This window comes from Augochlora pura, chromosome 9 (genome assembly GCF_028453695.1).
Source record: "Augochlora pura isolate Apur16 chromosome 9, APUR_v2.2.1, whole genome shotgun sequence".
NCBI lineage: Eukaryota > Metazoa > Arthropoda > Insecta > Hymenoptera > Halictidae > Augochlora > Augochlora pura.
Window position 1 is genome coordinate 4067308 of NC_135780.1, and position 72089 is coordinate 4139396.

The 72089-nt window shown below is 43.4% G+C and overlaps 2 protein-coding genes across 3 annotated transcripts in view; one reads left to right on the forward strand and one right to left on the reverse strand.

The window, feature by feature from the left end:
- Positions 1-20676, forward strand: part of Atg17 (autophagy-related 17) — a 78030-nt gene extending 57354 nt beyond the window's left edge. The window contains exons 3-9 of one of the 2 annotated variants that reach the window (XM_078191067.1): positions 12321-12609; positions 13831-14773; positions 14864-15081; positions 15244-15892; positions 18202-18909; positions 19115-20083; positions 20412-20676. In XM_078191067.1, coding sequence (XP_078047193.1) covers positions 12321-12609; positions 13831-14773; positions 14864-15081; positions 15244-15892; positions 18202-18909; positions 19115-20083; positions 20412-20516 — 3881 coding nt within the window. In that variant the 3' untranslated portion in view covers positions 20517-20676. The remainder of the gene's footprint in view (positions 1-12320; positions 12610-13830; positions 14774-14863; positions 15082-15243; positions 15893-18201; positions 18910-19114; positions 20084-20411) is intronic. The other variant, XM_078191068.1, reaches the window with a different exon arrangement.
- Positions 20677-26972: 6296 nt separating this feature from the next.
- Positions 26973-32708, reverse strand: LOC144475109 (uncharacterized). Its single transcript, XM_078190689.1, has 6 exons — positions 32653-32708; positions 32122-32224; positions 30888-31118; positions 30043-30312; positions 29127-29220; positions 26973-28282 (listed from the first exon to the last, which is right to left on the reverse strand). The coding sequence occupies exons 1-6, from the start codon at positions 32706-32708 to the stop codon at positions 26973-26975; spliced, it is 2064 nt and encodes a 687-aa protein (XP_078046815.1).
- Between the last annotated feature and the right edge of the window lie 39381 nt (positions 32709-72089).

Here is a 72089-nt window from a genome sequence, read left to right on the forward strand (position 1 = left end):
TTTAACCCTTTCCACTCGAAGCGATTTTAAGTGTAAATGTGAAATAATTTTCCTGGCTCGTAGTATTTCTATTCTATGCAGTAAAGCGCATTTTTATGCTTACAAAATTGATTCTTGCGATTCCTAGCAATAGTTTCACTACTCAACAATTTTTTAAATCGTTATTGTTGTAAAAATTATTTTAGCACGTAATAAAAAAATTTTAATGGTGCCTTAGAGTCACCATTCGAGTGTAAAGGGTACTAACACTCTGTCAACGCTTTACCGACCAGCTGTAAATATTTCTGTTATTACGGGATAATTAAATCTACTGAGATTCTTATATTTTGATAACATCTATTACATTTCATCCATTCTATTTATTTCACCTTTATTTTATTTATTTTATTATATTGCGAAAGGTATCTGATATTTTATAAAGTGAACTTGGAGATCATCCGGTTGGCTAAGTGTTAACTCCTTTTGTGTCAGATCTTCCTCTGAAGTAATGCAATTATAATTATCATTTGTAAGTTGGTAACTTCATACTCCAATGTATCGACGTGTGTCACGTATGCAAGTATGAATGCGGGTATGTGAGGATGAACGACACGTGAACCTGTTGTGTAAGTCGTGTACTTTAGTCTGTGAGAATATACAGTAAGAGTAACACGTGCCCGTCTATTCGCAGTAATGCAAGTAATAATTAAAACGTATTACATTTCTTAATAAACCTATTTCTTGTCACATAACAAATTCATAAATCTATATAATTTAGTTAATCTTGTCGATATTAATTTTAATTATAATCTAGAATATATAGAATTAGTAATAATAATAATAATTTAAATGTTTGTTTTAATACCGTCTCGTTAATTTCAAATAAATTCTGCAACAATATTTTTAACAAGAAAGTGGTTCTCTTTGAATTTCTTAATAAACCTGTTTCTTGTCACATTCAAAGAGAATCACTTTCTTGTTAAAAATATTGTTGCAGAATTTATTTGAAATTAAGGAGACGGTACTAAAACAAACATTTAAATTGTTATTATTATTATTACTAATTCTCTATATTCTAAATTATAATTAAAATTAATATCGACAAGATTAACTAAATTATATAGATTTATGAATTTAAACACGAGGCGGACGATGCAACGCTCAATTAAAATTGTATTCCATTTACTTAACAAATTGCGAGACGGAAAATTGGAACATCCATCTTCGTGAAACTCATTCGAGTGTGTCGCTCCAGTATCCGCTTCCCGGCAGCAGTTCGTTTAAGCAATTCGTTTAAGCAATTCGTTCCGAGACAAAAGGAGACGCACCGAATCCAAACATTTAACAACCACCGAAAGCAACGACACTATCATGTGTTTAGACTGCACGTGGTATTTCGTGAACGTGACATAAGCGAGCCACAGCAGCTCATAACTGTCACGAGGAAGGTGCTTAAAGGGTTAATGTCTAAACCAGCCATGATCCTCGTTTGATGATCGCGTTTATCAAGCCTGCAGATTACCCTGAATTGCCATTGTTTCGCATGCGAATGAAATTCGTGTACATTTATATACAACGATACAAAGTATTATTGAAAACCTTTTGAGCTGTATAAAAATTGCATCGAATTTTAATAAAAATTATATTCGAACTTGTAGATGTTTATACAGATTGCTAAATTAATGAAATCGTCAGAACGGGAATAAGAGTACACGACTAAATTTAATTATGCTTAAATTTGACGAATGAAGGATTTATGATTAAATTTAAATTTTGTAAATAAATACAGTTACTAAATTTTAAGATAACAAATACATTCAAACAATAACTTATTAATAAATAGCTCGAATGGCTAAATTATTAATGAATCATGATTAAATAGCGATTAAATGCCTTGAAAATTGTGAAGGACCGCTAGAATGGGTTGTTATAATAAATTTGCTATTAAATACGAGGACAGATTGCATGCTGCGAATGCTTTCTGTCTTTGTCGAATGCTTGACGCACTTTCGCGTCAGAGTTTCGGATTTTTCGAAAAGGATCGAGGAGAGGCGAGACGCGAGTCCTTGGAGACGATTCACGGCTGCTACAGCGCAGGACTGCATCGTATATCGCGATCATTTATTGACAAGGGATTGTAGATTCGGTGGATACACAGTAGCGTGGCGTGATGCATAGGGGGACAATATATCAGATACTTGGACCAGGTCCCAGCCTTGAGGGTTTATTCTAGTAACGCGATGCTTTTACTTCTCGGATCTTGTGCTTCTTGATCGTTGCATTTTTCTTGCGACGTGGAGCCACGGCAGCGGGTGGGGGTGGGGGTGGGGGTACGCAAATGTTGTCATCTTCCACTGAAATTCCTGATAAAATAAAAACGATCTCGTACTGGTCAGCGGTAACCCCTCGAGCGACAGATAAATTTTATCGTTTATATTTCGCTGAAAAGATCGAAGTCAATATTTACTTAACAAATTGTCTAATTAATCGTTCGCGTTCGCGCTGGTCACGTAAATATTTTCATTGTAAGCAGCTTTAATGCGTTTTATTATCTCGTTTAGTGCACTTGCATTGTAAATCAATGCTTTAAATTCGTTAAACTGTGTATTAATGTTTGTCGTGTTGTTTTGTAAGTTCGCGAGAGCGCTTGTATTTTTCGAAAGCTGTTTCGTAAATTCGCAATAGCGCGCTCGGATTTTAATTTCAATCTTCGATTGCGTCAAAATGCAGATTGATTTTTAACGCGTTAATTGTCGGCGCGATTTGGTAAACTCGTTAAATATAAATTCTTAATTGCGGTTTTCTCAAATTGCAATAATGCAACTGTATTTTGGTGGCTCTCGTCGCAGAGTAGCGCGGGCGAGCAAATCCGTTTAACAGTCCCCCGAAAATGGACTTTATGTAACCGGTCCGGTGTTTTGTTAAATTTGGTGTCGCAGTCCGAGAATATGTAAGCTGTCGGTGTAATTTAACGATGATCTGTTAAATGGTTATTTATAGAATCCCGAAGCGGACATTTCGGCAAGAGAGGATCTTGTTCTTTTTTCTTTTTGCGAAGCTTTCGTAAGAGCCGCTGTTTTTACCTGTCGGCTGGGTGTCGTTTTCACGTGTCGAACTTGTTGAAGTACGAGGCCCCGTGGTTTCCGGTGGCCCGGAGTTTTCAGATGCGGCGAGAGCTATAGTTCTAAGCGTTTCAGTCCACGCCACCCCGTTGAAACCTTCTATATTATTGGTTTTGCGTTTCACGCTGGGGTGCCAACAACCTAACCTCGGGTCAGTCGCGAAGACAGTCATAGTGCTTTCGCTGATACGCGCGACACATTACCCCCTTGTGCAACCATTTCTACAAAAATATTAAATATCGGAAGCACCAGAAATATTAGACGTTGGAGTAATAAAATAATTAAAATTATGGGAGACATTAGGATATTAAATCTAACAGAAATATAAGAGATATTAAAATTCTAAAATCACTAAAAATACCTGAGTTATTAAATTACTAAAACCACTGAAAGTATAAGAGACATTAGGATAGTAAATTCACCATAAATATAAAAGGTATTAAAATACTAAAATCATTAAAAATATGAGAGATATTAAATGTATTTTTACTGTGAATAGGAGAAATATTGATGTTCTAAATCCATTAATAATAAGAGAAGTAATAAAATTACTAAAAATATGAGAGATATTCAAATACCGAATCCACCAATAATAAGAAAAATATTCGAATTACTAAAAATATGAGAGATATTAAAATACTAAATCCATTAAAAATATGAGAGATATTAAAATACTAATTCAGCTAAAAATATGGGTGATATTAAATGTAGTAAAAATATGAGAGACGTTAGAATACTAAAACCGCCAAAAATAAGAGAAATATTAAATGTGTTAAAATTATTGAGAATAGAAGAAATAAAGTATTAAAATATTAAAATCACTGGTAATAAAAGAAGTATTAAAACTCGTAAAAGTAAGAGAAATTAAAATACTAAAACCGCAAAAAATGAAAGAGATATTAAAATACCAACTACACTAAAAATGAAAGAGATATTAAAATACCAAATACACTAAAAATATTAAAAACGCCGACACAACTAAAAATGTAAGAAACATCGAAATATTCAAAATATATAAAATACAAAAGAATATTAAAAACGACGAACTCGTGTCTTTACCGTATCAATGATTTCATAAAACGGTAGATCGTTTCATCCGAGCAGAAAAACGGCTCGGTATCCCGAGGCAATTAATTCCACCATAGCTCGTGCAGCATTTCAAGCAAATAAAATGCGATCGAAGGCGAGCTCTGTATTTTCTAATTGAAGCGAGCGGAACTTTTCAAACGGATTCGCCGGAAAGAGCAGCGAAAATTATGATTCCGCGGCGGCCGAGCCGGGCGCGGTGCCCGTTTCCTTGCGATCTCAAAGCGCCGGGCTCACTCCGACCGTCGAAAAAGCTGAGTGCCTGAATTTTTCAGGGTTCCAGGAGTCGCTCCGCGATGCAGTTCAACGGTGAAATAGTTTTTCCAGGCTTGTTTTCACCGAGCGAAAATCGCGGAGGGTCGACGTTGATCCATGGACCGGAAAACTGCTTGCGAGGGGACTTTCCCTTGGAAAACGAATGCCCCCGGTCTACGGAAAGATCGCGCGAAAAGTGGCCGTTGCTTCTTGCGCCCGTCTTTGTGTCGTTCGGCGTGTGCACCGGCCCAGAAGTTTTCGAAAGTCGATATTTTTCGCATCGTGCATCGCGCGACTTGCCGATGACATCTGAGCGTTTTCCCAGGCACGCGTTTGACGGTCCACGGGTAGTTCGACTCTCTGATTTCCTGGTTATGGACAAATTTCTGAACACCGTTGAAGGATCAACGAGAATTTACAACGAAGTCCAATATCAATAACTTGTACGGCTTCGCCGCGAAAAATCCCAAAGTTCGAATATTTTGTTGCATTCAAACTACACCTTGAAAGGGTTTCGTCATAGATGTGATAAATCGTTTGCGCACAGCACAATTTTGTTTCTCTACCGAGACAAAAATTTACGAACACCCCTGCAGAATCAACAAATATCTTCACTCGAATGCGATAACCAAAGATATCCTAGTTCCGCGGTAAACGAATCCCAAAGTTGGAACAAAGTTGCAAGTATTACAGAGTGCCCGAACGTGATTAATCGTTCTCAGAACGCTCAATTTCAATTTCTCAGTGCCACAGAAATTTGTTTATCTCGATGAAACATCGACAAACGTATCCAGAAGATAGAGCACCGATATCAGCGGCAAGAAATCTCAAAGCTGAAACGTCGCGTTCCAGATTGCCCCTTTAAAGGTCGGCCGAAAGGAAAGCGAGAGTCTATGGCCAAAGAACGGTTTTTGTTCGCGAATCGAAAGCTCTTTAAGCAGAACGCCGAGAGTCGGAGTGGCTTCGATGGATCTCCACCCAGCCGATTGTATATTTCCAGAGCGCCGTTTTCCACGGAACATCTCGCAATCATTTCCGCGCGGCGTCGCATCGCAAGTCTCTCGACTTCTCCGCACAGCCGCGAAAGCTGTGATCCGTTCCCGTGTTTATCGGCGAACCGCTGTCTCGCCGATATCCTGACAGTCTTCTAAACGTACGCGCGCGCGCGTGCTCTTGTTGCATGCGAGCAAATTGGATCGTGGCGGGATCGGTCGCAGTCGGATTCGTTCTTGAAATCTGGCGTCTGATCGGAGTAGGCGTGCTCTCGAACAAGTGGGCAGAGCGGGTGGACCCAAACGAGAAAAGTAATTAAGCGGATGTGGAGCGCGATTGTTGATCGCCGTCGTCGTCAATCGTTATCGGCGAGACAGCGCTTTCTAATCGCCGGATTTAAATTGCCCGGATAAGTCTTAGAACAGAGCAACAATAGGGTAAACCGTAAGAATCCGCGCGAATTCCCCGGCACCTTGATTCATTGTTATCCTTTGTCTGTCGCAGCCGCGCCGCGTCGTTCACCATTCTATGCTTTCTAATTGCTCGATTAAGCGACGACTGCTTGTCTGCCTGGACCGATAATTTCAATTGTTAATAACCTTCGAGCGATCCCGTCGACTCGCTGCAATTTCATCTACACGTGGCGCACGAGGTTCGAAAGGAATATCAACCGCGAAAGAATCGAAACGAGTCTCTCTCGAGTCGACAAATATTTCGGCTGACCTATCAGCGTCGCGTTATCGTGAGAATACTTGTGTTTTCTCGAAACTCCGTCGCGCGGTGCTCATTAGCGTATCTTATCTATTTTTGATACACAACTATACATTTACGAGCTACATAGTTATCAGTGCATTCTGTAAACAAATTTCTTTTTATCTAGCGTTACTTTATCGAAACTACGCGAGGCCGCTGTTTATTTTCGATAGAACGCTTTATCAGCGCGCTCTGTAAACAATTTATCTTTGCTCTATGATACTATTCTGTTCGGATTATCGCGTTACGTTCAATACGATACTTTTGCCACCGTTTCGGATTTTTATCGGGTTTACACAGTAAATCCGTTTGCATAGATCGTTACGCGATAGCGACGACCGAAAGAGAGCCGTTCTCCCCGGGACATTAAAAAATAAAAAAGAATCGGCTGGCACGCGAATCCGAAATTCGAGCGCAAAACCGGACGCAATGGAACGGGGGCCGGGCATCGTTTAATAAGCTTTCTATTTTATTAAGTCTTCCGTAATGCCCGCTTTAATGGAATCCGTCGCGGATCAATCGATGCTTGCATGCGCTTCCGGCGGTCTTCCTCCATTTTAATCAAGCCCCGCGCGGCCAGGTACCACGACGGAACGGACGTAAACGGGCGGGAGAGTCGTCGCCGGTGTAAAGACGATAGAAAATTCGCCTGACGTGTACAGAGCGTCGCATATACCGGCGACGGGGTGACCTCTTTTAATCACGCTATTGCATAAGCTTCCGGCACGGGGTTGAACCTGGCAAACAGGGGCCAAGAATTTCTCGGCACGACACTGAATTCCCAGAATATCTTAACTTGGACTAATGCTCCCCTTTTCTAATTATATATTCTACGCACCCGCAAACACACGCCCACGCGTTCCGAAATTCTGCCTGCAATATTCTTATTCCGCTCGCTCGGGCGTTGTTAACGCTAGAAAGACGGGAACTTGAAGACGGCGAAATGACTGCTTTTCGGCAATATAGGTATAACACATATATATACCGGAAATGAAGGAGGGGGGGGAGGGGCAACAACAATGATTAATAAACGCATTTATATGTTGTAGAAAAAGTCACAAAATTATAAGAAGCTGTGTTGCAATTTGCTGACCAATTTTGAAAATTTATTTTTACTGCAATATATTCGAGCAAAATGAATTCGACTATGATTTTTCGAACGCGAAAGAGTTCTAATGTCATCCCCTATGATAAATGCGAGCTTCTTACTTTTATTTTAATTGATTAAATTGCTTCAATTGTGCGGGGATTTTAGTGTCGAATCGTCGGCGACGAACTTGTTAAAGAATCGATTGCGTTGCAAAAGGTGTCCGAATATTAACGGGAGTAACAGTATAGCAAACGGAGTTGTCGCGTCGTCGTCGGCGATTGGCAAAGCGGAGCTCGTCTCGATGGCACCACGGATGAATGAAGAATCACAGTCGGGGCCGGGGTTCGAGATCCCGCGATCCGTTCGCTTTTCCTACGGTCGAAAACTCGGCCGAGGCTCTCGTCGTTTCGACGGATCGACGGAGGAGGGGCAGGCCGTGTGCGCGCGGCGGGAAATCGGGCCGCGATCGCGTGCTTATCGGCTCGCCCGAACTAAGGCGAAAAACGTGCGTGCAGTGACACGTGCGACGCGTGCATCCGCCGCGACCGTGCGATTACGCGATTCTTTTCCCGCGGTCGCCGATGCAGACCACCCCGCTTCCCGTTTCCGCGACCCGATTATGCGAGCCGCGATTATCACCGTCGAACTATCTAGTCCGTATTCTCTGGCTCGCTTTATTACCGATGGACCGCGCGCCGCGATAACCGGCCACACTTTCCTACGAGACGATCGCAACGATGGAAAATCGAGGACTGTCTGTCTGGGCCGTGATGTAATTCGCCGGCGATCAGCCGCGGATGATTCTTTTGACATTTTTACAGACGCCTTGAAGTCGGTCGGCCGTTTTTAGAGCTAGTTAATAGATCGTCGATGTTCGCGCGATGGTCGCAGTCCTCGGCAGCAGTTCATTTCTTTGACCGATTTTAATGGGAGGTTTTTAATGCGATGTTCGATATTTCTTTATGTTTTTATTCTTTTAATATTTTTTTATTCTTTTAATACTTTTTATATGTTCTTATACATAGCAAGTCTTGAGTAATGGTCTTAAGTAATGTCCCTGAATAATATTCTTGAAGAACGTTCCTGAATAACATCTTTGAATAATATTCTTAACTAACATCCTTAAATAACATCTTTGAATAATATTCTTAACTAACATCCTTAACTAACATCCTTAACTAACATCCTTAAATAACATCCTTAAATAACATCCTTGACTAATATCCTTAAATAACATTCTGAAATAACATTCTGAAATAACATTCTGAAATAACATTCTGAAATAACGTCCTTACATAACGACTTCATATATATTCATAAAGTCGCGAACAATGTTTTTGAATCATGTCCTCGATCAAGTTCTCCAAAAATGTTCAACTAGCTCCAGCTTAAAAAATCCTCAAAAAATCGCCAGATTTCCATTACCGTAGGACCTAGGGGTGGTAGAGAGAGAAGAGAGAGAGAGAGGGGGGTCTCGTCAATCGAAGTCCGCAGGATCGTGTTTCAGCCGCGGGAGCCCGGCGAAGCCAGAAAACTGTCGAACGGAGTAAGGAAATGAGCGTTCGCTCAGCGATTTAGCACGCGACGACGCGCTTGATCCTCGACACGATTTCGCAGTGATTCGCGATATCGCGATCCTGACGACCGCCAGCGATGATGACCGGTCTCCGCCGCGGTGTTTTTCCTTCTTTTCTTGGTCGGAAACGACGATGATCTCACGCGAGGCGATTCGTCGCGCAGTATTTCCCGCGGAACAGGCGTCCGCGGGGAGATCGTCGCGCCGCTCGCGTTTGCAAATCCCGGGTCACGGGGTCGGAACGTGAGATCGAGTCCCTATCGCCACCGTTTACCGTTGTTCTCGCCGGAATACGCATAATGCCGACTCGGATTAGCATAATATCGAGCGCAGCTGCGTTCGATTAAATCGCCGCGCCGGCAGGTGATCGCTTCTTCTTCTTCCTCTTCTTTCCGGCTACCGATTTATTCCTCTTCGTCGTTTCTGTGTCGTTGCTCGAGTCGTTCGCTATTGCGATTCGTCGTGGACGGTTCTAGATGTCCATCGAGGACTGATCGATGATCGATCGATCACCTGTACGCCTCGCAACGTGGCAGCTAAGGCTGAGTCTAAACGAGTACGGAAATTGCATTACCGTTTGCTATTACTGATCATAAAACAATTGATCATAAAATTGAGTGATCGTAAAACAGTAAAAATATATGATATAATAATAGTAAAAATATAGTAAAAACAAGTATCCACACAGCGTGTACAAAATCGGATAAACAATATTTCTCTTAGCTTCGAACCGATTCAGTTGATATCAACCATTAACGTTGCCGTAGCAAATATTAGTTGCACTACAATAATTATTTTAATTTCGCGACCATCGCGGCGTAATTTCCAGAGGGACTAATTCAGGGGCGGCGTTATCGAATGAAAAATGTTTCCATAGAACCGTGCGACGAATCAAAAAGCCGCGGAGCCGCCGACTGGGGCGCAGACGGCAAAAGTTTCCGGAGTTTCTCTTCCCGTTTCTAGCTATTGTTTTCGCGCGACGCGATCGCCGGCTTGCCGGTTTCCGGCTCGCGGCCTTTTTCTAGCCTAATGGCTCCTCCTTCGTCCTTTCCCCGCGGCTAGGATACCGGAAACAGCGGGACAGTTGCCGGCCGCCGCGAAGAAGAAAAGCTCGGTCGGACCGTAGCCCCGCATAAAATCGATACGTTGCCCGCGACAGTTGTGCAACACATCGCCCTGTTCCCCCGTATCTCTGTTGTCTTCCCGCCGCCGTTTCCCGCGCTCCGCCGCGCGCGCCGCTCTTTTATATTATGCAGCCCGCGGGAAAGCTATCCCGGATGGATTTCGGTCAAACGAGCTTGGAAATCGGGCCGAGACGATGCGGCGACCGCGTTAACCCCTCCAGTCTCGCTTCAGCCATCGACGAGCAAACGTATCCTCGCGGTGCCGTCCACCGGCGGATACGAAGCGCCAACTTTCCCCTTCGCGGACGACACCCCGAAGCATCGCGTACGATTTTTTTCCAGGGTTTTATCGGTCTTCGAACGACAGGTGTCCGGATGACTTTAGATTTACCGAAGCGCATCGCGAAGAGAAACGCGGAAGCGAGGGTGGCAGCGCTGAGAAAAGTCTTAGATCGAGGTTTAGGGGGTTGCTTTCAAAGAAGAGGCTTCAATCTTGAAATCCTGTTATGTTTTATCCGCGAACAAAATTATTTAACAATTATACGCTTGATGCAGTCTTACTCTAGTTACGAAATGTTAATGGATCGGCGTAAAGTTAATTTTTAATTAATTTTGTTGCACGCGAGTAATGCTATGGAAAATGACTGCGACGGATCGGCGACGCTTGTAATTGAAATTTTCCCGAGGACACGTGCCCGCGACAACGGCCGTCGAAGTGTTAAGGCGAGCTCTCGCCTCATCCGCCGGAGGCAATTGTCGCCCGACCAGGAAGCCTGGACGGCGTAATTCGCTTCGCAACCGATCCGCGCGGTCCAGTCTATGACGTAAGGGCACTGAATCGGCGCGAGCCGTGCCCACGACCTTGAGTTTTCATCGCGTGCCAAGATTACGTTGGCGAAGCTCGGCGTCGATCAATTATATATACCTGCCGTTTAGTGGCGCGAGAACTGACCGGGCCACACTCGAGCCGATACGTGCTCGCCCAGTTTCCCTCGTTCCGTTCCGCGTTTTCTCCGAATGTTATCGATCCACGGGGGTCCTCCGTTTTACGGCCTCGCAAACAACCGGGCTCCCAGGCCTCGGCGTTTTATCCCCGTTTAGCGTTAAGCGAGCTACGGGCGCCGAGGACTCGCGGCGAACCTAACTGGAAGACGCTGGAACGCGACGAGCGGTTGCTGTTGTTGATCAAGGTGTCGCCGTAGGGCGTCGCTTTTCCGTAATATCGTTGGTCGCGGAGGTGTCGTTCGAATCGGGGGAGACCACCCTCTATAAGGTCGCGTCGATGGGAATGCGCAACGATATTTTTCAATCTTCTTAAAGCCGTGCATTGATGCGACTCGTGTCATGGACATTAGTTCATCAATTTGTGGTACATCAGAAGCAGGGGGATGGTTTTATTAAATTTTACAACGGAGGTAGATTTTTATGGAAAAGTTAGGCGTAAGGGGCAAAAGTAGAGACTTTACCCTTTAAAATGAGTGCTGGAGGAATGCTGTACGATTTTTTTACGCGTAGTTATAGATGATCGATGATTGACGACTCTTCATAGACCACTTCCAGCGACAGCTCTTTTGAAATGATTATTCGACCACTTAATAGATTAATAATCGTTATAAATAAAAATTTCTTTATAACAAGCATACTGCTAAGAAACAGTATAACATTATACATTTTATAAAAGTCTGTATCGAATATAAAATGTTCTATTGTCTATATCATCGTCACTATCAGTGCATGTTCAGTGCAATCGTCTTACCTCCTTCCTAGCTAAACCTGATATTAAAATTCTCCAAATTAATTTATGGTAAATTTACATCAATTTATAATAAAATGTAACACAAGAATTGAATTATTAATTCCTGCTAACAAAATTTTAGTTTACTTTATAAACCCTCGTATGCTCTAAAGCAACTAAATGTTGCTTCAGATACTACTAAATAACAACCCGAACACTTATCAGATCGCAACAGCAAACCCAGTAAATCAGAAATAATTCTGAAACGTCTCGTAAACTTCTCGCGTTTAGACGAAAGTAGCAGGGTTTTCACCAAACTGTTTGCTCCCCATTCTTCCTCTCGAGTTCTCAGAACATCTATTATACAATAAGAGTTCTGAAACGGTGCCAGAACGCGGCGGCTCTAGCGGCCAGTACTATAATTCGGACTTAACGCGTCACCGGAGCTCTCTCTCTCTCTCTCTCTCTCTCTCTCTCCCCCTTCCGATCGAGAGATATAACGAGACCGTGCGCGCTGTCCGAGGGTTAAATTGATAAGGGAGACACACACCACAGGTGTTTTCTACGAGCCAGGTGTGGTAATTGAGTGTTTTCTCGATTGTTCCAGATGTCGATCTACAAAGCCAAATCGACGCCTCGCTGGCGATGCCCGCCACGTATCAGACCCTCGTCGCCCGGGCCCAATTGGCACAGCAATGCTGCGGATTGGCCGGTGGGCAGACAAGGATCTGCGAGAAGCTGGTGCACGACCAACATCTCCAGCAACAGGGCTGGGCCGCCGTCGTCGCGAATTTGGAGGACATCACGCAGATGTTCCAGAATCGTGCCGCTCTTCTTCAGCAGAGCTTCGCTGTCTATCTATCCGAGAGGCAACAGCACATGGAGCTCCTTGAAAAGTGAGTGTCGCGGGCCTTGAACATTTTATGGAGGGTTTAGTACCATTTATTTATCGGATATTTGTACGGTTTCTCAGATAAAAATGAAAGTAAAATAAAATAAAGGAAAATAAAAATACAATATTTCTTTTTCTATTCGTAGAAATGTCGACGCTGTTTAAATTAATTTTATTTAATTTACTTATTGCGTAAACGAGGTGGACTCTTTGTAAAAATAATAATTACAATAATGGTGTTAATGACAGCATCGGTAAAGCAAGAGTTGAGTGTAAAAGAGGATTTATAGCAAGGCAAATTAACAAAGTAATATTAAATAGAAATCGAAAACTATGCTTTTTAAATTATAATGAAAAAATTCTCGATGCAATTGAAATTAGTTTGAACAGAATGTACAAACTATTTAAATATCTCTTTAGTATTATCTATTTGATAATAATTCGTTTTAGTTATTCTTGAAAAATTTTTATAAATTTTATTTAGAAAATATTTTGGAGAAACGTACTTAAACATACGTTTCTAGAGCTGGCTCTACTCGTCCGTAAACGTCTGTAGGAAACATATAAAAATGATGTTCAGCATAGTCCCATCGAGCTCGGTGATTGGTACCTCGACATTTTCCCTCGTAAGTGCATTCCACGGTTTAAGTTGCTGTTTGAAGACGCGTGTCTCGGCAAACAGACGGTCTAATCTGACGTTCGCGTAGCACTGACGCAATGTCTAAGGATGTACACATAATTATGTTAGCGCTGATATACTGTATCTAATAACCAGCCTGCGGAACTCGGTGTAAATACCTGGCTCAACTGGCTCGTTTAGAAAAACGATGCCAAGGAAGCCATTCCTTTTTAACACCGAACCTATTAAGCCGGTCAAAATTACCAGTTGCACGCGATTTATAGAAAAATCGTTTGCAGTTGCGAAGACTCCGCGGTAGGAAATGACTCGCTCGAATCCTCAACCGAGCATATCCGTTACAACAAAAAGGGTGAAAAAGTATGAGGAAATTCGGTCTTGGCATTTTTACAGAGCTGGGAACATGGTCGTATCTTAATGCTCGTAGATTCGTCGCTGACGAAGACGTTAAATCTGAACATCGTCTGCTTCGAAGACCTAGAAATTAGTGATAAAATCTGCTAGATCATCCAAAAAGCTATCGACGCTATAATTCTACCGCTTGCTCGAGGTTTCATTTAGCACATAAAATCGTCGTCTATGTTGCAGCTTCAACGCCGACCTGGGCATGCTCGCTAAGATCCCGATCCTTCCAACGCTGCGAGCGCAAGCGGAGGGTCTGCTGAGCCCCGAGGACAAGCCGAGTCAATCGGAGAAGGAGGTCGAGGGCCAAGAAGAGATCTTCAGCCTGCTGCGTTGGATCTCGGCGAAGGACAACCAGAGCAGCTTGGAGCAGGTCGCGGAGCAGTGTTCCCGGGGGCTGGAGCAGTTCGACGAGCGCGTGATGGAGTCGTTGAAGACGGAGGTGAACGCGGCGATCGACAGCGCGAACAAGCAGGACATGAAGGAGATCAAGGGCCTGGGCGAGCGGCTGTTCGCGCTGGAGCAGCTGATGCAGCAGACCAAGAAGCTGGTGCAGGAGCAGGGCGACCTGGCGCAGGGTTTCCTGCAGAACCAGAACCGAGCCAGCAACCTGGGCGACGCCAGCGTGCTGCCTGACCTCTGCGCCTCTCATCGGCGCCAGTTGCTCGTCATGATGCAGAACCACAACCAGCTGAGGGACATTCGTCGCAGGTGCACCAAGGCGAAGGAGGAGCTGTCGGTGAACATCTACTATCGGCTCAAGTGGATCATGTACGTCGAGAACAAGATGATGGTGGTGGACAGCAAGCTGATGATGTACAACGAGAGTCTGAAGCGGCTCAGACGGCACCTGGAGGTCCTGCAGCAGATCCACCTAGCGCCTCAGATGTACATGAACGCCGTGGCTGAGGTGGTGCGAAGGAGGACCTTCTCGCAAGCCTTCCTGGTCTGGGCCAGCAGCCTGGCCTGCCAGTTGCTCACCGTTCACAGCGAAGAGTTGGCGCGACGCAGGGAGTTCCAGAGCAAGTTCGACGGACACTTCTTGAACACCTTGTTCCCAGGATTGGAGGACACCCCGCCGCCGTTTGCCACGCAGGCTCCCTCCGTTTTCGACAGCGAGTTGCCAAAGGTGCGTACTACCGTCTTTGAACAAATTCATAGATGCTGTTGTTTCGTACAATTATTGAACAGGTATTTATCTGTGCTCTTAACGTTGCAGTTGACCGTGGAGGACATGGAGTCGCTAAGGTCGCAGTTACCGGACCTGGCGCTGACCGTGTCGTCGCCAGACTTGAACAGCATCACCCAGTTCTTCTTGTCCAAGAGTCTTACCGACGCCAGCACGGATGAGAACAAGGAGAAAGACAGCTCTTCCATGAGAGTCGACGTGCCTGCCAAGGAACAGGAGCTAACTAGAGCTCCGATGATGTCTGACAGGTACCCGATGACTGAACAGAGTAGGGATAGTAGGAATAGCTGTGACCATCGTTTCACCGATATTACCTTGTTGAGAAACCCGTCGGTTGTCGAAAGGGATTATGCTAGTAGTTTAGGCGAGCGATCATTTCTCTCTGGTAACGCTGATTTCTATGACTGCAGGGGTGGCTTCGAATCGGAGACGGACACCGAGGAGTTCGAGAAGATCGGGCAGGGCGCTACGGACTCGAAACCCGAGTCGTTCGACGGCGCTAAGCAAATGCGTCAGAAACAATTGGAGGTTGGTGCCTCGCGAAGCGTGTCCCCTTCTTCCTCGACGTCGACTAACGTATCCCCGCTAAACTCGAAAGTCGGCGACCTGTCGAACCGTTCGTCCTCTTCGAACGAGCCCGGATCCTTCCACTTTCCGAATCTGTCCATCAGCGAGCGCCCGGCTCAGCTGAGTCCCCTAACCGAGTGCGCGGAGAATGTCGAGTCGAGCAGTCTACTTCATCGCGCCGCGAACGGTCTATCCAAGTATAGCGAGCAGCCCACCTCGTCCACGGCCGAAGAGCCGAGTTCCCTAAGTCCGAATCCTTCTTCCTTGACACCGTCCGTGTTGTGCGACGGCCAGCAGCAGCAGCAGCATCACCATCACCAGCAACAGCAGCAACGGCATCAGCTGTCCAGCAGCGGCGGTAGCAGTCCGTCGGTCGGCGTCGGCGGCGCCGACTTCATGGGTACTGAGTTTTACATGGACGAGTCCCTGCCGAGCAGTCTCAGCGAGCATCCTGTCGACGGACAGCATCAGGCTATCATTTCCCTTCTCCAGGTACTGGACGACTTACAGCTCGCTAACAGACCTCGTAGTCGTAGCCGTAAACGTTCCACTACCTCTAATTCAGAACCCCACGCCGATGGTACACCTTTGCTTACTATTCTACCACCCAGGGTAGACACGGGCCACGATTCTACCGGCACCGACGGCCCGTACACCACCCTCCACAAGTATCTGTGTACCGCCAATACCCTTCCAGTGGGACTATTCATACTGTTTTCGTCTTGTACTAACGCGCACAGGTCACGGTCCGTACTAAAAATGGTGTTTAACGTCATCTCGTACGCTCACTAGTTACATTTAAATAAACGTGTCGGATTGGAACCAAGTGTCCACTTAACACGCCGTTCTTCTATTCTAACAAGGGAACATACCGAAGCGATACGCGCCGATTTTTATGTATCGCTTCGCAGAAAGGGCCGCGTGTGTCAAGCATGCATCACGTCATAAAACTCCTATACGTGCATTTATAATTTTTTAATTATTCCACATGAAATATCAAGTTGCACCGCCACAGTGTAACTTGAAAATCTCCTATTTGTTTGATTATTCGCATTTGAATTGTATCTCCAAATGCAAAGATACAAATTCTATTTAATTGGTACTTCGGAGTTGGGTATGCATTTCTCACAAACATATATTCGTACAAATGGAGTAACGATTAAAAGGAACAGTTTACAAAGAAGTGTTATTTTTTAATATATTTTTTAAAATCATCAGTTCTCAGTTCAAATCATCCTTCCAGCTCTAATAATTTCCGAGGTATTAGACCAAGTAATTTGTTCGTCCCTCTTCCCAAGGTTCCATCAAATTCGGTGTGTGCCACTTCGGTATGTTCCCTTGTCTGTACACTGTGCAACACGCAACACCAGACACCAGTTTCTTAAAGAAGCCTAGAGCTAGCTCCAGACGAAGTAACGTTTACCGTACAAGTGTAAGATTACTCAGATTAACGATGCAGAGTTTTTTGTCAGATTCTACAAGGCGTCCAAATACTTACGGACGGCAGTGTACGCCGGCCCCGCTCGCGAGCTCCTGTGTACCCTCCTGCGAGCACTCGTTGTTTGGTGGCAAGACTTTGTGGGCGTGGCGCAGTGCGGCCAGGATGGTGGGGACGCGACGTCCGATTGTGACTGGCCGTGCGAGCCGAGAAACCGGGGAGTGGGGGAGTGGGAGCTCTGCCTCCAAGCGTCTCCGTGCCCGTAGGAGCTCGAAGCAGTGCTCGCCAGCGCTCTTGCTAGTTTTATGCCCTATTTTTCGGTAGAACTCACCTGTGTACACCGTCGCCGGTCGTTAATACCTAATCGCAACGTTATCGCGTTGCGGAACCCAGTCGACACCACTAGAGAACGTGCAGAGGTGTTCTTAAGAAAAACGGAGCATAGTACTCGCCAGCAGTCCCCGGTCCAGATGTCTCCTCACACCTTCATGTGTTCTGTGTGACCCTGCATTCTCACCTCGGTCGTCGTCGATGTAGATCACCGTCCACTTACGTCCCCCTTTCTCTGTGGTTTCTAGGTATTTTCGTTGTCATTGTCTTTACATTCGCTAGCCAATCTATTAGCGCTGATTTAATGCAAGTATGTATTACGCCCGGGTACGTATCTCTTGCCTGTCGGCTGTCGTTGGTGTGAACCCTCCCAGTCCTCCGTCCCCCCCCCCCCCCCCCCTAATCTCTCTTCGACTCCTGACTCGTAGTGGTGTCCCACCGCGTGCAAGTTTTGCGTGACTGCGTGTGTCTTAATTTTTTTTAATTACAGGATAGCTGCCGTCGCACTCTCGTATCCCATCCCCTCAGAACCCGAAAGTGTGACACACACACAACACACTCTGTCCGGAGATCTATTCAATCACGTTTCTCCAGAATGTTAACCGACTTATTGGTCGTTACTGCATCGGGCACACTGTTCCTCGGGGTTCTTGTTTTTTTTTTTCTCATTTTTCATCGCCAGATTTACTATCCCGCTCCCGATCTTACTAACTTCTCCGCCGCTGGTCACAGACAAATTCTCGATGCTCGAGACAGCGAGGAAACTGTTCGCGAACGTCTCGCGGGTCCTCGCTGACTCGACTGTCCAGGGTGTAGCGAAAGTTATGGTAGAAATCAACGACGGTGTTCGATCATTCTATTCGATGAATAACGTGTTTAACAAGTATCGTTGTTCGAGGACTTCGAAAGCTTCCTCCTTCTGCCACGACTTCGCAAACTACACCCCCCCCCCCCCCTAATCGCTCACTTAACGCTTCCGCGTCCGGCGTCGCCGACCGTTTCTCATCGAAGCGTCTTGGGCCGGCCGTTTCAGGAAAACCTTGGCAACACGCGCGAAGAGGTGGAGAGGCTGCGCTCGATCCTGAAGACGACGAAGGCGGCTATGAGCGAGACCATGTCGTCCGTGCGCCACGAGCTGGAGGTCCTGCGAGACGAGTCGAAGGAGGACAAGAGCAGCCTCGGCGAGATGACGGATCGCATACGCGAGGCGTTGTCCCTCTACTCGAGCGAGTGCGACCGTCGTCTTCGGGAGCGCGAGCAGGAGCTGACGTTGGACCACGAGCTCGAGATGTCGGACGTGAAGAAGCTGATCCAGAGCCGCGAGGACGAGATCTGCACGCTGAAACAGAACCTGCTGGAGAAGGAGACGGAGCTGTCGGAGCACGAGCGTCTGATGACCACCATTAGGCAGAAGCTGGAGTCCGAGCAGACCGAGATGAGGAACCTGCACACGCGGCTCCATCAACAGTTGGACGAAGCGTTGGAGCAAGGCTGCACGGCCAAAGCGAACGCCGAGAGGTTCCAGGACATCACCTCTGTGACGAGCTCCGTCACCCAGTGTCGGGATAGGATCCAGGAACTGGAGAGCAAGCTCGGCACCGCCAGGACGGATCAGCAGAGGATAGTCGATGCGACCGACATGCTGCACATGAGCTACCAGACCCAGCTCGAGACCATCGGGGACGAGCTGAACGAGTTCGCCAAGGATCTGAACCATAACGAGTTCTTCGAGAAGATCAAGGCGAGTTGACATTCTCTTCTCTTCGCCTCTAAACATTTTTGTACACTTTCAGAACTAAAATGTAGCTCCTTATCATTATCTCGATGCTACGATGGTTTTCTATATGTTGTGTATAAAATTTAAAGAAGTCTACGTAATTGAGCTAGCTCGAAAACTAAGCTTCCGATCAAGAAGTAGAGACTGAACGGTGCATTTGGTTTTTCAGATACTGGAGGTGGTGGAGATGGCTAAGCACATCCATGCGCAGGTGACGGAGAACTACGTGGCGCTTCGAACGGCCGTGGAGAAGGAGCGGACGGTCAGCATAAAGCTGGTGGAGTTGGAGCTGGAGATGGTCAGGCAGGTTGTCGACGAGAACGAGCAGCGGGTGAAGATGTACAGGATGAGGGAGTTCGCGTTGCAAGAGGAGCTGGAGCAGTACAAGACGGCCATCAGACGGGTGACCAAGTCGGAGGAGTTCAAGGACTTGCCGGAGGAGATGAGTCTGAGCCATGTGCAGGAGGTGCTGAAGGGTCTGAGGCCGGGGAAGGACGAGGTCGAGGTGTCAGAGTCGAAGAAGGTGCGGCTGGAAGCGAACGACGATCAGAGCTGTCTGGCCAGGCGGCTGGAGACGCTCGAGAACGACAACAAGAGGCTCAGCATGGAGATGGAGTCGCTACGGGAGTACAAGGCGAAGGCGAAGACGAAGATCGAGGGGCTGAAGGCTGACAAGCTCCGGCTGGAGATGGAGCTGGCCAAGGTGAGAACGAGGAGGTACACGGCTCCGGCGGAGACCTCCGGGTCTTCGTCCTCCGAGGGACGCGAGAGGGAGATGCTCAGCTCGGTGGCGGTGGTAGCAGATGGCTCCTCTCGGGATGCAGCGACTAGCACCGAGATGCAGTGCACGTGCACGAGGCACTGCAGCTACGTGCGCAGGAAGATGAAGAAGTACGCGCAGAAGCTGGTGCAGCAGGGTTACATCACCGTGAACAGCTGCGATCCCGGTGACAAGGTGCTCGTCTATTGGAACCCCAATCACGAGAACTACACCCTCTACCAGGATTCGGCCATGTACTACTTCCTCAACACCGACTGCATCCCCGAATTGAATCTCGAAGCGAACATGGATGGCTCGCCCAAAAAGCTGCAAGCCATCGTCGAGGTCATCGATAAGGAATACTGTCAAGCCAAGAAGGTGAGTCGGTCGAGTCACCGGCAGTTTTCTAACAATACATTTTAAATAAAAGCATTTAGATTAATTAGCTATACAACGACGAAAAGACTCTTTAAGTTTAATGTAGATTTAACAGGTTCAGTATTAAAAGAAAATGACCGCGCTTCTCTTAGGCACAGCTCAGTCGTTCCGGTAACGTGTTTTATATTAAATATGTGATTCGTGATTCATTTATCGATTACTATTAACGCTAATCTTTCATGCTTCGCTTTTCAGGTATTTATTATTTCGGTTGAAGCTACTATCATATATCGTGAATCGAGACTATAATAAAGATTTCTGATTTCAGTCCGAGAATCGATTCCATGTACCCCACGGCACCAAATTCTACCGGGTGCGTGTGAAGGCGTTAGCGAAGTCCCGGTCGATGCTGTCGAGCATGCAGGAGCAGTAATCGAGCTGGGGTGTGCCTAGCCCACCAGAGGAACCCATCGACTCTTGCCTTGGTTAGACTCACCGCCGGGATACACGCTCGAGAGTCGAGCGTTGACTTTAAAGCACGCGGGTGTCCGCCAGCTGATCATCTTTTCGCGACCATCCGGGAACAGAGATCCGTTGGATCTCGGCCAAAACCTGCCAGAGCCTGCGGACGCATCCAGAAACGGCCCGGACGTCGAGCATAAAGATCGCTCGATGCTGGACCGAGAAAGGTATGGGCCGCCGGAGCCGCTGCGCATGCGGGAAACAGGCGATCAGACGATCAGAGAGAAGGATGCGCCGGCGTTTCATTGTGATATAAATAATTTTTAAAAACGAGTGAAACATATAATTGCCGAATGCTGTGGTTAGCTGTGAAGTGTAAACGACGATTTGTATTCCTTATCCGTTTCTTTTGTCACACACACACATATATATATTATACATATATATACATACACACACGCAACAGACACGCGTACATAGGGCACGGGTACACGGAAAGGCGAACGTGTACGCGCGAGCAAACGGGAGAGAGAAAGAGAGAGAATGGGAACGGAAGAGAGAAAGAGAGAGCGTGGGAGAAAATGTATAGGTGAGAAAGGAATATAATATTACTAATATTGACGACGTAATTCTTCTTGTGATTCGACAGGCTGGACGAGCGGGTGTGAGAGCAGCGGGAGAGAAAGAGGGATAGACAAAGTTGTGTTTTCGTTTTTATCGTCATTTTAATTTCGGACACTGAAGCAAAACTTTGTTCCGTGACTCGATTCGAAGCTATTCATTATTATTTCTACGTTATATTATTTTTATTATCTTCGGACTGCATGCTGTTGAGAAAGAAAGCTAGACAAAGAAAGAGAGAGAGGATGAGAGAAAGAGAGCGTGCGAGAGAAAAAGAGAGAGATAGAAAGAAAAAAAGGAAGTCGAAGATAAACGAAACAGACGATAAAAGAAGATATCGTATAGTAGAGTAAGTTTTACAAAAAAAAAAAATACAAACGAACTTGCAGTTTAATGAGAAAAATCGTAAAAAAGATAGAAGGAAACGGTAACGAATAAACACGGTTACTTTCTATATAACGATGATATATTATATATGTGATATATAATATATACTATATACGATATGTATGTATATTTTGACGCGTGTGCTCGAGACAGTCCACTCTGTCTATACAATATATTCTGTTTCCCCTCCGATCCGTGTCGTAAACGCGATCGGGACACCTCGAGATCGAGGCCCCCCAACGATCGATAACATTGGCCGCGATCAACGGAGATCAACGCGAGAGACGCCGAGAGACACACGTCGGCTTCGTCGCGACAAGCTCGCGCGACGTCATTTTGATTACCGATTTCCGTAACCGTTCACCACTATTATCGTTTTTCTCCGCGAACAGTTTTAAGCACTCATAGTATCGTACAATAGCTGTGATCGTTAGGCTCGACGTTTTCACTTCTACTTAGTCGTTAGTTAATCTTAATTCCCGGCTGCCGCCCGGCGAGCGACGGCTCGCGATCCGATCGGCCGCGATTCCCGAAGCATTTTCTCCCGGGATCGAGCGGATCGTGAGAACGATTCCCGGCTCGCGTCGGCCGCCGACTATTTCGAGTTCGAGCGACGGCCGCCCCACGTTCAACGGTGGCCCGCCGAAAAAGATGCTGATAAGTAAGATAAAAAAAACAAAAAAGACGAAGCGACAAAAACTCGTTTTTTGGTAGGTTGTAGCTCGAGCTTCGTCGAGAGAACCGACGCACCTGCTTCTGACATAGCGCAAGTAGCTCATTTAACGATTCCTCTTTCTTCGACAGGCCGCAAGCGAAAAATTGCACCCGCGGAAAAAACACACACACACTCACGCGCGCGCGCACGCGCACGCACCGAATTTAGCACGAATTCTCGGCCACGCGGGTCGTCCGCGACCCGCCGCGCGACTCGCCCCTTTCGTAGGCACACGACCCCCGTACGCGCTTCGGTCGACGTCCCGTCGTCGCGTCGATTCGCCGAGAGACACACCGTGCACGGGAACAGTCGAGCGATCCTCCGCGATCAACGAAACGGTCGATCACTCTGTCTCCGAACCTTTTTCTTTCATACAAGTCCTTCGTGGCGCGCACGCGGACTCGTGTCTGAGCGGTGAACCGATCGTTCGAAGGGAAGACTGAGAGCGGTGAAGCCGGAGCTCGCGATTTTCATTTCTTTCAACTTAGACAGTAAGCGTATTTTATGTTTGACGTTCTAAATCGGCTCCCAGATTGATTGCGAGCCGCACGCGCGACAATCCGTACGAACAAATCATTTATTTCGAGGGTAATCGACGAACGTACGGTGTTTTAGGAAACGGGCGTCGGCGGTGGCGTGATTTTTGCGCGAGCACGCTCAGAGACACGAATTCGCGTGGGCTTTCGTCGAGGTTCGATCGATTCCAAATACGGCAGAGTTCGACGCCGGGGAACGCTCTTTCGACGCGCACGCGAAAACCGAGTGCACACACGCACGCGACCCACGGTTCCTATTAGTCCAATTTTTCTTCGACCTTCGAAGGCACTCGTAGATCACTCTCCGCACAGTTAGGCGAACCGACTCGTAGAATACGTGCAACCTGCGTGTCCACGTAGAAGAGCTGTGTTCGACTGCGTCTTCATCCAGCACTTCGTTCCCGGGAGCGCCGCCCGGACATGTAACTGCAGCGTCGTTAGACGGTCAATCGACGTTGCAGTTTATGCGCCGACGGCCACCCGGGCCCGCTATCCTCTCCTCGCGCGGAACCTGGGCCGATTGCTCCTCCTTGTAGTCGCCGGAAAACCGCGAGCAAGAAGCTTCGAGCGGGAAGCTTCGAGCGGAACGATTCGGTAGCTTTCACGGGGCAATCGGTCCAGCTTCTCGACATAGGCAACTACCCGCAAACGTTACCAACACGTTGGGAGCAATTAGGTTGGTTGCAAATAATAGAATCAAAGCCGGCGAACGACACCTCGGGGAGTTCGCCCGGTCCGGTTTGCTGCGGAAGTCCAGCGATCAGCACGGAAAACACTGGTATTTAATTCTAATTTTAGTTTCGAAAGTACCTTGTATCATATGTTGGAAAAGCCTTTTTTCACCTTTGTCTATGAAGAAAAAAAAAAATAAAAGAATGTAGTGCCTTCTACAATGAAAACCGAGCGAATTTATTATTGAACGAATCGGCGCGGGGATCTTGGTTGCGCCGAGATGGCGACCGCCGTTTACGGGACGAACGACGCCGTCCGGAACGTCCCGCGAACCGCGAACCGTCGCATCGAACGGAAAGGTGGACAGCGTTTAAGGCTTCGTTTGAACCAGATACTCGAGCCAGTGTCCGCCCTCTTCGATTGATTACAGATTCCGTTCGATCCGGTTCGCGTTTCGCGGGACCACCGGCGACGTTCCCGTTCGCTTTCGTTTAACTGCTTCTGAATTTCCAGGAACCAAAGAATGTAACGCCGAAGCGATTGAGCATTGCTTTTTGCGATTGAACGAGCAGCAGTGTGTGTGTGCGTGCAGCCGATACGTTCGATCTGTTTGTTTGATTCCATCTCCTGGATTCACGATTCTCAATAAAAATCGAATCGGAAAGAATGCGAACGTACTTGCGCGGCAGCCTGCTATTTTATTCGATCACGCGGACCCGGAGGACTTCCGGTCGCCGGACGCTGATCCCGGACGGTCGGGATTCCATTCGGCGGTGACCGGGCGCGCGTTTCCTTTCGAGCGAATCGAAGCCGAGCGATTTCGAACGATCTAGGGAAGCTTCATTGTAGACGAGAACGTTCGTTTAACCCAGGGCGGTTGAAATATACCGTAAAATACGAGGACGGCAAGAAGGCTGGGGATTCGAGCGATCCCGAGACCCAAAATGGCGGACAGAGCCGCGTTTTTATTTTTCTAGTGATTCCCTGAATCGAACAAGCTTCCCGTTCTTTGCCTAACGCCTAAAAGAGAGAAAGAAAGAAAGAAAGAAAGAAAGAAAGAGAGAGAGAGAGAGAGATAGGGAAAGAGTGAAAAAGAAAACGGACAAAAAGAGACGAGGGAAGATGTAACACTCTACATATAGTATATACTTTAGGCGACGATAGGGTTTGTTTTACGTGTGACATATATAAGGGCGAAACTATGTAATTCGATTGATATAGAATACTCTTTTTTGTTTTTTTTTACCGACCAAAATTTATACGCTTAGGATGGTATCTATGCGAGGGCGGAATATCCGGCGAGGAACGAAAATGAATATATGGATATATACGAGTGAATATATATATATGAAAAAAAAAATATATAAATATATATATATTGTATATGTTACTATTGGGAACGTTTAGGCGGCTCGATTAGGTTCGCTTCTGCCGACAGTGCTGGGATTTTCGTTCGGTTTGTTCTTCGTGTTCCACCGTTTCCGTTTTCGATTTCCACGAGGAAGACGTGGCCGACTCCGTTGCTAAACGATTTCTCGCGACGACTTAGGGATCCGTTCGATCAAGCAATCACTTTTTCCGGGGAACAAGGGCACACACACCTAGAGGCTCGTCTAGCTCCGAGCACAGGAATTCACTATCCAACGAGATCCGCGAGCCGCGGAATCGCCAACGAAAGGCGAGCGTTCTCCAATAATTAAAGGAGCGCTCGTCTAATTAGAAAGTGATCGATACTCGCTTGCCGATCGCCGATACTCTGCGCGAGCAGCGTGATCGGCTCAGCGACGACGCTTCGTTCGACGTCGCGCGTCGTCGTCGTACAATTTTTCGGACACGTCGATCACTTTCGGATCGGTAGACGCTCCGTCGATTCGTTCGGCGAGACGATCGCGGCGAGCGGATCTCCCGCTCCCGTTTCCGTTTCTCGTCTCCATTGTGTTTCAGTGAGCGAGACAAACGTCACAAATAATTATCAACGAGGATTCGTGAAACTGACGGGGATGAGTACCGCGCATGTAATCCGAGAAAGTGTAACGCAAAATAGGTGTATGATAACATTACATAACGTACATACAATTGTGATCGTGAGAGTATCTGTTACGAATAAATAAATTACGAATAAATCACGTGACTCTTTTCCAAGCTACGCCGACTCGAAGTGCTTTGAACCCGCCACTACGTTCACACCTGTAGCAGATCCTCTCCTCCTCGATGTTCTCCCACTTTACCAATTAATTATTGTTGTTTAAATGCCAATACTCTTGGCAACAATAATTTAGATATTGAGAAGGGTTGCAAGTGGTCCTGAATTTTCATCGTATCATCCTTTGCATTTTAAGTCGTTTTAACTGCGAATCGAAAGAGATTCTTCTAATTTACAATATTTTTGAGTCTTATGTTTGCTTGGTATATTACATACGTATGAAATATAGTCTCACGGTAGATACAACAGCTATCGTTGTTTTTAAATGTAAGTAAATGTGAACTATTTTCAGTAGTATCACAAGTTGCAGAAGGTTAATACTTTGACTGTCACTTCAACAACCCCAAGAACTTCATAAAATTAATATGTTCTATTTAATCAAATTAAAATTGAAATGTTATGTTGTACTGTGTCAAATACTTCGCCATTGTACCCTTTGTAGATTACAATGAAATTAAGAAAATCAAAATTAGAAGTATGAAAATTAATTCTCAAGCCTCAGTTAATAATGTCAAAATGTCAAAACTTGCAAACTATCTCTACCGGAAATTCATTAATATTAGTTATCAATATATAGAGGAATAATAAAAACTAGACTCTTCGCATAAATCTTGATAGTTAAAACTAACAGCAAATAATCCTTAACAATTTCCTAGACCAAGAAACAACGTCAAATACATCGCACCCCGAAAACTGGAAGAAACCCCACCTTCCATGAATAAATTTCCAACGATGCCTTCGAATTGTACCCTAAATTTGCCCCGAGAATCCACAGGACACTCAATAACCGCAAAAAACAACAACACAGTGCTTCATTCAACAAAAGGTTCTTTATTCAAATCAATCGAATTAACAATTCGAGATAGCTTCTTAACAAAAAGGAGGTCCTTCGTCTTGTTAAACGTGATAATACTATTAAAACCGCGTCCGTTCAGTCTGTCGCGCGATCCCCTTCAATCAAGAACAATAAAATAGTTTCACTCGAACGCCATGCCCTGGACAGGACTCGCAAGCCACTTGGCAGGAGTCGAACGGCGGCCAGGGGATCGCTGTCAACTACCCTGCGCCGTTCACCTCGACGACTAGAGTGTCGGCTCAGTCCCCGAATTAAACACTTATCGGACCGTCCTTCCCCCCCGCGAATGACAGCATCGACGAGCTCCGATCACCCAAAGTCAAGCATGAATGCAATTCGATTCTCGCAGAAGGATCAAACGAAACTGGACACTGGCGCGCTCCAGGGACAACTATACCGCATATTTAATATTTATAATACAAGATCGCAGCGATGATCTAATGGTGGGTGACGTAGGTCTGCGTGTTCTGCTGGCAGCCGGTCAGCAGGTTCGACGTGTCCTCCTCGGCCGAGCTGCAGAGCATCCCGACGAGGGTGTAATCGACGAACGGCGGCAGATCGAGCTCGCTTACGTCGCCGTAATTATTGATTTGCGCGTTGCCGGTGTTCATGGCGATCTGCGGCACCCTCGTGTCTAGCACCTCGCAGGTGTAATGGCACCGGTCGTTGCTGGGATAGAAGAAAGGCTCGGGACTGTTCTGTGACTGGATGTCCATGCCGCTGGAGTCCGGGAACAGTCTCTCGGTGGAGTCGGGTGCCTCGTGGCTCCCATAGCTGGCCTGCAGTCTCTCGTCCAGCACCATCCTGTTCGAATTCTGGTGGCAACGGCTCGCCATGTGGCTCTTCTCCTGCTCGAACATCTGACTGTAGCCGTCGTAGGAGAACTGCTTGTTCTCCGCCGGGCTGCGGCCAGGACGAGCAGTCTCCGCCAGCTCGGACTCCTTCTTCGGGTACATGGCGTAGTTCTCCATCAGACCGGGCTGACAGTTCTCTTTGGGGAAGCAGCTGACGTCCCTTCTGGATGACAGCAGTCCTTCGTTCTTTTGGGGATCGAAACCGGGGAACGTTAGGCGGTCGTCCTGGCTCCAGTAGCCAGGCTGCTGGTCGTTCTTCACCGTGCCATCCACGAAGTTTTTGTGGTTCTGGTTCCGCTGGTATTCCTGGAAGTTCAGCGCGTTGCTCAGGTGGTTCTGGTTGATCTCCTTCTCGGGGACGAAGTGGTTGTTCACGGGTCTCTTCGCGCAGAACCCGTTCGTGTCTTTCTCCGGCTCGAAGCCCGGGAACTGCAACCTATCGTCCTGCGGCATGCTCAAGTGGCTGCTGCTGGAGTCCTCGCTAAGGAACTGGTTCCAGTACGCCTGGTCTTGGTGCTGCTTCATCTCGTACTTGATCGTCCCGCTGCCGAGGTCCAGCAACGTGGGCGGCGATCTGGCTACGTCCTGAGAGTTCAAAGGGAATTCCGGGCGCAGGGGTTGGTCCAGCTGGAAGATCTCCTCCGGCTGGAATAGCTCGCCCGTGAACGAAGGGAAGTCGGGGTAGGAGGCTTCCTGGGGCACCTGGACCGGGAGATTGTAGCCTAACGCGTTCTCTTGAGGCTGCACCGGGTCCTGCATCCAGTAGGGGGTGTCGTTGGAGGGTGTTTGCTGGGGGTACATCGTTGTCTGATGGTGGTGGGAGGGTTGGTAACTCGAGATGTTCGTTTGAAGGCCGCACATGCACTCGAACGGTGGACAGGAGCAAGAGTATCCTGAAACGAGGAGATATTTAATTAATATTCAAGATCAATCTGGGTGATGTAGAATTTTTTCATTGCAATTAAATTGGTATGATTTGTCTTAGTTCTGCTACTGTTTTCGAGTCAGTTGTATATCTTAAATAATCTCGAGAAAAGGAAAGCGGTAACAATATTTTTACATAAAATATAAAATCGTCTTTAATAGAACGCATATTTGATCATGTTAAAAGAATATTGCATAATTTTAGTAATAATAAAGAAATAGACATATAAATGGGTCATAGAACACAGTAGGGTTAAAAACATGTACTATATTAACACTATTCTTATATGTAACCTATGAAATATTATTTATAATAGCCTGTAAAATTTTAAGTAAATAAACATTCTACCAAATTTGATTCAATTTTGTACTGTGGAATTTTATAAAAATGTTAACGATGCTCACAATAATCAATCAACTTTAATGCATATTATTAAATGCAAATTCTGGCTAAATGCTAACCAAAGATTAAAGAAAATGTTCAATGCGCTAAAATAATTCCCGAGAAATTTAGTTAGTTTAGTTAGCCAGTTGTTTATTAAGTTTATAATGATCTAGGCATGGTAAGAATTCATTTGAATTCCCGGGGAGGGCAATTTCAGAGTCCGGCAACTGGCGCCGCCTGGCGGCGTTAGTTTGCATTAGTGGCTGCGACGCGGGCGAGAAGAGATCAAGCTCGTTTCACTCGGGTTAAAAGATACGGTTTCTAACGTAGATTTTCTCGCAAATTACACGGCGATAGCTTCGCAAGAACTGTTCCTTTATTCGTGGCGATAATAGACAAGGTATTTCGATAGTTTGAAAGATATAAACCTTTGTCCGAGATCAGCGGCGGAGGTTGCGTCGCTCTCGTTGGTTGTTCGATCGCTTCCGAGCTCGGTCTTTTCGTTCCCCTCAGCGACATTAACTGTAACAAAGTGGTGAATTTCATTGTTAATTGTGTCTTCGAGTGACGTGAAAACAAACGAGTGCCGTGACAATTGATATCTGGCAACCGGCGAACAGGATTCGAAGATCAACTTCCGGTGAGTCGTAGTAGCCATTTTGAGAAATCTCTTTGCGGAATCATTTTGAATATTATTTATATTAATATTGTATTGCATGAACCTATATCTACGATGATATAATAATATATTAGCATATTAATATAATAGTAAATAGTGAATAATATATAAATGTACAAATAGTATTCTATATTTATATATTATATTGTATAATATATTATATATATGTTAACATTATGTTAAGGTTGTGTTAATATTATATTAATATGCTTTGTCAATATCATTATTATTACTATTTTACAAAATTACATTAAAGCATTCCAAGATCACGAGGCAAACGATAAAATCTTATCTTTCATCAAATTTAGAAGTAATTTATATATGACATTACTTATTTATTTATTGTTCAATTAGCAGCGAATAGATACCGTTCTTAAATTACACGTTCGTGCAGATATTATCTAAGTACTTAAGTATCACATAAAACCCTACGCTGCTCATTTGTTACTTACTTCCCAGAGGATTTGCAATTATTTTCATCGCGATATTATTTTTAATTCGTTCGAATAGCTTTGCTATTATTATTTATTCGTTTCCGTGCACAAATGTCGCGGTTTAATGTAATAGTTACAAAAAAAAGTTGAAATAGTATGGAATCGGATCTAAAAATATCGTCTTTGGAGGGATTGGGGGATAATAAGCGAAATTAGGCGAAGATAACATACTTTCGAGCCAAGAGCAGCCTCGCTGGCTAAGAGAACCGCGAGTCCTCGCACCCTTCTGCCGGCGCCCACGCTTCTCCTCGCCTCGGACGTGGATTTCGCTTCCGGCCGAGGATGGTCGTGTTGTCCTTTCGCTTGAAAGAATATCGCATGCTCGGTGTGTCTCCAGAAATGCGTCACGGGGTAACCGCAATGACCACGGCACGAAAGTATCTCCAAACGGCCCGTGCATTGCCTGTTAGGGCACGGTTTCCCTTGTTGCTTTTTCCTCGCCTAAACAATGCCGAGCAACGTCGATTAATTCGCGATCCCTTTGCAATCAATCACGATTACTGTACAGTAAGAAATATAACAGAGTTTTTCAAAGCATAACTTTTTAAAGCGAAATAGTAACATTTTTGAGGACCTCTATTAAACAGCGGCAGTGTCCTCGAAAATAATAATTATTATTTTTACTATTATTAAGTATTAAGCATTTTAAAAAATAATTATTGAAGAGACAAAAGTGACTCGATATTGTATTTATATCTCATTTTCTAGTAGAAGTTTAATATTCCATGTTACTATTATTCTATACATTAGCTAAGATTAAAATACAGTGACTGCTTTATTTAGAGTTATATTTAATAAATATTATCGCAATTTTTCCTTGCGATTTTCACTAACATAGAGCCTTCTTTATTCAGTCTAAGGAATATAATTTATTAGGAAGAATATTTTTATTAAAAGAAACGATGAGTTGCGACATACATTCACGTCGACGAAAGTAAATTATATTTTATCATTGCAACGATCGAGAGCGTAGTTTTCTGACGACGTTCTTTTCTCCGACGTTCACCTAAGCTCACCTTATCGCAAATAGCCGGTCGAAGGTGAACCCTTCCACCTCCAGGTAGTATGCACTCCTGCGAGCACACAAGGACACCGAGGCACGATTTCTTCAGGATGCTGACATTGTGATTGTTCGTGTTCCTCATTGCCCAACCCGAAGCGTGTCTTCTCGCCTCCTCGCAATCTGGCCCGTAGACCCTTCTTACGTGCCCGTCCGCCCATTCGCACCAAGGATCGTACTCTACTACCTGCAAATAAATCATTCTGTTAATTACCTCAGCCCTGCACGACTCTAAAACTCCTCTATACTACCAGTCGACTCTAAATAGTAAAAATTTCGTTTGGGATTAGGTGATAGCTTAGATCTTCAACTTTAGGGGATGATTACTTTTGACATCGTATTTTTGAATCATTGCGCGTTATTATACTCGTCATATTAAGTTAGAAATGAATTTATAATCTGCGAGATCTAATTACTCTTATATACATATTATAATAATGTTAGATAATAACGTTTATTATAATATTGAACGTTAGTTTCTACTATATTTGCTATATTGACGAGAGACAATTTAATTCCTCAGACAGTTAACATAGAAAGTATAATTAATTCACAATAATGACACTAGAATCGCGACTATTTTCTAAGAAATAAACCCCAAACTACCTAGAATTGTTTATAACTCCCGTGGCGAACCATTTATAATTCTATTCATCAATTCCTTTTTAATATATTTCTTACAGCATTCTTCGACGCATTATTAACAATTACTTATCAAAAATCAAACAGCACGAAGTTCAAGAGTCAATACAGCAAACAAACGTTCAAATCAATTGCCGGAGACTACATGGCCAAGCAAAATTTATGCTCTTTGCCCAAAACGGCCAACCTTTCGAGATCCCTGCTAGAACAATAACCAAAACGGTCCGTACAGCTGGGAAATTCTCGAAAGAAGTCATGGACACGGGAATTACGCTTTCTTGCGTCGCCATAAAATACGTCATCGACGCGTCGCATTCGCAGAGGCATCCCCTGGTTTACAGTCTCGCGTGAAATATTGCATACGTGTGACACGAACGTGAAGGCAGCGAGTACGACGCGAACCCCCGTAAACGGTATCGCATTCTTCGCCGGGCTACCTGGTTCGGGAATCGGCAATTCCTAAGGTGCGAGGCGCGTCGCCTTGATTACACGTGGGGAATTGACGAACAATGAGATTTAATTGCGCCTGGAAGGCGGAGGATAATTACCCTCGGCACGTTCGAGTCGTTGATGTCCCATTCCTGATGGGGGTGCTGTTGCTGCTGGTTGCCGGCCACCGTCGCTGACATCGTCGGCGACCCAACGCGGCTCCTTCAACAGAAAACCATATCCTTGCTGCAGAAACAATGACGGCATTTAATGAATCTCGGAAGCTTAATGCTAAAACCATCGCCATTCACTTCTCTATAGATTTTATTTCACAATTTTGCAGTTAAACTTCGATTATTCGGATCTCCGAATTTGATCATCGTGTTAGAGTACTATGTTTCGCGTTTAATATTAGGATAGCGGAGCTTATTTACAAAAATATAATTCAGCATATTTATAATCATTTATCATTTTATTTATTAATTTTTGTCAAGATATTTTCTGTGGTACTTCTGTTCGACATGTTAGTTCGTCTTGGAATTAATTGGTAGAGAATGGATAATTAAATGCTTATACTAATAGAGTTTAAAAATGAGTTTGAACTTGAGTTTGAAAAAATAGGTGGCTACTGTTCTATTATCCGAACGTACGTTGTCTTCTCGATTCCTTCTGATAAGTTCCACTGTAGTAAAGTTATAAGGGTCATTCTATGGGAGATTGTTCTATAATAATGACAAGGTAGGATTTGTTCGAACTTTGAAAGATCGTTATTATAATATGTGTTGGGGTAAAGAAATTAATGCACAATTATCTAGTAGAAATAGTTTTTTTAATGGTATATATCAGAAAATAAAGAATCAGGGAGCAATGACAGCTTTACTTTCAACAAATACAGACGATTCTATCGATCTCTCTACGATTGTTGAATTAAAAAATACTGTCAAAGTTTATTTAGCACGATTACAATTTCCTCGAAGAGATCATAGTGCTCACAGTTAATAAACAATAGTGATAAAAATCGCACAAGGTTTTGATAAATTCAATCGCGTCACTTTCGTCATACGACAAATATCAATCGCTTTTAAAACCCCATAAGTGCAGCGCTAGATGACTTGACCGAATCGCGACGCTTTTCTCGAGCAAGCTAAGGCTCGGAAAAAAACTATTAAATATTTCTAAAAATCGGCGCGTCGTCTCGGCGGTTTGTTCGCGCCATTTCATCGACAGCGATCGACTTAACCATCGGCACTAGCGAATCTCGTGATTTACGAACGGGTTACAAACAAGCTGATTTATGAATCCGGCGAGGGGAGCCCATAAAAAGTGGGCAGAGGAGGGATCGTTTTTCGAAGGAGCGCACACGGCGAAACGAAGAGCCGAGGGATGGAAAATACTCGGCGGAAAGCTCGACTACCGGCGATCGATGTTTTTCTCCACCGCGATCAGGAATCGTTCGCGGCGAACGTAAGGATTCCGGAAAGCCGGTGGACGTGGCCGTTGTCAGGCCACCCACGGGCTCCCATAAGTATGGCGCGAGGTACGGCCAGGTACGCACCATAAATCGGGATTTTATCTCGAAGCTGCTGGCCCCTTGGCACGTCGGCCATTGCGTAATCCTAAATTGGTCTTTCGCGGACCGAGTGCGGCGAGCTTTAGGTTTCGGGAACTCAAGGTCGACCTTTCTTTATTAACCTAATTTTCGCGCGATAGTCGGCCCGTTAGGTTTCGCGACTCGATCGCTGCTCTATGATCTTCGTTTCCTATAGGAGACGTTGGCGCTTCTTTTTCTTGGAGTTAGAACATTATTATCGTTATTTTTATTATTGTAGTTTTAGCAGTCTTGTAGAGCTTGCTTATTAATTTGTACTTATTTTGTTTAAAGTTATTCTTCCTTTTTAATGTCGACCGCTGTTGATTGTGCTTCTGGAAATGTTGTTTTCTTAATATCGTTGATACATAATAATTTATTAATTTATTTGAATTTAAGAATGATCAGGTTTTGGAAATTCTTATAATTTCTTTCTGAAATTGTAGTAAATTAAAATATATTGTAGTTCGCTCAGGAACAGTCGATTCTTATGGCCGTGATAAGAATTTAAATTGAAAAGACATTTTGAGATTTATGTAGCGCAATTACAGTCTCGTTTGAGAAATCATAGTTACATAGTTTGTGTAAAAATTCTGTCAGAATATACATCAAATATAAAGTTAAATTGAGTCAAATCTAGAGTGTAATTGAGTTAAATTTAAAGTAAAATTCAGAGTAAAATTCAGAGTAAAATTCAGAGTAAAATTGAGCAACTTTAGAGTCAAATTTCATCTAAGCTCTTACCTCCACTCGAAATCATTTAAAGTAATATCTCTAAAACAACAACGAGCAATTCTGTTCGCTAACAAAAATTAATCGTTAACTCTTTTAGCGCTGAAAATTAAAATTAATCCTGCTGCGCTACAAGTATTTGAATTATTTAAACTTCGCCACGAATGCATAGACCCTTTTACCCGATTGCCCCCAAATTGTCCATTTTCTCACTAAGTATAATAATTTAGGAGTATATTGAAAAAATAGAAAGTCGACGAACATAAACCACCCTATTTAATTCTTCTTTTGGTAGGCGATGAATAACTCTTCCTTCGACGCCGTGTATTTTTAGAATTCGTGGGTCCAAGATGATGCAAAGTCGCGTAGGTTATATGCTCATTGGAGTCGACTGGTTTATCGGTTATTGGTCGCGAGCAGGTCACTCCGCGGTTATTCGCAGGTAAATTATCGTGCGTTTCGGGGGCGAAGCTCGCCGCTTGATTTCGACGCGCGAACGTCGCCGCGCGTTATAAACATCGGCCGGCCGAGTGTCATTGACCATGAAGAGACCCATGAAAGAAGCGGCTCGCCTACGTCTTCTGGTGCCAACCTGCTGTTCCCGTCGATGGCCTTCCACTTCCATCATCTCTCCTCCCTTCGTTACATGGGGTTCTTCGAAATACCTTCGACCTATTGTCCGAACGCGCATCAAATCTGCCTCTCAACTTTTCACGAGTATCGCACACGGTATTATGCTTGCGTATGGGTCAGCAATGAGCGAGCACTGAGATTAGAGTTCCTGATATTCCAAATAAGCAATCGTTTAATAATAATAGTAAAAGTAATAATATTTATTGATATACATATGTGTGTATACAAATAGGGAAATTTATGTTGTTACAACGTGTAGTATGTATGACTTAGCGTTATCCTTATGAAAATTAATAATGGTAATAATAACGAACGATAGCAACAAGAATGGCAAATAATAATAATAATAGTAATAGTGAACGGTAATAATAATATCTCTAAATATACTCAGTTTTCACATCGAAATGCAAAAATGCATTAGAACAGAAAAGATAGCCGACGTAGCTTACAAATCAGCTTGAGATATATAAAACATCAAAAGTAGAAACAATAGACTTAACATGATCCTGATTAAAATTAATAATGGTAATAATAACGAATGATAGCAACAAGAATGGCAAATAATAATAATAACAGTAATAGTAAACGGTAATAATAATATCTCTAAATATACTCAATTTCACATCGAAATGCAAAAATGCATCGAAATAGAAAAGAGAGTCGACGTAGCTTCCAAATCAGCTTGAAATGTATAAAACAGCAAGAGTAGAAACAATATCGTCTGCCTGGAACCGCAATCCAGCAATTACCGGCACACCGAGGACGTAAAATCGAAGATGCTCGAAACCGGCGATCGAAGGGACACGATAACGTGGCACAAATTGCCCGAATCGCGCGTTTCGCAAATGGAGCAACAGTTTCAAGAACGAACGAGCCATCAAGCCATCGTCGACGCGATTCAGCGACGGACAGTCGCGGCCGCGTCTTGCTAAGAATTTTATAGGCGGCGTGGAATCGGGCGTCGATCGAAATCCGTCGAGCTTTCGCCGATCTTCGCGGGACGTCGAAGCGCGGAGCCGCGCGGGAAGACCAACAGCTTCGAGTAGGTGTTCGAGGATCGTAAACGTCCGTCGCGCGACTCGATAAAACCCACGGAAACGATGTGTGCACGCACCTAACGCGTAACCTGTACAAACGCTCTAGAAGGCATGCCTTGGGGCCTCCTCGGGGACCTTGGTCCCATCGCGGCGCGCGATTCGCGGGGCTCAAACGCTCCGCGGACGTACAGGGTGCGTCACAACGCGGGGACTCGTTGTTGCGCGCTGTACACTTGATCGCGGGAACGATTACAATAAATTTTCCGGCCGGCTCGCAAGCGTAATTTACAACTCCGTGGTCAATCGGCGCTGCTGCGGACTTGTACATTTTTTCCCTATGGCTAGGCTGAATCCGACTCCGTGAATAATTTAGAAGCAATTAATAGCGAATGACGGGAAACGTGGATCTTTATGCGAAAGAAATGTTCTCCGACTCGTTTGCCAGATGCTGGAGGTGGATCAAGATGTTCTTCCGATAATGTTGTCGATACGTCGGGGCGAATGAAAGGATATTCTTCCGATGTCTTCGTTGTTGCATCTTTCGCGTGGTCAATTTTATTTTAAATGCGTAATAGTCTTTATATAATAAGTCTAATACTCATTTTTTTAAAGTGATTAAATTAGATTCAAGGAATACTTCGGTATCGTTTACTATGAATAAAGCTGGAGGTAAATCACGTGGTAAATTTTGCAGCTCATCGCTTGGAGATTCAGCGATCAAAAATAAAAAGTGCAGGAATAGTAAGGGAAATATGAGTGATTCTATTTCATAGACGTTCAGCATTAAATTGAGTTAACATGTTCTCACTTAAGTTGGTTTCAAAGCATAATTACAATTAATTCATACTAGGAAGAATATTGCAAGGAAAAATATCCCTTTTCCTTGGAAAACGTGCTCGGATTATTAAAACTGACGGATTATTTTAACAACTGTACCATGGACAATACATCCAGCAATTCCATCATTATAAAACATAAATTTACAGGTAATTCTTGCAGCCTTATTATCTATCTGTCTTTCCTAATGCAACAGCAACTTGATTTAATTTCCAAAAATTAATCAAGCGAACAATTTCCAAACTCTAAAGTGACGATAATTTAACCCTCTTAGTGCCGGGCGAAAAAGCCAAATTTCACGGTTTTATTAGGGTTTGGAAAAAGGCTGATAAAAACGAAACGAAAAGCAATATTTACGTAATTGAAAAAGAAGTGCATTAAGGACGAAATTGAGAATGAAACAGTGACACCAATTTTTCTATATTCATTGGAAATTCCATAAATAACAAAGGTATAAGTATAAGGCAGTTTTCGCCAGTGCAGCGCGGACCGATATATCGGCCTCCGGCACTAAAAGGGTTAAACCTGTGATAATTATGAATGTTTGTCACAGTTAGTACAGTATACCGACGTCGTCCACGAAGGGGCAAGTGGCAATTTCCCTGGCGGATTCAGCGCAAAGATGGCGCCCGGGCGCAGGTCCGAACTTCCAGAAAAATCGTCCGGTATCGTTCCCGCGGGGGGTTACTACCGGTTGAAAGCTAAATAAACAATCGGGCCGGAGGGCCGGCCGCGGAGCAGACAGGGCCTAGCGGAGGACCAGGACCGTAATTATTTCGGTTTCGACCGGCAGCTACCTCGGTCCCTGGCGGCGCGCAGTTCGAGGCGATAATTCCACGGCTCGCGTCCGCTCGATCCGTTATGCTGGAGGCAAAAGGAGCAAGGTATCGCGGGGAGAAAGAGAGAAAGAGAGAGGAAGAGAAAGAGAGAAAGAGAGAAAGAGAGAAAGAGAGAGAGAGAGAGAGAGAGAGAGAAAGGGAAAGAGAAGGGAGCGAGAAGAAGACTCGCGTTCCCGGCACGCAAAGCGTTTTACTTATATACGGTTGTTACGTCGACACCTTTCGGGGACGAGAAGGGAGCTGCCGGGTGGTTGTCGTGGCGAGCTTGCGAGGGGAAAAAGGGCGAGGAAAAGGAACGCGACCGCATCGCGCCGGCGCGGAGGGGCGCGGAGGGGCGAGGAGAGGCAGCGGCTAGGTGAATGATTGCCCGGATCGGTGATAAAGTCATCGCCTTTAGCACCGGCGTAAGATGATACATCGGCGGACGATGCTGCGAGGAGATTGTCCCGCGCGGTCGAACAGACTCGCGCGCCGACCGGCCAAGATACGGACGGGCACACACCAAGCGAGATGCGAAATCCTCGCCGCGAAAGCGAAGAAAAAACGGGAGACCAGAGACTATATCCTCGTTCCGGTCGGTATGGGTGCCTGCCTTCAGAATTTCAGATATTAAGGCTGATACCGCGAGCCCGCTAAAATATCACGCTTCTGACCCGCCGCGATCCGAGGGGAATCCCTTTTTCACCTACACGCTCGCTCGCTCGCTCGCTCTCATCGCCTGCTCTCTCGCTCGTGCCGCGCCGGGACGCGGCGTCCTCTCTGCGGTCAGCGGGATCGTCTAGCTCGGGGATCGTCCACCGAGATTAACTTCTAAACGAGTTAATCCGCGCCGACGGCTCCTCCTCAGTCCGAAACCCCCTCCCCCCACCCACCCCCGATTTCCTACGTCTATTTCGATTTTCTTATCATTATCCATGGGGCTCGTTCTTTCGCGAGGATCTTCGCCCGAACAATTTTAGACGAAGGTTTTCCTTCAAAGATTTTTGCTGAAAGATTTTTTATCAAAAATTGATGGCCAGAGATTTTTGTCAAAGATTAAAGGTTGAATATAGTTGGTCAACGATTAATCAAGGATTCCTCGTCAAAGACTCTTTATTGATGATTGTTGGTTAGAGATAGTTGATTAAAGATTGCCGATTAAAGATCGCTGATCCATGATTACGTGCCAGAGATTTTTGATGAAAGATCTCTGGCTAAAGATTATTTGTTGATGTTTAATCAGCGATTTTTCGTCAGCGTCTTTTGATAAAAAATTCTTTATCAATCAATGCTACTGCTTCTAGTGTCTAAAAAAGCATATAATTTCTTATTATATAAATCTGCGATCTTTACACTGCACACTTGGAAAATTGCAATGAACACACGGAACCTTCTGAAACAAAAATCGTGCCCAATTCAACGGCAACAAAATTTCTAACGCGCTGCAAAAGCATCCAATTGAGCAAGAACTCTCGTTCGCACATTCCGCGTGGCTTTTTTTTCCACGCGCCAGAAGAATTGCAGGAAACGTGCAAAGAACGTCGCGGAACGAAAGTTCGATATCCCGGTCGTAAATTATAGGAAGCTTCGGGGAGAGACACGTTCCCGAGTTCCCAGGTAATCCCCGCGCGTAGCAGATGAAATTCAACGGTGGACGTCGGTGTCGAAGTATACAAATATCTGCAATGTTTGTCGATCCAACTGATTACACGGGCGACGATACCGCGTTGGCGGCGCCGCGGAATATCATCTCGGACTATTTCGCGGCCGAGGAACGCGCATTCCGTTATTATTCGCTAACAGACTTTTTCTTTGCCTACTCGCGCGCCATATACGACGGCTCGTATTTTCAGAAATTTCGCTGTCCGGCGATGCTCTATTGGGAACGTCGCATTCGTGTGCAAATTAACGCGAGCCTGCGTAAGTCGGGATCGGTTTCTTGGGAAATCGCGACGCTCTGGCAACGATGTTAAACGTGAGAATTGGTAATTTTCTTGGAGCATAGTTTTCAGAATTAAATTAATATAGTAATATAGTAATTTACTAATTTCTGTAATATATTCTGTAAACATTTTCCTTATGATTAAAAATGTAGATCGAGTGCAGTCATTTTAGATCTCCACATCTTCTTTATTATTAAAAATGAAGACATAGTGTATTCAATTTTGATCTCGAAATTTTTCTTATAATTACAAAAGAATTTCTGCAATTTCTCCACATATTACTTACAATTAAAAATAAAGTCACAGTGCTCCAATTTCGAATCTATATATGTATTTACAATCAAAGAAAAGATTGAGTATGCAATTTTGGACGTCTACATTCTCCTTATAATTAAAAAAGAACCTTGTGTGCTTCAATTTTGATCTCCAAATTTTTCTTATAATTAAAAAAAGGACTACAGTAATTTCGTAACAGCGCATTTTTCTTATAATCAAAAATGAAGCTCAGCAATTTCGTAGCACTAGGTATTTCTTCTAATTAGAAGACGGATATTTCTTCTAATTAGAAGACGGATATTTCTTCTAATTAGAAGACGGAGTGCTCCAATTTCAGATCTCGGTATTGGTCACATAATTAAATATTACGAGCATTATTAAAACTGTTACGATAATCGAAAGAGCAGAGACAACGGGAAATGTTAATCGATGATCGAATTAGCAATTACGTGGCGTATAATAGCCGTTATCGTAGCGTGTTTTTCGCGCTCGCAGAACGAGTCCCACGCGTCCCTCTAAATTTGGATCTCTCCACCTCCCGCCGCCGACTGTCTCTTTCACTTCCTATTTTTCTTCGGCCGTCTCACCTCCTTTCGCTCGGTCCCCCCGTACGCGCGCGCGGATCCCGAAGGCGTATAGGACCACTGGCGGAATCAGCGAAAAACCTGATTTACAAAAATCCAGCTGGACCGGTTTCGCGCGCGGCTCTATCGCGGTTTCATTCGGTCCGATCGTGTTTTATCGAACCCTCTCCTCCCGTTTTTTTTATTTTTTTAATTCCCCAACTCCCCCCCCTTGCCGCACCATCGCCGACACCTATTATTCGCGTGTTTTTCACACTCCGTTTAGCGGCTCTTACGATCGGCAGTCACGAGAGAAAAACGTAAATACTACCGGTGGCGCCAGAGTCCTCCCACTTTTAATTTCCGACGCTACACGGCGAAATGATAGGTTGCCCGATCACAGGCCTCGCTACTCAGCTTCGGAATTATCAATACACCGACTTTTTAAATCGCCGTTACACCCGTTTCTCACGGAGAAAAAATATGAAACAGATTGCCGCGAAGATCTCGGCGCGGTCCCCGTTGCTTCAGCCGTCTACGGAAACGCGGCGGGAAATTTTTAATCGACGCTTACTCGTCGTTATTATTATTAACGTTATTACTATATTTGCAATTGTACAACTTGTATCTACGTATCTGCAATTTAATTAGGTTCAATTAAAATCGATTATATTAAATTTACTTATGTGCAACGGTAAACACATATTTTTACAACGATCGAGACAAGAGAATATCTTGTTCTGTATGGCTGATTTTCAGAATCGATCGTGAAAATCAGCAAGTCACAGGATTTGTTTTCTTTGCTGCGAGGTGTGAATTTTACGAATTAAAATTTCAGAAAATTTAGAATTTCGAATTAAATTCAATTTTCTACTACATTGTAAAATTGACTGCAACATCTCGGAGACGTGAAACACGGGATATTTAACCCTTTGGGCTGGGATGCTCGCGAAAACGAGCGTCACGCCCAAAATTCATGGCGTCATTAATACATAGTCAGTGAACAGTCAGCTTCCATTCGGCCGCCAGGATCCTTTTGTAGCAAAAGGATCCTGACGGAGTCGCGAGAGAGGAAGAGAGACGAAAGAGAGAACGAGAGAGGGTGTGAGAGAAAGAGAGAACGAGAGAGGGAGAGAGAGGGGGGAAAGAGTGAGCGGGGCTTAAAGACTTCCTCACCGCCGCGGACAGGGAGAGAACGTTCTCAAGATTCGAGATAAAGGGAGATCGTTTTACCCGCGGACATTCGTTTAATCTGTCTTCGAGGTGTTGGACCGTGATCAATGGCGTGGCGCTGGTACATCCGTAATCGGGTTTTCACGAATAGACGGCGACGATCCTTCCCAGTTGGACCGCTCGATTATCCTTTCCGATGAACAGGGGTCGGCAAGCGATTGATACCGTCGTTTGTTCCATCCCCTAATGACGATTAGGGTCTGTTTCTTCGACTTTGCAAAAACTCGCACGCTTTCTTATCTTCCTTTTGTTACAATCGGTACTGCTGATTTTATTTAGAATTTTCAAGCCTTTGCGTTACGATTTATTTCCTAGCTACGATGACCAACGCTTCTTAATCATTTTACTTGATAGGATGTGGTAGTATTTGTTTCTTTCATGTTGCAATTTTTTAGGAATTTTTGTTTATGATTAACTTTTGTTTCGATTTAGGAGAAATGAATAATTTGACGTTGTTTCATAGAATATTGTATCGATTTTTGTTTCGATTTAGGAGAAATGAATATTTTATATTGCTTTATAGAATACTGTTATTTTTTAATTATTTTTGGAGACACTATTTCTTTTCTTGTCCGAGTTGAAAGCAGCGTTTAAAATGGAGATTATATTTGAATGCAATAGTGATATTCTTTGAGTTAGAATAAGATAAATTTTTGTAAATTATTCTTAGGTTAAAGTCGAATTATTGCCTCTGTGCTAAAGCTTGCCCAAAGTGCTACGTTAAATCATGTTAAGTTTAGTGAATGTAGCATCATTTTTGCACTCAAATAAAATGAGTACGTCTGTGTTAAATATTAAATTGAACGATATTATTCTGGCGTTAATAAACAAAGTAAAAGCAAGAAGCTAAAGACAATTGTCCAGGAGGAATTCTCAAATACAATTCATATCAATCTCTAGTATACATCAGACTTTACATAATTAACCAGCCTTGTCACTAAACCTACTGTCTCCATCTAAATAACCAATTCAGCAATGTTTCCTTAAAAATTGTTAAGATTACAAGGACCTCATCATAGAAAATAATTTCATAAATTTCTCATCTGAAGCGACATTAATAATACAAATAGCAAAAGTATCCAAACAAATTCAGTCTCATCATTTTTATAAAATAACATACGTCAATCGCTTCTACTAATATCTAAGTTTCGTGTTAACTCTAAATTCGTATAAATAAAATCAATTGTGCCCAATTGACCGTACTTGATTTCGAGTTCGTATAAATGCACAAGTGAAAAATTCGATGAAATTCAGGCCAAATTCAGACTATTGAAAGAGAGTTCAAGAGAGTTGAAATGATCGAATTTCAACAAATTCTGGTACCGACGAGATTTCGAACCCGAATCCAGGTTTCAGGATTTTCGAGTTAGGTGCTCGCGTTCGAATCGATTCGGGTGAGAAAAATCGAAACCCGTGAACCAGTTAGACATCCCGAACTCCATTGCCGTGGCACGGCCATACAATCCGCGAATCACGTCCGCTAGATTCGTATTCAGCAGCCGTACGCACAGTGTCACGTCGCGCATGTGTGCACGGGCGCAGCGCTAGAATACCCATCGACCAATCGGGCCCCGTGATAACGCCCACACACCAATCGGAAACCCGCAGAACGCCCACTGATTAGATACTAGGGAAATCTCGCTGGTCGTACAGGAAGAGAAATCGATGCCGAAATGGTCGACACCTGCTCCGCGGTTTTCGAATTTCTATTAGACACCTCGGTTCTCTCTCGCTTACACCTATATCCCCTCGATTACGCACTAGCGCGAATTGAAATCAATGATCGAGATCGCGTAGAAATGGAATAGCTGCTGGTACGTGGATCGCAACAAAGCTGGAGCGAGATCGTTAGGATCTCGAGATGATTGCTGGAAGGCAATGTTCGCGTTTTCCTACATTGCACAGTCTCGCAATTGTTATCGTTTTGACTTGTGCTGTGACTAAAAAGATTTTATGCTAAACTAATAAAGATGTTAGGAGAATTTGTGGCTAGTATTATACATTATTTCTAACTTAGTAAAAGTATCAAAAGGGGAAAGAGATATTTTCTTTTGACATACGTTTCTTACAGCTGAGTGAGAGCATTTTTATTTCGCATAAAAATTGAATAGATTTATGAATATATTCAGATCAAGAATATATTCTGAAGGCATTGCACGGCTGCGTTTATTGTTACTCCATCGAAAGGATTTATCACGTGCTAAATGCAAAATGCGATTGTCCACTATATCCTGCAGGTTTGGAGTCTGTCTACTCATGACATCAACATGATTCTACAAAGCAACCTATGCTCAAAAGTGACAGGATCTTATACTACCACCATTCTACCAATCAGTCCTCAAATTGAACCGCTGATCCACGATTAAAATACATTGCGAAGCTTCGAACAGATCGTCAAGCTTTTCACTGCTCCCAGAATCAACCCTCGTCAATTAATCGAGCAGTAAACCCGATCTCTATCATCGTCGATCGAACCCAAATCTATACCGGATAGAATACACAAATACCGAAAAGAGCTCTTAATAGATACTTACAGAACCACCATAGCTGCTTCGTAGCTGCCTCAGCGAATGATCGAGAGTCCAGCGATCTTGGAACGATCCAGTGGTCCAGCTGGTCGAAGGGACACTTCACTGACTACAGAGAGCAAGCTCTGTCGACGAAAACCTCTTAACAAGCGGAACTCGTTCTCCTCATAGCCCGACACTAGTCTTCAACAAACTCCACTGATCCTGGCGGTGGTAGGTCCTCGGTGATCGAGAAGCGTCTGGATCGCTCGAGGATCCTGCACGATCGTCGCCGAGGATCCTGGGACGCGTGAAGTACTGCGTGTCGATGCGTGCGACACGGAGTCGATTCGTGAACTGAGGCGCCACCACTCTGACGCGTACTAGTTCTCGGGCCAGCACGTTGCCACCACGGTGGATAGTGTCCGACGGCGTGGTTAGTCCTGGCCGGCGACGGGGAACGCCTAGGGGAGGGGCCAGGCTCGGCCAATCCGCCGTCGGAATCCGCGGAGGGTGCATAATCGCTGGCAACCCCTCTCGACCCAGGCCGAGGATCGATCACCGGCTCTATCCGCGCCGCTCCTCCTCGATGCGATACGGGGTTTGTTGCTCCTGTTACCGAATCCCAGCTCCGACGCTCCTCGATTTCCGGTTTTTCACCGGACGACGTCGTGTCGAACCTATTCGCCATCGAACCGATTGCCAGGCACGGGGTCTGGTCGGTTCTCGTCGCGGTAAGGCATGGGGCGAGAGAGCCGCCGTCTTTTGGGCCCTCGGGGTGGCCTGTGGTGTCTTGCGGTTCTTTGGCGCGAGCTTCTCGGATGGTTCTTATCGGTTCGTAAAGAGGAGATGTATATTAAATCATGGTACTGATGTATTTTAAGGTGTTCTTCATGATAGAAGCTATAGGAATGGTTATGCGTGTTGCTTTGTGAGAATAACAAGAGTTTATTTGTATCTTCTGACGTTTTTATTTTAATGCCAGCTTGAGGGAGAAAATTCAATCGTCTCTTACGAGACAGTCTTCATAGATGCAACATTTTGGACCGACTTGGTAGATTTGTTGCTAATTTAGAGAAAGGCGAAGCCAGCTTACTATTTTCTTCGATGAGTATTGATTCATAAGGAAAATAACTAATTTCATTAAATCTAATGAAATCTAAATTGTTCCTCATACTTTAATGATTCATTTCTTTCATACTACTTCTTCGAAATATCTGAAGCATTATTGAAATAATTATATATAAAGAGTAATTTGCGACGAGTTTATTCGAATAAAATGTTCAACTAAAAGAAATTCATTCGCGTAATTATCTTATTTTAGTATTTATTCGAATAACGTCAATTTCAAGCTTCTTTCGATCCTCTTTTATTCGAAATTCCAATTATGTTTCCTATGAAAGCATAAAATCGTCAAGTCCAGTGACCAGAGTACAAAGGGTATAGATTTTTGATTAGGTGGAAACAGCGTTAGAGACTGTACAGCTGGAGTTATCAATCCAGGGGAACCAAGGGTTGATTGTAGAGGATCCGTAGACCACTCTGAGCTCGCAATCAGCTGGTCCCGCGGCGCTCTAAGGGGGTGTCCCAGCTTGGATACTCCTACTTCCTACCTTCTCCATCCCTTTGCCGTCGATCCTAGGTACCCGCATCCAAGACAACGGCCCGTTACGCTTCGATCGAACCTGAACCCACGACGCAAACATATCTGACGAGGTGAGCGCGTCCTTCGGAATTGAGGAGCTCCTCTGATTCCCACCTAAATGCCGGATTCCGCCCGACAATGCGCCGTGCCGCGAGTTTCTGGAAATCCTGTGCCGCAGACGCAACGATTCAGCCCGTGAAACGACCTGAAAGCAAAAATATCATCGTCCTTCACCCATCTCTCCCACCTTCGAAATCTTTGATTTTACTTAAAAATAATTTTCTGATTTTCTAACGTAATTTATAGTAATATCTTTGCTCGCGGCAAATGTTTTTTAAATAAAATAGAATTCCAGAAAATTTTGACGCGAATGTCGGAAAAATAGAAAGATTCCACTTTTAATTGAAGAAAAAATTTTGCAGGGATTTATTACATAATATAAAAGTTTAAAATGTTTTTATCGAGGAGGTGGTTACTTATTTATTTTTAATAGAATCAGGAGTCACTATAAACTATCTAGCACAATTTAAAATTGTTTTAAATATCAATTACAATTTGAGTTACATTATATTTGAGACGATTATAATTATAATTGAAATGTTCACTAAAAATCCATTGTAAGGTTCAAGATTTATCGAAATTAAAATTTCTAACGTGCTCTAATGTAATGAACTCTAATGTACATCACCCTTCTAAGAAGTTACGTAACGATTAGCGCAAACTCGTTTCGGCTATCGTCGCAACGGAATTCCACGGAAGAGCGATACGATCGTGCCCAATTACCATAGAATTAGTAAAGTAGATTAACCGGACACCCAGCTACCAGAATGGCCGAGTCAATTTGATGAACCGTCGGTCCGTTGATCGCGATACGATCTACGAGTCTTGTTCCCAAATTCACGCTGCATTCTCGTCGCCGCGACGCGACGCGACGAGACGCGACGCCTGTCCTCGCCGCGGCGACGACGCGTTTCCGCAAGAGCGGTTCAACCGCACGTGCGATTCCGTGGTTCCGGACCCGGCACGTGCGTCTCCCTGATAACTGTACCGTCACTTCCTACCACGTGTTCACAGGTGTGCGAGCCTAAATTAAACATTAAGCATCATTAAGGGGGTGGGATTCCCGGGCTGCGGAGACGCGGAACGGTATCGTTTTCGGAAGACGGGAGGAGAGCGAACATCAAAGTGTCGGGCGCTGCTCGAACTTACCCCTAATTCTCTCACGGGATCCTTTAAATGCCGCCGAGGGAGGGTTCGCCGGTGTCAAGGGTTGGATCCGGTAGGGGGGCGACGGATAATTAGGGAATTTAATCGCCAACTTCGCGGAACGTCTTGCGTCGCGACGAAACTTGCAACTCGAATATATAGTTAGTTTTTATTACAAAACTGACGAAACTGCGAAGATTATTCGATAGAATTACATTTCTTAGTTCGACTATTATACAATACATGCAACAACCTAATACAATAAAAAGTGCGAGAAGTGTAATAAATTCAGTCCTATCTTAATTAGAAATAGACTTAGCTTTAATTTTAAATCGGCCCACATAAATGCTACATAAATTAGAAAAGCGCATGTAGCATTAATTTTCTGGAAAAGCCGAATTGTTTGCTAGAAGACAATAATAATAATAATAATATTACAATATATACATCAAATTTTGCTATAATTATGACAAGCTCCAAAGTGGAAAAATGAATTCATGAGAATTCTATATCAAATTGATGAACAATGAATTTGCTGAGAATTCTATATTAAACTTCATAAGAATGAATTCCAAGTTGCTTTCGGGTAGAGTACAGTGTCGCAAGCAAATGGCGGCGTTCGCCAAGCGAGGAGAGAGCGTCGTCGCCAGCCAAATTAGCCATCGGCAGGCGGATGGGAAAGTTCCGTGTCCGAAAATGGCCGTCGCGCGGAAAACAGTGAGAAGAAAAACGAGCATCGCGAGAGGGTTCCGCTGAGAGCGGAACGAAGCGGAGCGGATCGAGAGGACGAAAAGAGAAACGCTCGGTCGCGGGGGGGAGTGGAAGGTGGCAGCGCGGAGGCGGAGGTATTATACAGGAGGACAGAGAGAGAGAGAGAGAGAGAGAGAGAGAGAGAGAGAGAGAGGGGATCGGGAGAGGGTGGAGAGAAGGCAGAGTTCGGGTCTGTTTAAACACAGAGGGTGTGCAATCAGGAGTGTTTGCCGGGGCCGCGAGCGAGCGAGCGAGCGAGCGAGCGAGCAAGCGGATCAAAGGATAAACGCGGATGGGGTGGGTGGCCGGCTGATAGCGCTCTGATTTGATTGTTGGCCGCGGCTATTGTCCCCCGAAACTGGCCTATTGTACTTGTTCCCGTGTCGGCGCGCGGCCTCGGCACTAGCACACAGGTTACCGCGGACGCAGCCTGGAACTACGCTTCTGTCTGTGACACTATCTCTTTGCCGGTCGCCATTCCGCAGCCGGCCCGGTCCTCCGATACACACGGCGCCGGCGACAATTATTGCGGAAGTATCGCGAAAAAATTGCGCCTCGATCCCAATTCCCGCCGCCATCCCACCGGAATCGTATTTTTTCTCCCGCTTTCCCGCCGATTCTTTTTTTTGTTTTTTATTCGCGGCGCCCGGTCCGGCGCGACGATACGCATCGTACGGGGGTTGTTTTATGATTTCACACTGGAACAGCTCTCTCGGCCCCGCCATCTTGTCCGGCTGTGCGGCATTTTTACACCATACCTTTTTTTTCCCTCGGCCTTATCCGTGCCACCGATAAGTCGAGTTTTTATTTTTTTCGCGAGTTTTATGGCGGCAACCGGCATCGCTTTTTGCGGGCTTTGCGGGTGTAGCGGCGCGGATGATCCGCTGTTGGCTTCCGGGCTCTTTCATTTTTATTCGCTGGCTTTTTAATGCGGTTAATATTGGATCAGTTGTTGCAACGATAATTCTGATATCGGAAGATGTCGGTGTAATTTATTTAGTTACGTTTAGTGAATTAACCCCTTGGACTCGAGTAGCGACTGCCGAACAGTGGCGACTCCAAAAATGGTCCGGTTCCGATTGGATATAATTTTTGTATTATATATTAAACAATTTTATATTATAATCAATTTTTTTCTTTGTTTAATCTTCGTTACGATTTAATCATTTTTGACTAAAATATCTGTTCTCAGTATACTATAAACCTTGCTTTAAATATACTACGTGCTCGTAAAATGAAGGAAGTCACACATAACAGAAACATTCTGGATGAAACAAAGTATCTAGATATTAGCATAACGGTGTTTGAAAGCAAGTTAATGGCGGCCGAGATTACAAAAGTGATCGTTCTTTGGTATAATTTTAACGAGCGATTGACTTATCGTTGAACGAATTTTATACGGGTCCGGGGTGCAGTAATTAAACTTCGAAATTGATTTCGAGACAATTTCTTGGGAGCGTGCTAGCCAATCGATTGGTCTCTGTGGGCGGAGCCAAGTGGCTCGTGGTGGGGAGCGACAGCGATAATTTCTCGTGCGGTCACAGGACAAATTTTCGGCGTTATCTGTGCATCTGCTCGGCATTTGCATAGAATGCACGTCGCGTGCCCGTAACAGTGGCACGTAGGAGGCGGCTCACGGCTCTTAAATATTCTAGCACCTGCCACCCACGTGCGCAGTCTCCTCGGAACCATGAAACCGCCCATCCACGTCTTCCTGCTAACCGCACGCACAATTACGATCGTCTTACTTAAGTATTATAATTATCATAATAATAATAATGGTAATAGTAATAATAATTTGATTCAACGACGGGATAAACCATTGTTACAGTGAGGGAATAATAATGTGGCAATTACAGAGAGCCGGGTAAAATGCAAAGACTTGAAACTGAAAACTTAGACACAAACTCGTAATTATAATAATGATTACAATTAAAATAATAATTCGCTTTGATCGCGTGACGAGGGATTTTTTAACATTATTATAAACAACGAAGATTGCAAAGATTGCCTTTTTTGTAAAGGAAAGATTGCATTGCTTTGAGAAGGCGTAGGTACACCTTTACACTTACTGCAACAATTTTACAATGTTAAAACGTTGAAAAATAACATAAGGGTTAGGAAAATTATTTCACTTTTTAATCACTTTTTATGATTCTACTCATCATTACACAGAACACTGTCATTCTTTTTAGACAAATATACTCATCGAAAACAGCTAACTGATTAAAAAGAATATATGTACAGTTTGATATCCTTTATTCAATTATGTATTTTATAAACGTATTTTAGCTAAATAAACTATGAATCAAACATATACAATATAATTACAGTAATTTGCGCATTTTTCATAAAAACTGTATCATCTAACTAATAAGTTAAATCAATTGCAGTTTTCTGAATCACTATAGTCATTTAGGTTTACATTCGGTTTAAATGACTTGGGTTTAAATAAAACTGCTGTAAATTAAATTTATACTGGCGTGAACAGCAAAACTTTTAGAGTTCGTGGTTCTGAAGTAGTCTAGCAAATTTTTCGGTGATCGATTGTTGGAAATTATGATCTTGAGGGAGGTGTGCGACGAGGAAGCGACGGAGAGGGGGTGAACACCCCATGAAAATGATTTGACACGCGATCAGGGGCGATGTTAATCGACAGGAATCGATTGCTCCCTCGAGCTCCGTGGCTCGTTACAAAGTTGCCGGGGCTTTTCTGTCGGGATGCGAGAGTCGTGTTGCCCATCGATAAGAGATAAGGCGCGGCGGGCGCGATTTAATGAATGTGAGAGAACCGGGAAGAGCGGACGCAGGTAGAAACCGTGTGAACCGGCCGCGAACGTCCGATTTCACGGGGTGCTCGCAATTACGTGATTAAACGGAACGGTTCAATCGATATCGTTGGCCATTTCGACGAGGATGAGTCCAGTCGCCTGCAATTAGTGATTCACGTGAGAATTTTCTCCCGCCTCGATACCTTCAATGTGTCATTCACTTATTCCCTATAAAAAATACCTGTATTTCTTCGCTTACCACTTCGATATTCTTTTTAACCCTTTGCACTCGAATGACGACCTCGAGACACAACTAAAACTTGCTGCATAATGTTTAAAAATAACTTAAACGATAGCTTTCTATAAAATTATTTGGAAATCTTATAATTTTATATAAATTAATATTTTCATTTAATTATAGATTAATATATAATTTATTAGAAGTTTATATATATAAATTCAATCCCCTATAAATTTCTGTTGTAGAAAATTATGACATAAGTTTAATTTTTTAATAATTAGACTTCCAAAGTCAAGTTTACTTAATTGATGAAAGATTGGATATTATGTTTATGTTATTAATTATACAATATTCTTGCAACTTGCAAAAATTCAGCTATTTTCCAGAGTACTTCTATAATTACTGTTGTTTAGTACCCTTCTGTTATATTGAAATCAATTTACATATTTCAATGGATTAATATTTAATACTTCGAATTATCGCGATGGGATTCGAAAGAGATAATAGAATTCCTCCTTGTTTTTCGATCGGACGCCACCCTCGGCCCCGACACAATCGAAAAGAAACGCGAACTGCTCTCCACAGCAGAAAATCCCATCGTTATAAGCCGCGGCGAAGCATATGTCACAACACCCCATGGGACGCATCGCGTAGGGTCGAATTTTTTTTCTTTTTCTGCGAGCGAACCCTTGATTTGGAGGGCGTGTTTTCCGGGGTAAATTCGGTTAAACGCAGAGCACAATGGGCTAAAACAACCTGAGGAACGGTCATTAAATCTGTCACGCAACAAAGACATTAAAATTAATAAATCAGACATGGAGAAACGCATCCAGATACCGTAATCATAAACCATAAAGGATCGCGTCCTGTAAGATATCAATCAATTTTTAGCATACTTGAAATCATCCTGCAACGAACGCTGTTAACATTAGCGACTTCAATCTTGCCTGTATTTAATTATCGGAATGTAATTTTAAATTATTTAAATCAAACACTAGCAGCAGGACTTAAATAAAATTCATATAAAATTCAAAGGTGAGAACATTATATAAATTAAATGTTAGGCTGCAATTTTATGCACTTTTGATAAAAATAAATAAGTAGAGAATTGTAAAGAAATTAATAAGGTTTAACAGCAATATTGTTAGATTGTACAATTTTAATTTTTTACTATCATTTCGGATGATTTTTATTTGCACAAAGAGACCCGCGGTTTATTAATTATAATTCTAAAAGGTCTATTAACCAAGCAATAAAAATTAGAACTGAAACGAAAATTAAATGATATTGATTCAAAATTATTAACATGAAATAAAAATTACCCTAAAATTACTAAAAAATGATTAGTTCTTTTGCGATTTAAAATTTATTTAATGGTTCATCGGATCCAAAGATATTTCGGCTCTGAGCGCGAAGAGCCAACCGCGTCGGTTGTAATTTCGTTAGCGTAGCCAGGGCCCAGAAGCCTCGTCCAAGATCGCATAATCGATAGGATAGATGCTCGCAGACAGCACATGCCTTCGATCCCCGATAATCTGTAAAGACGGTGACGCGACTCTCGCTGAGTGAATTACAAAGTTCACAACAGATCAGATCTCCGGTCCCAGAAGGCAGCAGCGCCGCTTTGGAAAACCGGAAGCAGCCGGCACGAGCCGAGAGAGATGCGAGCGGGTTACCAATTCTCCATGCTCTCTTGCCTCATCTGCCTTTTGTCCAGGTAAGGGCTCTTACCTTTCCAGGCCGAGCGCGGACTGCTAGCGTAACAAACATTGTTCGCCTCTCTTACAATTCTATTTCCATTCTCGTCCCGCAGAACTCTTTCCGTATCACAATTCTTCGACCACAATACTCGACCATAACTTGCCTATTCTTCGTCATAATTTAATACAGCAATTATATTGCAGAGTAATTTAGTATACTATAATTTAATTATTTCGCAAAATTCAGATGAGAGGTTTCCTAGTGATTTATTATTGAGAGGGAAGTTTGAAGAAATATTGTATACAGGGTGTCCTATATAAAAGAGATTAATCTTATATATCTGTTATTTTATCTGGCGTTTTCTTGGATATAATCTTAATATTATTATTTATTATTTAAGAATAATATGCTTGTTAAAGTCCAAAATCTCTCCGAGACTATTCTTAATTATCTTGAATTAAGTTGTTCTATGATCATTGCAATTTTCGGCCATGTTCTACTTTTTAAATGTAAAACAGCAATGAGGATAGATACGTATAACAAGATGGAGGCATTCATCTGAAAGCATGTCAGTGACCTCAACGCGAACGCTGCGCCTCTTCCGTCCTTTAGAAGCCAGTCTTTCCCCTGGAACATTGTTTCCCGAGATCAAGCGAAACAAAGACGCAGCTTGTCACAATTCGGTGAATCAGCCTGCACTCGTCGAGTCATTCGAAACTCAACCGGCACAGTTTGAAAAAACCGAATTCGAGTTGCCGAGTGGCGGGGAGGGACCGACGCGAAGGCAACATCCTGCTCGAAAAGAGCGATTCTCGTAAGAGCCTGTGTGAGATTTAACCGTTCGAGGACCTCCCTCACCCCCTGGCCTCATTGTGCGGCAATTGAGGCTCGTTTAGGCGGGGGGTGGCGGCTAAATTGATTTAAATTGGCCGGACCGCTCGAAAGAAGTGAAAACGAGAGGTGCCCGAGAAAAGAGAGAGAGAGAGAGGGAGAGAGAGGCGAACGGAAAGAAGAAGAGAAAAAAAATAAAACATAATACAACACGCGTATCCTATATGTATACACGCTATATGTTTCCTGCTATCTCGGTGTGGAATCTTTCCACGATACGGGAGCATTTATACGCTCCTTACCTGACTTGGTTTCCTCCTCGCCGCGGCGACCATTATACACATTTTTTCCGATGAATTTCGTGGTGCCCCATTAGGGCGCCCGTATGCTCTCAGCTGCGAATTCATAGGCGTGCACGAGTTGTTGCACCTATACGTCCATTTGATGAGTTATCGGGTCCCGGGATCGACGACGTTCACGACTCGAATCCTTTTTTCCAGCTTCTTTCTACCAGTTTCCTTCCTTTTTTATGCCGTTTCTCTCCCCTCCCCCGTTAGCGCTCGCCGGGCAAACGATGCCGGTCCACCGAAGACAGTTTGACGTCGCGGACGGATCGCATGATCGAGCGGTCGGCCTCGTCGAATTATTACAGCCTTTCCCCGAGGAAGTGTCCGATTGTTGTCCGTCGGACCGTATCGAAGGAATTCGTATTCTTCGGGGGATTCCTGGAACAGACCCGATCCTTGATCGCCACCTATACGGTGACTCACACGGGCTCACTATTAATTTGTCTCAATTTGGGGGGTGGCTGCGACGGGGCTGGGAATTCGGGAACCGAGGAAACTTTTACGACGCGAGACCGTCACCGTGGATTCGGCCGGATGAATGATCCGCTTTTCGGAATTGATTGTTTATTCAATTGACACCGTCCACCGGCATTTTCTTCCACGGCTTGGTCCTGCGACTTTCGATTGAAATGGATTGGTGCGGCCGCGTGGGAGGGACAGGCTAATTTTAAACGATTAAACTGGTACTGCTTTCGGTGTTGTATATTTAGGATTCTTGATGTTCCGGGAATTTACGGCGCTTTGATTAATTTAGGGCTGTTGGGAACGTGTTCTAGCGCGGAGACGGAGTGCAATTGAGAGTGCCGTTTCGAGGGAACTCGAGTTGCGTTGTGTAAATGACGGAAATATTTTCGTTTCTATTTTTGTACGATGGCAGAATGTTTCGGTGTATTTTCAACCCTTAAGTTATTCTTCTGATTTTATTTTTCTCTTGCTGTTAAATTGATCCAATGATAAATCAGTGTGACAGAAAGGTAACATAATAATTAATTTTAAAAATTAAAAGAAGATTGCAAACGTAATTTCCAATTTGGTGCCAAATAAATTACTTCAGTTTTGACAGTCTAATTACTAAAAAATTAAATTAATTTATATCACAATTTTATCATTTCATATGGTAATATAAATTTTAGACTTATAAATAAAATTATATAAATGTATTATATCTTCAAAATAAAAAACTGATTAATACATTTACAGCAGAGCATAGCTTCTCAATTTACAAATTTTTGGAATTTATTTGACAGTAAGAGTGTTAGTAAAATCGTCCTTATTTTTCATAAATAATAGAACGATGTGCACAGGTATAATTTAGCCAGGTTTATAAACATGCGAGAGATGAGTCGAGGATTAAATGAGGTTAATTTTGAGTCGTATGGGTGGATAATGCAATTTCTCAGTGTTCTTTCTTTGAGAGAGGAAGAGATAGTCAGTCGCGCTTATGGTCGCCATAACGGAACGGCAGCGAGCATTAATTTCTCTTCATTAACCCGCCGTGGCTTCCGACGTTCGATACGAGCGCACGCGACCACTTTTTCGACCGGTCGTTCAAAAGGGTTCCTAGCCGTTTAGGATATCACCCCGTGGATCCTGCATAAATTAAAAGCCGCGCGGCCCGTTCAAAATGGAGGACGCCCCGTCGAGAAGATCCTCGTTGCTCCAGCTTCGGCACGCGTGAACGATATAAATTTAACAATTTTTAAAAACTGACCCCGATGGCCTGCGGGACTTAAACAATTGAATGAAACGATTTGCAGGGTGAATACCATTAAAACGCGAGCTTCTACGTCTTTATCGGCAACCTAAACTTCCGTGCATGAGAATACGAGTAAAACTGAAGCGAGGGTATCGTAAATTATAGTTATCAGCCCGCGGATCTTTATGCACTTATCGCAAAAATTAGTGAATGCAATTTGAGACAGTGTCAAGATTAAAAGAAATTGAGAACGTTAATACGTTAATTAGAAAATTATGAAAATTATTAAAGAAAGATGTCTTGTAGTTAATAAAAACAATTTTTCTTTTGTATAAAGAAGTTTAGTAATTATTTTAGACACGGTTATAAGATAAACTATTGAACTATAAAATGAATTACTTTAAATTAGAAAACCTTATTTTCCCGTCCTTTACAATTTTTGCTACAATTTTTGCTAGAAAATTTTTAGCCACAGAATTAATAAACTTGACCCCTTAACATCTGTAAAAAGATCTGAGTAACTCTGACGAATTTACAAGAAGTTGATGCATTTTAAAAAGTGTGTAAACACTTTCGCGAGTCTCCGTAACGCAAAAATGTTGATCTCGATTTTCCGTGGAGAGTCGACGGTGGATTTTTAGGTTGTTCGATACGGGGGCGGTTCCCATTGTGATCGTGCGGTATGGGAATCCGTGTCGCGACCCGATGTTTCGACGCATCTTCTATTTGCACTCCATAAATCCCCGTAACTCAATACGCCGCGCAGCGTAAACGGGTTATCAACAAATGTGTTCAAACATATAGGGTGTCACCAGACGCGAGAGGGGCTCGGCCGTAGACCCGCCAACCCCCTGTGTCAATAATCAACCCTGTAATCCTTTCAGCACGGGGGATCCTCGCTGATGCGCTTATGACCGTTGAGAATCGATTCGAAAATGACTTCTTAATATCGGCCAGGATTTCATCCCCCAGAAAACTCCCCCCATTCTTCGATCATTTACTCTCCGTTTCCACATTAATTCGGACCAAAAAAATACCGAATTTTACCTAAAAATCGTCCATCTCGCGTTTCTTCACAGAAATTCTTAACAGAGAACGAACAATAATCTAAACCTCCAACCCGCTGCAAAACAAGCCCCACTCGAAGTCCGAAAGAAAAAACTGTCGATCCGGAAGCGCACAATAGGAATCGCATGATGGATCAGCGCGTCGAGAACACGCGCACGCGTCGGCCGACAAAAGGCGTCGCTGGATATCTGCGAAAAGGTGAAAATTCGCCTCTTGACGTGAGTCAAGATCGATTCGGGAATCCGTTTGTCCCGCCCCCGCTCGATCCACTTCGTTCTGGATCACCGGGAACGGAAGCTATGGAAACGGAGCGGACTGTAGAGAATCGAGTTTCTGGGGTGGGTGGGGTTTTGGAAAAACGTTGTCCAGGATTTTTCGCGAAGTCACTGGAAATGGGCACTCCAGGGAGCATCCATTGAGATATTCGGGCACGCGCCCGTTCACGCAAACAGTCTGCTCCACCTCTGCTGAATGGTCGATCACAGTCTATTAAAAGTAAAGTGATTATGCTGCGCGCCGACGGGCCGAGAATCTGCGCTCGAGAGGGCGGCCCGGGCTCGACGGTAATTCTATATGGGAGTCTGCCGCTTCGGTCCCGGGCATATGGGACGGTTAGACGTCCTAATAAGACCATAAAGGGATCGCATTGTGCCGAGAGACGATGCTCCGATTTTTCTGATCATCTGGAAATTCGACTGGGAACGTTTCCGTGCAGTCTTCGTGCGGCGGGGATACTTGTTGAGCCACCCCTAAGCCGGCCGAGCACTTTTTAATTGAGCCAACGGCGTTTGGTAGCTTCGGATAGGCTCGTCGGATTGTCCCAGGTGCGGTGCCTAGGTTAAGTCCCATTGTTTCCTTCGTTTTTGTTGGCGGTGGCTTTAAATGATTTTTAGGGTGATATTCTGTTTGGAAATTCTAGATGGCAGTCTTTCCGATTTTTCAGGGTGAATTTGCTGGGGATGGTTCATTGAGGTGAACTGTGTCTATGAACTTCACCCTTCAGAAGAGGTTAGGTATTTTCTACTTGAATTTATTTTCATTTTACTGTTGGATTTACTTTGCTTATTTGGAAAAATAAACGAATAAGGGTTGCTTTTGCTCTACGGCTGATACTATATTTTTCCCGTTCAGAATTCTTCGTTAATTTAAAATAACCAGAATTTCTTATTTTATTAATTTCGATTTAGAAGAAATAAATAATAAAATATTTAGTGGATCTTGCGTGGAATCTATATCTGACTCGTTATTAAAGTGCAAGGGGTTAAAATAATTTTAGTCTTGAAAACATTCTGTTATTCATATTCAAAATTATATTCTATATACTTAGAAAGAGCAGGGGGAACAAAATAAAAGTTTACAAATTCGTTTCTACTTGTTAGATATAACTAAATGAAATGGAAAAGATTGAAGGTGGTTAATTAAATATTTCGGAAAGAAAGGAATTGATTTAGAAATAAGATCGATTTATTCGAATGATTAGCAATAAGTTTCCACGATCGAACGGGTCCCGCCCCCCAATGTAAGATGCTACCAGCGAAACCCTATCGTTCTTGAATTAAACGCGGAACGAAAGGGGCTTGTCAAACGGCAATCATCCCCTATTATGTAACGTCATGGCCCCCCTCGCGACGCGGCACGGTGACTCGTGTGAACTCTGCGGAAAAAGATACGGAAGATAGTGAAAATCTCGACGCGCCGGGAAATAATGAAAGGAGCCGAGGTAAACTGATCGGTCATGTCATGGCTTATTGGCTCGTCACGTCGCCCACATCCAGGCATACAATTAAGGCATTCATTTCCGTGTGCGATCGCCTCTTCCTGGCCTCCCACGATTCCTTTTCGAAACCCGGCTCGAACGCGTCAAGCTTCCTGTTTCCACAATGTATTAATTACAGTAAAATTGAATATAATTAAATATCAATATTAGTCAATTATCAAATTATTATTCCACCATATATTAATTACAGTAATATTGAATATAATTAAATTTCAACAGTAGTCAGTTATTAAATGCATCTATACTTACATTAAATAATAAATCCTTCTGTGACTCATTCTTGATAACTACTTTAATTCCATGGAACTTCATAGTTAAAAGTTAAAAAAATGAAATTTTTATGAAATTGTAGATTAAATTTTGTTATTTTATCTGTTCTTTCTCATAACAGTAGTTTTCATTTTCATAATTATATTGATTAGCTAGAGCGTGCTTGAAAGCATGTAATCTTAGTTGCAACAATAATTTCTTCCAAAATCTAAAATTGCTTTAAATAATTGTTTTTAACACGGTTTCACATTAAACAAATATTAAATGAGCGCTTAATAGTCGTGTAATTAGTAAATGTGTCTTCAAATATTCTTGCATGCAAAACGGAGGAATAAAATTCTTCAAAAATATTCAATTTACTACGACGAATACTTTTTATTTAATGTAATAAGTTTCATTCTGACCGAAGGATAATCAATTTCCTCAATCTATCGATCAATTTCTGTTAAAAACAGCCTCGCTATTTTGATGGATCGTAGACTGACGACTCATTTTTTAGAGAAAGGTGTTCCGACCCCCATGACGTACCGAGGCCCGGTAATAAAAAATGGCGGCACGTTTCCAGGTTTTCCCCAGGATGGCACGCTTTTCATTTGTCAAAATGTTCGAGCAGGTCGACCACGAGGGCCCCATAGATCGCTCTCTGATAAGACGGTTGCGGAAAAACGAGGCCTCGCGGGGTGCAACAACCCTCTTATCACGGTATCGCCGTTTAACGATGCGGTGCGTGACGGCGGGAGGACCACCTGGCGTTCGCCACCACGTGTCGAACCTGGTGGTCACGTGTCCACCATGGCGCATTCCCCCGGAAAACCGTGCTCGTGACTTTCGCATCCTCGTGGCCGAAAATTTTCATCTCCCCCTCCCTTCGTTCGAAACATTGTCATCGTGTCAATAGCGTCTTCGAGAGGACGATTGTATCTTGAGTGATGGACGTGTGAGAGCTCGGAGCACACGCAATAAAGCAATTCGAATTTTTCTACGGCTCATCTGCGTTAAATTGTATTTTAAGGAGTTACATTTTTTTATATATAATTTATACGAGATCATTTCTTCTGAATTTTTAAATGGTAATTCAATAGCGATCGTTTTTAAAATTAAGTCTTTTGATGTATCGTTTCATTATACATTCCTTTAGTTTTTAACTATCTTTTGTTACTATACATTTTCATCATAGTCAAATCCTGCAGTTTTTAATTGAATATAAAAATTACCAGATTTAATCATGAAGTGAAACACCGATTTGTCAAGCTACAAAGCGTCCCAATAGAATCATTCTAAAAACCCCATGAAAATATAATAAATTACTCTTATCTATAATCATGAAGGCTACAAAATTAAAACGTTTCTAAAAACCTAATAAAAATTTATTAAAATCATTAAAACTACCCCTATACTTCTGAAAATTACAAAATAGTAAATCTAAAACATTATGCCCACATAAAATCCAAGAAAAATAGTACAGCCATAATTTAAAATTCCATGCCTTGTTAGTACAGTTGTTCAGAGCTATTCCAAGGAATCTATGGTGTGGAGGATTGAAATTTTCTTGGTTCCATGGGGTAATAATTGTTCCAGTAGATCGGTCCCACCGCAAAACGTCTAATATTCTAGCCGAATGCGTCTTGTAGCGTCCAAATAAACCAATATTTTTCCCATGGATATACATAAGCGATTCGTAGGAACGAGGGGGCACTTCACTGACAGCATGGGGGTACGGGTGCGCCGTCGTACATGCCCCATGCTGAGCCGAGCAATACGCTACCAGTCCGAACGCGGCCCCATAAACATCCCGTGTTCGCGTTGCTCGGACCTCGAGTGCGCACTCCTGTGAATACGATTCTCGAGTGTCTCGCGAATCGAATCGTTACTGCTTTAACAGACTGTTAACAGCCGCCCAAGATTGCCCTGGAAGCGTGGTTCATTGAAATTGTAATCGCCTGCCCCGGCCTCGAGCGATCCGGAAGCTTTGTCGACCGTTGATTAGCCCGCTGCTTCGAAAGCGCGGCTCCTTCAAGACATTTCTCGTCCTTAAACATCGTAGGAAATCAGAAATTTATTCGTTTTTAATATGGACAATTTTCTTATATTTTCAAATTTATATTGCTAAATTTATTCCACAATTTTGTGACAATTTTAATACAATTTTTGAGGCTTGAGTTTCAACTCTCTTGATTTGGTTGGATTTAGATGGTCGATTTTTATGCATTTTTCAATAGATAATTTTTCGAAGCTTCTAAATTTGTGCTACGATATTTATTGTATAAATTTAAAACAGTTCCCTTCGGTCCTTTATTTTATACTCTGTTGGTTTAGTTGGATTTAAGTGGTTGAATTTTATGCATTTTTTGAGAAGACAATTTTTTGAAGCATTTAAATTTGAACTACGATATTTATTGAATAACTTTGAAACAGTTCCCTTTGGTTTTTTATTTTACACGCTCTCCGCTTTATCAGATTTTAACAACAGCTTTCTAAGCTGTTATCAAACCTTTGTAGAACTATAAAACTTATTGCACAGTTCTTATAAACTTAATCCTGCATAATTGAACCGGAATCATAAACTACATCCGTGAAGAGTCCAAAAGGTAAATCAAGAGAAATGAACAAAGCCTGCGAAAGCAAAGAATTATGGGACACGAAGGCAAAGAGTTTCAAAGACAGAAAATGATTCGAGCGAGTAAAGAGCAATCGGTGAAATGGAAATAGCGCGGAGGCTGTTAATTACAGTGGCCAGTTTCGGAGGGGGCGTATTTGGTGGGATTTGCAGCTCGATGCCGGTAGGCGTTGCGCCAAGAAAATTCCCTAGGAAGAGCAGTCAGTGACAGTGCTTAACTGCCGGTGAATCTTCCCACACCAATCAAAGAGCACCCCTCGAACGTTTCCTCTTTCGGCGTTTCTCTTCTCCTTCTCTCGTTCCCTTCTTCTCTCTCTCTCCCTCTCCCTCTCTCTCTTTCGTTCTCTCGCTCGCGCTGCCTCACTCATCCCCTCGTAATTCTCCCGGGAGTTATCTACCCCCGTTGTGTGCCGTGCCGTCCCTGTCTCTGTGTGTATACGCTTCTAAAAGCCCCTTAATTCCGTTCATTTGTACCACTGGCATCCGTATCGAAGGTCGTCGAACAGAACAGAGGGTTTCGACTGTCGTCCTTCTACCAGCCAATGTTTCCTCGTGTACGAACAAACCAATCGATCAATGGAACCCTTCCCCTCCCCACCGCCGCCCCTCTCCTACGCTATCGACCATCTTGATTCGTGGTGTTTACCGGTACCGCGCAGCATCTTGCTGTCGGTGGTTGAATTTATTAACCCTTTGCACTCGGAGCCATTTCAACTGTAAATCTGAAATAATTTTTCTGGTTCGTGGTATTTCCATTCTATTTAGCAAAATCAATTTTTATGCATACAAAATTTATTTCTGTGACTCCTGCCGACAGTTTTATTACTTGGTAATTTTTAAAAGCCAAAACCTTATTGTTACGAAAATTATTTTGCAACGTATTCGAATAATTTTAGTGGTGCCTCAGAGTCACCGCTCGAGGGAAAGGGTTAAATATTCGTTTAGTGTTCGCCAAAATTGAAAAATATTATTATTGCAGTATTTCGTATTATTTTTATGTAATAATTTATATTATTTCTTGTTTGCATTAGACAGTGAGTTATTCGGGTTGTTTCTTGTACTTGTATTACATATATTCACGTGGTTAATCATACATATAAATATGATCGTGGATTCAGCTTTTATATAAATATTGTAAATTAAAAGGCGTTAATATTTGTCTTTGATAATTAAAGGTAGACTTGGTATTTACGGTTGAATCTATTTAGAGGCCATTCATTTTTTATTTTTAATAAGAGATATTCTAAGGACGATGCTGGAGGTTTTGTGTTAGGTTAGTTCAATGCAAAAATGCAGATACTTTATTTATAGTAGGATAGAATGTAAAACATTTTTATTTTCTACATAGGACATCATAAGCGACTAAATATTTTTAGCTGGCAGAACGAACGAAAATTTTCTAGCTTCCAATGATTACTGTCTATTTTACAATTTAATAAATCCATTGAAATTGCACTGTACACGTAGCCTATATTTTACTATAGGAAATTATACTAACGAAGTAGTAAAAAACTTAAACAACCGTATCGAACGGATAATAGAAAAAGAAATTCTCGCGTCTGTCCGTGGAAATAATTTGACGCGTTGATTCCGTAGAAATTGAAGAAACAGTTCGACGTGTTCGACGATGTTACTAAATGTACACAGCTCGTACACAGCTGGTATTAATTCTAGGACCATGTACAGCGGCCAGAAGCCCGTCTAAGGTCGCTAGTAAACGTTAAGGGCTCGCAGTCGGAGGACAGCTCAGAAAGAGAATTCCGATCCCCGTGTCGGCGCTACTAACGAGAGTAATAAACGAATTAAGGGAGGGGTGTCCGCCGCGCCACTTTATGGAGCTCGGTCCTCGGGATCGGTATAGGGTGGCTCCTTTTAACTGGTTCAATTAGTTCTCGTCCATCCGTAGGTGGGGAGCTGAGGTGGACGCATCAAAGCCACGAAACGCGTTTACGAGCATAGAGAAACGTCGCTTTGTCCTCAACGCCGCAAGATAAACATCTTGAAGCTGTCTCTCCATCGCTCTCTTGCTTCTCCCCTCTCTCTCTCTCTCCCCTGTTCGTATTGTCGACCAAAAGCGACTTCGTGCAATTTCTGACTGCGGACGTGCCCGTGATCCCTGCATGCAAGTGCACCAATACCAGCACGGGTCCGCTTTGTGGCTCTTGCGCTCGAGACAATGGGATTTTCGGGAACTAGGCAGTCCGACCGCGTGTTTATGACACCCGGTAGATAAACCGATTAACCCCCCCGATTAGTCCGACCCCCAATGAATTCTTGATGCAACCGACTTGTTGTTCCCTTTAAATTGTTGATAACAGCATGAACGGGCCCTTCGTTGTCCTCTTTCGGAACGGCGAGTGAACTGTTGGTACACTGTGGGCTTTTATCTAAAGTAAAAATTGTTGAAGTCGATTGTGAGGATTTTAAGACGTATAAACGTGACTTTTCTATTTTAAGAATTTTAATAAATTCTACGTAACATAGAAATAGAATTTGTATTGTACGATCTTCAGGAATTCTTGTTAAATTTTTCTCACGTCTTCATTGAGTCATTTTCGACCCAGTTACGTTTATCAAAAATACTTGAACTTCTTTTAATTCTGATAAATTGTCATTTATACAGTACACTGTCGAAATAAACGCGTGTCCGCTTTTCCGCAGCTGTTCAGCTACTTTCTAACGCGCGTTGACATACGTTCAAAATTAGTATACCGCAGAAAACGCGCAAAAACCAACGTGCTGACTGTCATCCACATAGCATCGAGTTTCGTCAGCGTTCAGGAATGACAGCGAAGCGGAAGGATGCACTGCACCGGCGGAAAAAAAAAGAGTAGAGCAACAGCTTTGGAATTCCGAGGGCCATATGTCGGCGAATCTACCCCCCATGAACCGCGATGGTCCTCATCCCCCGTGAACAATTTATGCTTTCTCCTTGCTAATTTCTCCAACCGCCATCGAGGTTATTTACGAATGTTGTTGCATGATAAATTTCAGTATTTATCCAATGTTCTTAAGTACAGATGTACAGTGTGTTAATTTTATCCATTAAAACATACATTACAATATCCTCGATATATTTGATGATAGTTATTTAAATACTTGGTTTATTCTTTCTCCTGATGGACAAGGTTTATATTTTTATTTCATATTTATCATTATTTTTATATTTATTCTGATATAAAAAAAATTGTCAGGGTAATATTTATAATATTCTTCGTGTCAAAATAAATAGGGTTGACTTGACGCGTTTTTTTATATCAGCAAAATATTAATATCGGCAAGTCAATAATATATAAAATAAATGGTATATATAATATAAAGTAACATGAAAATAGATATGTATCGCGAAGTATCAAAAATGTGGGGATAAGGACATGATTTTGGGTGCCTCTTGCCCCACCGTGCGCCCGAGTCTTCGGTTATTATCCTCCCGGGCGAAGACCACTTCCTGTTGGTCTTCCAGGGCCCCAGAGTGGTCCCCGAAAAAACAATGTTCTCTAAGGTGAATGCTCCGTTGCAGCGGCCATTGTCTTGCCCTTTCGCCTAACGACGGTGTCTCGAGTGCCACTCGAACATCTCGAAGACTATAACCTTACTCGGTTCACTGTTTTCGTCGACGAGCTTGCACTTCGTGCACTGGTTTTCGTGCGGCGCGAACTTCGGGGCGCTGAAATTGATACCGATTACTGCGTTACTGCAATCATGGTTGCCGGATACCTTTGTCTTGCCTTTTGTCTCGACGCGGAACGAGTTATTGTCGAATTTGGTGATCGACAATGCTGAACGAGTTCGGTGCAGGTATATTAGGATCGAGGAGAGACGTAACTGTTTTGTATTCACCAGGAATTCTTCGATGGAGAACATTTTCGTGGATAAAAAGAAACAGGGGGGCCTTGGCCTGGAGATTGTTTAATTTAGCCGTTCTTGGGACGGGACTTTATTCAAAATGTTGAAGTTTCATTTTTCGTTCGACGTTAATATTGTAAATGGTAGTATAGATGAGGTTTATTGGCTTGGTGTTTATTGTTAATAAATATTCTTGTGGAAATGTTGAAGATAAGGGTAAAAATATACGTATGTGGAGGAACGTAGGGAAAATTGTCTATCTATGGAGACTTTAGGTTAAAATTATAATGTGGTTTGCTGATAACATAGGGAAACTGTACCTCTACACAATATGAAACTATAAATTAACGTCAAAACCTGAATATAGAAATTTCCATTAGCAATAAAAAATAAATATCAAATATCCATTTATACCAAAATCTAAATCTGAAAATTTCGATTAATGTCAAGAAATGAAGCTAAAAATTTAGATCAACATCAAGAAATGAATATAAAAATTTAGATCAACATCAAGAAATGAATATAAAAATTTAGATCAACCTCAAGAAATGAATATAAAAATTTAGATCAATATCAAGAAATGAACATAAAAAGTGCCAACTGACGTCAAAAAACTGAACATGAAAGTTTAGGTTACCGTCGCACAAAAGAACACGAAAATATTAATATCAACATCGGGGGTTTATATTAAAAAACGTTTAGCTTCCGCGTGCGAGACGAGCCCGTCGACGAGAATAAACAAACGGCCGACTCGTTAACAAGAGTAAATCGAGTTAGCCGGAGTTTCGTGTACATATTCATTTAATTCGTGGCGGTAATGATCGGGCAGAAGGAGCCGCATTAAGAGGTGAATCATAGGTTAACGGGAGCGGGGACCGCGTTGTTCTCTCGGTCCTCTCTCTTATAATTGCGGGCCACGATCAATGGGAGGCGGCTGGGGACCAGGAAGGGTAGATCCCGTCCGATACGTTGCGGCTCGCGGCGTAATTTGTGGAAGTAACGACTGTATAATTGCAGGCTTTTTTCTCTACCTCGCGTGAAACGTTTTCACGCCATCGTCGTCGCTCGCCCTCCCGCCCGTTTTCGGGAATTCAATTATGGCGTCGGTTCGTGGACGACGATGGTCAAAGCGGACGGGTTTGCTACCAGGAAACGACCATAGCTTCTGTCTTCCATGGCAAATATAATTTTAACGCAACGGCACGACGAAATTTTTAAAAAACAATACAGGTGTTTTCATTTATAGGTATTACTCATTTTGACAACTTTCTCTTTTCTTTTTCGAGTCATTGTTCTAGCAGGTTTTATTTATTAGTTCATTCGTACAAGAAAAATGTGTATAATATTTATCATAAATATATTTTAAATGTGAATACATTAAGATATAAATTTATAGTATATATACATTACTCGAAACATATTTATTTTACTTATAAAAAAAATTATACACAAAAATTGCACCAAATTATAAATAATGCGATATTATAAATTATGATAATTATTAATAATTCAGCACTACGAATTATACACAATCAGCTCGAAAGCGAATAAAAATCGACAGAGAGCCGTTTTCGCCGAAAGAAACACACGCCATAGAAAGAAAAATCTGTATGGGGTGAACATCGAAGAGCGTCGCCGGTGACCCATGACCAGTGAAAACTAGGGGCATCCACGGAAACTGGTCGGATGAATCAGGAATTTCCATACGTAATTGCAGCGATTATAGCGTCGCGCAACTGGTGTCGCCGTGTTTCTCCGCAGCCTGGGCCCATGGTGGTCGGCACCCCCTTGACGCGATGCCCCGCCGCAACCACGTGTGCACATGCCGAATTACAATTTTTCTTCCCTGCATCGACGGATAGGGTGTCGAGCGTTTAAAACGGCATAAATTAGTGCGGCATTTCGCGACAGATGCGTGGGCGGCGCGTGCCCCGGGCCAATATGTTCGTCAAATTTCGCCCGGGTGTCGGATCTGATCAAACGCCGCCGAAAATCGGCGGAAATTAGCCGATCTTCGGACGCTTCGTGACTCAATGCCGTCGCCCTACTTTCGCGGCTATGCCTGCGAATTAACCCCTTGATGTATGGCGTCGCGTCCGGCCAGTTGTCGATACGACAAATATTACCATAATTGGACTCGGTGCTGTTCTCTTAAATCGAAATTAAATTCGATAGAAAAGACAGATGCTTTCGTACGATAAACATAAATTTTCTTCTTACTTTCGAGAATTATTAAATATAGTATACTTAAGGGAAAGTTTTTATTTTCACAGGTACTTAATTATTAACGTATTATTTAATAATACTAAGTAGCTGTCTTTACAGTTTTCTTAATTTAGTGTATAACACTGCAATGCTATTATAATTCGACAGCGGATTTTTCGTGAAACAGAAATTGTCAACTAAAATAATAAAAAGTCGAATAAAAAAAAAATATATATATATGCTCTGTTAATAAATTTAGTAACATCAAATCAATATAATAGTACTTTTAATTGTAAAAATATTCACTCATCTTTCTCATAAAAATTTGCCCCCATTTTTCTAATCTTAAGATCCGCTGTACAATTATAAAATAAAAGATATAAGCTTAAATATCTTTCAACAAAAATAATGGCACACCAGAGGCGATTAAAAGCTAGAAACTTATCGTCGATATTATAATTTGTCCACGATCGAGGACGACGATTAGCGCGTCCAGGGATTGAGCAGCGTCCCGGCGCGCACCGTAGGAATTCGCATCCCTCATTTTCAATAGAATTCGCCGGCGGATAAAGCGATCGGCTCGGGGACAGGCGAACCGGACAGATTTTCGCGTAGCTTCATTATCGTCGCAGTTTTACGCGCGGCACGGAACGTTGCATCAATAGAAAGATGATCTCGAGCGCGGCCTGAAAAGGGCCTTCTCTCTCTCTTGGAGGGACCCTTTGTGCCGAGACATGTCTGTCGCGATGCTGCGACCGGCTCCAGGGGTTGGGGGTTTTGGGTTACCGTCGCCGTGTGTGGCGCCTCAGGTGTCTTCGATCCCTTTCATAGGCAAATACGCGATTCATAGCTTTCACGGCAAGCCTCGCCTCCGCCCCGGCCTCGAAAAATCGCCGTGGAAAGCAGCCGAGGAATTCCGTTCATCACGCCAACCCCTTGCGCGGCTCCGGGAATCTAGCAAGATTTTTATTCGTCTCCGGTCTCCGTTCGGACGACTGTTCGCTGCATTTTAATTACTATAACAAATTACTATTGCTACACGATTATTATTATACGATTAATATTTACACGTTTTATCGACACACGTCGATCAGCGATCATATTTCACAGCGATGATTTTATAAGATGTAAATTGCCACGTTTAGAGTTATTTTAGCCTCTTAATTGATAAATAAACCTGAAAGAATTGCCAATAAAATAGCCACGTTATTTAATGAATTACTTAATAATTAAATATTTCTACATAAACAGAGCGTCTTAAGATCAGAAAAATTATTCCTAAAGCAGTCGTTTTTCTTGATAAATCATTTACTGAATTTTCTTCTAGAATCAGGGTTGTTCGATCTTTCCCCTTCTCTGGTTAAACAAGTACGAAACGAGGCAACGATTTCCCAACGTACGACTCAATTAATTCGTAAATCATTCTTAAAGCGTCTATCTCAATAAATCATCCGGAGAATTCGCGCGGCCAACAATTAACCCGCGGCATTTATTTATACAATATTCGGCATTGAGAATGAATAATCGTGCAATCGACGTCGGCCTGTTATTTGCGGGCGACGGAAACGAGAAGCGGGAAATTATGCCGCGAACGCGCCGGCGAACAGGTTTTCCTTAACGTCGCGCGTCGATGATTTATCCCCGAATCCGGTGTTCCAGAACCGCGAGCCTCTCGTTTATCCGTCCAATAATAGGCGCTGTTCATTAGAGGCGGGGAGAGAGAGAGAGGGCGATTGCGAGCGGCGCGCTTTGCGCGAGCAGGTGAAGCGGCTGATAGATAACGGGTGAAACAAATACGCGATGATTATAACATACGGGCTGATTATCTCCTCTCCGGACTTTCCACGGTGGCTTCTGTCGCTCGCGTTTCCTGTGACTTGCACGATATATCAACGCGGTGCCGCGCCGCGGAGAACGTACGGCGGGAACGTGATTGCAATTTTAGTATGGCGTTTAACCTATTAAGCCCGGCCTCGGGACAATAGCTGCCGCTGCGCGAGGACCTGTCGCGGCCGGCACGTGGCTGATGAATGGCGTTTTTACTGTTCTTTGCACGGTAATGAAGATTCGAGCGGTGTCGTTGCTCGGCTCTCCGGTAATCCGTCGGCTACGGTGAAAGTGGGAGAGCTGGCCGAGGGACACGGGACGACGATCGTTTTATATAAATTTTGTATTCTTGGTAAAGTTTCATTTCACACGCTTTTGTTATTTTAGTAGTTAAGAATAGAATATAATCTTAAAAAAACGAATCGATCATTTCATGAATTTGATCAATTTTCGAGGTGTTAAAAATACCTTTGACAAAAGAATATTTCTGTAAAATTTTTGACACGTTCGAGAAATCGAAAACTCTGCTAGGATTAATCTAAACTATCTGTCATACTCGCGGAGTAGGTGTTTCTTCGATTTTTTAAGTTTCAACTCGCCCAGTTCCACCCCCATTCGCTCGCCAAAGAATCCGGCACTAATGTCGAGGAACGATTACCGGAATGAGTAATGGCACCATAAGTCCGTCCGATGCGCACACCGTCATCATTTACAGTGTTAATCGCACCGAGTGCCACCCCCGCGGCCCCTAACTTTGTTAGCATCCGCCATCTTGCCCGCGTACCTGCACGGCTTCGCAATATGTTCCGAATTGCGATTCGTTCAGCTTCCGTGGAATCATTCTTGGCGCGTGTCTCACCTCTCTCTCTCTGTCTTTTTCTCTCTTTCTCTGCGGCTGGTCCAGAGCCGGCCATCTGTGACGGAATTAACCTGATGTCATCGAAATGATTCGATATAGGCAGCGAGCACGGTGGATCGATTGATTGAATTCCTCTCGTCGCCGCGTGAAATGACGCTGAAAGTCACGGGGGCCGTATCATTCGATTCACCGAGAGGGCACGAGCCATAAATTGGGGATGATGATGCTCGCTTTCGGGTCTATTCCGAAGCTGCAGACTCATTTCGTCGTGTGCTGTTCGATGCACTGTCGGGAGGTTATGGGATTTTAAGTGAGTCGGAGAATTATCGAGTCGAATTACGTCCCCTGTTAATCGACTGAATTTTATTCGGCAATTTATTGATCGCAGAAACATTTTCTACACGTTATAAAGTTATCAAGTTCAGACGCTCTCGGTATTTAATATATAATTGAAGGTAACATTAAATTTAATTGTGTAAGGTGTTTAATTCTATTGTATTTTACTCGCACTGATATTTATCATAAATGCATACAAATGCACAATTTAATAGTAAACGATAAATGTGGTACTATAATACTTTATACAATATAAGATGTCTTTAAATTCTACCATGTTTTGCAATTATTCTATGCTACATTGCGACAATTATCGTCTGCAACCCTTCGAACTATCACCATTAATCAGAGGCTAGAATCAAAGAAAAAAATCGCAGAATGATTCTATCTCTAAAAAGATTAACTAACGAACAAGTTGAACAATTACCTAGAAATTATTCCAAAACTCTTCCATCCTTTTAATGCATGCTAACTCAAGAATCCCTAATCGACGATCAGCCTCTACCAGTTCATGAAACTTCACCATCGTTCGCGATAACCGTCGATTAATTCTAGATTACGGGTACAACAGTTGCTATAACTTCATAACCGGGAAAACGACGATACGACGACCATAAACGGTTACCAGGAATCATTCGCGGCAAACAGAGACATAAACTTCCAAGTCACGAGTACCGGGCAAGGTGTGTGCTCCGGGGTGCTTCCACGTTATCGGTGATCGCGGTCTCGGGTTTCCAACCCCTTGGCCGGGCAGCGTCGCAGTCTCCAGCCTCTGGTTAGGTTAAATAATATTCCCCGAACGGTGTAACAGCTGCCTAGAGTCGCGCGCCGGCGGTCACACTAGAGGAACTTTCATTTAAATGCAACAGAAACGCGCGGCGTCCCAGTGAGCACCGGTTACCGCTCGCGCCGCGAGAAGCGAGCCCGACGACGAGGAGCCACCATTTTATTGCCCGCCACTTGTTCACCGTTTTACATCGCGTCGTAAATCTCGGCGAGGCCCAGCTGGACTAAGCCACGGCAAATAAATTCTCCCCGAAAAATTGTTCCTCGCAATAATAAAGGAGAAACAGGCGAATTATCGTTCGAATAGGTTCCCTTAATCGAGAATTGTCTTCAGCGTCGAGTTACTATTTTCCCAGGCGGCTGGTCAACCTATTATGCTGTCACATCGGAACAGGAGTTTCGTGTTATTTTTTAAGAGTATCAGAAATAATTCTGCGTTCTTTTCGTGTGAATATTCGTGTAGATTTTTCATCGAATTTACGATTTATTTTAATGATAAGGAAAAGATCAAAGCGACTGTCCCAGAGTTGTTAAGGGTCGATTGAGTTTTTAGCAGTTATAGATGTGATTATTATACATTATTTATATATTAAAAACACTGTCTTTTCATTAGCAATCTTCGTAGAAATGATTTGGTAAAATAAAAATACTAAATTGAAGCTCCACCAGTATTTAACACAAAGTCGCTCTATTTTTAATTAATTTACATCGTGTACAATTGACAGAGCAATTTTTACTGTATTCAAAGACGTGTATTCAACTATGAATTAGATTCGGTAAAATTATGAACTAACAATCACAAAGAATATCTTCCTTTTTTAAATCTTAGGCTGCAAGAAGATTGCATAGATTATACTGTGCTCGATGATGGTACAATTTTACCATGTTTAATTACTGTTAAATTATCCAGTAATTCACTAAAGTAGAATTAAACTGCGCTTTGCTAAATTAGAATTATCCTCTGAAGTAGAATTATCCATTAAAGTAGAATTACACGATACTTTATCACATTGAACGCCGTCAATCGACCACTAAAATCCATGCATAGTTAAAGCAATTCAATTAATTAAAGCGAAAGTGGGAAGTTAATATTTATTATAGGGGGTGGTATTATAACAATTTCGCTAACGAAAGAATCTAG

Excerpts from the sequence above, each read along its gene's own strand:
- LOC144475109 (XM_078190689.1), bottom strand. The coding sequence starts at position 32,708 with ATGACCCTTATAACTTTACTACAGTGGAACTTATCAGAAGGAATCGAG. Across the intron at positions 30,313-30,887 it reads GACCGGCTATTTGCGATAAG|GCGAGGAAAAAGCAACAAGG; the intron begins GTGAGCTTAGGT and ends GGCATTGTTTAG. Across the intron at positions 28,283-29,126 it reads GCCGCTGATCTCGGACAAAG|GATACTCTTGCTCCTGTCCA; the intron begins GTTTATATCTTT and ends TCCTCGTTTCAG.